The sequence below is a fragment of the Zingiber officinale genome, chromosome 4A, assembly GCF_018446385.1.
Source record: "Zingiber officinale cultivar Zhangliang chromosome 4A, Zo_v1.1, whole genome shotgun sequence".
Taxonomy (NCBI): Eukaryota; Viridiplantae; Streptophyta; class Magnoliopsida; order Zingiberales; family Zingiberaceae; genus Zingiber; species Zingiber officinale.
The window spans coordinates 28,389,377-28,461,465 of NC_055992.1; the positions used below are offsets into that span (position 1 = coordinate 28,389,377).

The 72,089-nt window shown below is 42.0% G+C and overlaps 3 protein-coding genes across 3 annotated transcripts; all 3 read right to left on the bottom strand.

Annotated features, from left to right (window-relative positions):
- Nucleotides 1-1,501: 1,501 nt before the first annotated feature.
- LOC121972322 (probable pectinesterase/pectinesterase inhibitor 59) lies at nucleotides 1,502-2,374 on the bottom strand. The gene has a single exon (XM_042524003.1). It carries the CDS (start codon nucleotides 2,372-2,374, stop codon nucleotides 1,502-1,504), a length of 873 nt encoding a protein of 290 aa, XP_042379937.1.
- Nucleotides 2,375-19,891: 17,517 nt separating this feature from the next.
- On the bottom strand, nucleotides 19,892-20,764 carry LOC121972323 (probable pectinesterase/pectinesterase inhibitor 59). Its single transcript, XM_042524004.1, has one exon. It carries the CDS (start codon nucleotides 20,762-20,764, stop codon nucleotides 19,892-19,894), a length of 873 nt encoding a protein of 290 aa, XP_042379938.1.
- A 24,592-nt stretch (nucleotides 20,765-45,356) lies between these two features.
- Nucleotides 45,357-47,219, bottom strand: LOC121972324 (pectinesterase-like). Its single transcript, XM_042524005.1, has 2 exons — nucleotides 46,352-47,219; nucleotides 45,357-46,048 (listed from the first exon to the last, which is right to left on the bottom strand). Exons 1-2 carry the CDS (start codon nucleotides 47,217-47,219, stop codon nucleotides 45,357-45,359), a joined length of 1,560 nt encoding a protein of 519 aa, XP_042379939.1.
- Nucleotides 47,220-72,089: the final 24,870 nt, after the last annotated feature.

Below are 72,089 nucleotides of genomic sequence, written 5' to 3' on the forward strand. Positions count from 1 at the left end.
AACTCTGGCTCCGCTAGCTTAGGTGATCTCGTCCATCCGGAATAGGACTCACCCGAACCCAAGTTCCGGCATTCTCTTCGAGCAGCCTTCCTTAGTGGTTTCTTGTCCCTCGAACGCTGCGCACGTTCTTCTCGTCCACCGGTGTACTCTTCCGCGGTCACCTCGTCCCTCGGGCACATCGAGCCCGTCGGCTCTCTCACATGTCGTTCTTCTCGATAGCCGCGTCTTCCGCTCGACTTCCTATGTTCCTAAGCTCCTGCACACTTAGACACAAGGGTTAAACAAACGCAGGACCTAACTTAGCTTGTTTGATCACATCAAAACACCTTGGGATTCCAACAATCTCCCCCTTTTTGATGTGAGCAACCCAAGTTAAGTTAGGGTAAACATATACAATAAAAATAATTTATATTCAAATAAGTCCAAATATTTTTCAATTGAAAAATTATATTACCTCCCCCTAGACTAAACATACATCTCCCCCTTTGATCACAAAAAAATTGGGGATATAAACAAGTCTAAGGTAAATTAAAAAAAAATTTAAGTGTAAAAACTTTTTAAAAAAAATTTCTAAGTAAAGACACTCTTCAGAATTTTTCTTTCGAAAAAAAAAATTATGTAAAAAAATTCTTTGTAAATTTTTTTTTTAAAAAAATTTTAAGGTAATTTTTATAAAAAAAAAAATTCTAAGGTAATAAAAAATTTCTAAGTCAAGTTAAATTTTTTTAAAAATATTTTCTAACTCAAATTGAATAACTCTTTTAAGACATTAAGTAATTTAAAATAATACTCTTTCAGTTAGTCAATTAAACTTTTCATTTCGATACTTGGCTTTCCGGTCGTGGCGAGGCACTAGACCTTCTTGGTTATTGGAGCAACAACCACTTCCTTAGACAAAGCCTCATAAAGAAATTAGTTGTTTAATTTCCTTGCTGAAAATGCTAAGTCTAATTTTAATTTTAAATTAAACATGTTTTCGGAATGCAATAGAGGTTCCTACCTACAGGATAAACCAAGTATTTCCTAGGTACATAGATTTTTGATATATTTCTAATTTGACTTTGATGAAATCTATAATACTAATTTAAACCTCTATAATTTCTAAAAGTAGAAATATTTGAACCATTAGATTTTTTCAATCTTTCTATTTCTTCTTTTAGTTTTTCATTTTCAATTTTCAATTTATCAAAATCCTCTATACGCCTAATCAATGTACATTGAATTACAAACATTAATTAAACGGATCCTGACCAATTTGAAGAAATATTAATTAAATAGATCAATAATACGTAAGTCCTAGAAATTATTGATACATCGAGTAAAATGAAATCAAATAGTTTTAGAAATTATTGATTAATTAGAAGCTAGCAAAGGGAAAATCTATTTCTTGTATGATTGTTTAATTTTGCAATTAATTAAACTAGTACTTTTTATCGCTGGTAAAAAAACTACAACTAACTGTTAGTTAGTTAGTTAGTTGATGTAAACATTATATATATAACTAACCGAAGGTGGCCGATTGAAAGGTGCGGTAGCCGCCTTTAACGCTCCTGTTCCCCATCACCACAGTAGCATCTATCCCGTCGCCGGTCATCATTAAATTCTCCATCGAGTTAGGAATCTCCACGTACTCTTCGTAGACGCCGGCCTTCACGTGAATGACGAACCTCGCCGTGCTTCCTCCCCTCGCCTTGGCCGCAGCCGCCACGGCTTCGACAATGGATTTGTAGTCGCCAGAGCCATCCTTCGCGACCACGAGATCCGATTTCACGTCCGACGCCGCCAGTAGCTTCTGGTCGGCCGCCGCCACCCACTCCGGGAACAATAACCCCAAACGGCGGCGCCGTTTATGCTGCCCACCGGCGGCAATCAGCATCGCGTTGTTAACGGCGAGCAAGTTACTGATCGACTCTGTTAGCTCGCCGTCGTCTATCACCGGCGCCGTCAAACCGAGCTCGAGGAAGCCATCGCGGCACGTGCGCTGGTTCGTCATGGCGGCGCTGAGCCACGTCTGTGCGTCGTGACCCGGGCGAACCTGCGACCGGTTCACTAGGCCGACCGTATCAGCCAGCAGCTCGACGCAGTCAGTCCAGGCCCGTCTCCTCGGCTCGTCGAACTGGTTCGGGTTCCTCTCCCCGGCCCACTGGTGGGCGAGGACGGCCCTCTCGAGGGTGGCCCGGTGGAGGAGATCACGGAATCCATTCCAAGTCAGCGACGACGACTGCTCAAAGACCGAGTCGGACCGATTGACCATGGAGCTGCACACGTCAGGGTAGGGGGTGCGGGAACAATATGACACCATCGGCTCGCCGTAGCAGTGTTCTAGCCGTAGCAGCAGCAGGAGGAGGAGGAAAGCTAACAAAAAATTCGCCATGGATGCAGAATTCGCAGAAACTTTCTTGATGAATTGAAGAATAAGTAATTAAACGTACGGCTGCATGCATGCATGCTCTTCGTTTATATAAGGTTCAGGTTCAGGTTCAATTCGTTTGTGATCAATATATTATGAAATTGGATAAGTGTAAATCAATACAAAATTTATATTTCGACGATCTCATTCCGTGTATAATTTATTTGTGCTTATCGATCGGTCAATTTCATTAATAACATGATCAATATATAATTATTTGATTGGATAAGTGTAAATCAATAAAAAAAAATATATATTGATATTTTATTTGATTTAATTGTCATATTTACATGATCTCCGTTCCTTTCCTTGTAAATATATATATATTCAATTAGAACAAATCGTACGTGCTAATTAAGGAAGGTCAACTTCATTACTAAACAGTACGTTACTTAATTAATATTATTATTCTGTAGATCTTAATTGATTAGGCTTGACTCATTCATCTTATCGGACTTGGCATGAGCAACTTGGCCTAACTAGGCTTTGGTCATGCCCGATTGATTTGATTTGTTAGGATTGATTATGACATTAATTTAATTTGTTTGAAATTATCAAGTTAATTAATATATAAGGGTTGAGCATGCATGGCCTATATATGTTACGCTATTGATGACTCAGTGTATATATATATATATCGATCGTTTGAGGTCGGTCCATGGAGTTCAAATAAGTACGTACGTCAATATATATAGAGTAGAAGCCTTGAGTCTCTCTTGCAAAATTTTAATTCCCTTTATATATATATAAAATTAATGTGTAACTAGGAAATGTAATTATATGAATATATATAATTTATTAGAATTTAAAAAGGAATTTTTAAAATATTTTATTGGAATAAATGGGTTAGACTTTGATAAAGACTATTTAGAATTCTCCATTTAAGTTACAAAATGATTGAATATAAAAGCTAGGTTTATTTAATCAAACCCTAAATTGTGTAGGTAATGTAAATTAGGTTTGGGTTTGGATTAATGATAATGTAAATTAAGGTTGCAGTAATGCGTTAATTAATTAATTAAGAGGATTAATAACTAATCGATTAATTGGATGCATAATAAATGGTTAATAATAGATTAGTTGATTGAATTGAATTGAACAGGACTTGAGTAGATGCAATTATTGGTAATCTATTTAGCTAATGAGTAATTTACATGTCAGTGAATTTGATTAATTAACAGTTAATTAATTGATTAATTAGCTAATTAATGACCTTCTTGATTGATGCATTTGTGAAATACAAAGGTTTACTGATTTAATTTATTTAACTCTAAAGATAATTAATTGGTTATAATTAGATAATTTGATTAAGGATTCATTGAATGAGTAATCAAATTTATAGGTTATTAAATATCAAGTTAACTACTTGGTAATTAATAATCAATGGGATTACTAATAGGATGGGTAGCTTGATTTGCTAGTTCGCATATTATAGATCCTTAGATTTGCTTCATATCCTGCACTTATCGGATTTGAGCTCGATGCAAACCTCTGACCTGAACACGGTTAGGACGATCTACGTTTGAAAACTCAAATTGTAAATACGAAAAATAAAGTTGAAAATGAAGTACAGAAAGTGTTGTCCTAAATGAAGAGAACTAAGGCTCTATTTATATTATACTAGTCGAATTCGTCCGTAGCATGACGTGGCATCTCCGGGCGCCTAGAGTGGTTTTGGGCACCCCCAGCGGTGCACTGTATCTGTTCGCAATGGCTCTTTAACGACACGATGATAAACCTTTATCGGTATCGGGGCACCTAGATTAGTTCGGGTACTTGGATTGTTGCTGGTGTGGACCCAAAGTCTCTCTCCACTGCTACTTTCACCCAGAGGCGCCTGTTCGGTACCAAGCTAGTTCGAGCACCCAGACCTAGTATGGGCACCTAAACAAGTCAATATAGAGTCGACTTGTCCTGCTGTTTCTCTGGTTACTTGGGTGATTCTCTGGCCATCCAGAGTTGAACTCACCTGAACATAACTCCGGCCTTCTCCTCGAGTAGGCTTCCTCCCCGGTTTCTCGTCCCTCAAATCGCAACATGCATCTCGGTCCGGGTCTTGCTCGCTCCGGCTCCGCTAGCTTGGGTGATCTCGGCCATCCGAAATAGGGCTCACCCGAACCCAAGTTCAGGCCTTTTCCTCGAGCAGCTTTCCTTCCCGGTTTCTCGTCCCTTGAACGCCGGGCACGTTCTTCTCATCCACCGGTGTACTCTTCCGCGGTCACCTCGTCCCTCGGACGCACCGAGCCCGTCGGCTCTCTCCCCGTGCCGTCCTTCTCGCTAGTCGCGTCTTCCGCTCGACTTCCTGTGTTCCTAAGCTCCTGCACACTTAGACACAAGGGTTAAACAAACGCAGGACCTAACTTAGCTTGTTTGATCACATCAAAACACCTTGGGGTTCCAACAATCTCCCCCTTTTTGATGTGAGTAACCCAAGTTAAGTTAGGGTAACCATATGCAATAAAAACAATTTATTTTCAAATAAGTCCAAATATTTTGCAATTGAAAAATTATATTACCTCCCCCTAGACTTAACATACTTCTCCCCCTTTGATCACATAAAAAATTGGGGTTATAAACAAGTCTAAGGGAAATTCTAAAAAATTTGAGTAGGACATTTTTCAGAAAAAATTTTCTAAGTTAATATTCATAAGAAACAATTCGAAGTCAATTTTAAAAAAAAAATTCTAAGGCAATATTATCAAAAAAAAATTCATAGTCAATTTTTTTTTTATTTAAAAAAAATCTTAAGGCAAAAAAAATATTCTAAGTTAACTTTCATAAACAATTTCTTAGGTAATTTTAAAAAATTTCTATGTCAAGTTAAAAAAATTTAAATATTTTCTAACACAAATTGAATAACTCTTTAAAAACATTAAGTAATTTAAATTAATACTTTTTCAGTTAGTCAATTAAACTTTTCATTTCGATACTTGGCTTCCAGGTCGTGGCGAGGCACTAGGCCTTCTTGGTTATTGGAGCAACAACCACTTCCTTAGACAAAGTCTCATAATGAAATTAGATGTTTAATTTCCTTAATGGAAATGCTAAGTCTAATTTTAATTTTAAATTAAATAGGTTTTTGGAACCCAATAGAGGTTCCTACCTACAGGATTAACCAAGTATTTCCTAGGTACATAGACTTTTGATATATTTCTAATTTGACTTTGATGAAATCTATAATACCAATTTAAACCTCTATAATTTCTAAAAGTGGAAATATTTGAACCATTAGATTTTTCAATCTTTCTATTTCTTCTTTTAGTTTTTCATTTTTAATTTTTAATTTATCAAAATCCTCTATAAGACATGATTTTTCCAAAATTCTTTTTGTTTCTAAAATTCCATTTTCTAATTTGATATTTGTATTTTCTGATTTATACATGGATTTAGCCATTGCCTTAATACCAAAGTAAAGTTCATCGGGGGGTAAGAGACATACCTCACTTACCATATCAGACTTGAAGTCTGAATCTCCCCCTGCTTCTCTACTTCCATCTGAGGTCGCTCCCCCTTCATCGATGCTGGGTTCTGATGTACTTTGTCCTTCGTAGCTTGCCATTAGTGCTATCCCCGCATATTCTTGAATCTCGGACTCAGATGATGAAGTGTCATCCCAAGTGGCTTTTAGGTTCTTGTGTTTCTTGGGTGTCTTCATTCTGTCATTCTTTAGTTCTGGGCAATCCTCTCTTAAGTGTCCTTCCTTTTGACACTGGTAGCATCGCACTTTTCTTCTATTTCTTGGATTCTTTTTATTCTACATTTCTTTAAATTTATTAGATCTAAAAAACTTTTTAAAGTTTCTTACCATATATGCTTCTTGGTCTTCTTCGGAGTCTGACTCGGGTTCATCCTTCTTGGTTGCGTTCAGCGCCATTATCTGACTTGAGTCTTTTGTTGTAGCTGTACACCTAGTTTCATGTAACTCAAGAGTAGAAAACAACTCTTCTAAAGTACTTACCTCCAGGTCTTTTGAAATATAGTAGGCGTCGACGATTGATGTCCACTCCGGAGTTTTGGGAAACGTGTTAAGTGCGTAGCATATGCTGTCCTGATTTGTTTCCGTTTCTCCGAGGTTCTCGAGATCAATAATCAGTTCTTTTACCTTTGTGTGTAGATTGGATACCTTCTCATATTTTTCCAGACGAATGTTCATCAACTTGTTCCAGAGGATGTCTCTTCTAGCGAGCTTCGCTTCAGACGTGCCTTCGTGGAGTTCCAGGAACTTCTCCCAGAGTTCTTTAGCAGATGAATAGCTTCCGATGCGGTTGACCTCTTGAGGCGGTAACACGCTTAGTAGGTGATATTCCGTACGACTGTTTGCTACAGATTCATTCTGCTCCTTCTTTGTCCAATTGCTCTCTTCTTTTTCTAAACCATCTTGATTCGTAGGAGCTAAAAAACCATACTTCATTATTAACCGAATTTCGAAATCAGTTCTTAGGAATACCTCCATATGACGCTTCCAGTCTACGAAGTTCCCCTTGAATTTTGGTGGGACGATGCTTGGTCTGGCCATCTTGTTGCTTCGATCGACGGTTAGTCCTCCTGAAGCGCCTTGCTCTGATACCACTTGTTGGTCCCTTTGGAGGCCGACAAGAGGGGAGGAGTGAATTGCCCTACAAAAATTAAACCAAAAACCCTTCTTGGATATTCAACTAATTTAAAATACACTTGTAATAATAAAACTAAGAGACTAAAGGAAAAGAGCAGACATAAAAGATTTACTTGGTTTGCAATCAAGGGATTGCTAATTCAAGAAAAGTAAGCGCACTATCTGTTTATCTCCTTTGGGCGGAGTAACCTCTTCACAGCGTTGACAGCACAAATAAAAGAAACAGAATTGAAAGCACAAAAAAAACTAATTACTAGTGAGATGATTGATCTGTGCAAACCAGTGCTATATTTATAGCACTGGTCGGGGCGCCCCGAAAGGGTTCCGGGAGCCCTGGGGGGATAAAATTTTATCCCCCAACTATCAGATCGCGTTTGACGCGATCCTGGTCAAAATCTAGGTCCGGGCGCCTCGGAGGGCTCCGGGCGCCTCGGAGGGCTCCGGGCGCCTCGGAGGGCTCCGGGCGCCCCGGAGCCCAAAGTCAATAGTGCCTGACTCTTCTGGGAAAATGTACCTGACTTGAGTATCGGAGGGCCTGCTCCGGAGACTTTTTCCCTTGTTCTTGGCCTCTAACGTTCTGTGTGCTTGTCTGAATGTGCACAGAGCTCATATACCACCATCTTAGTCATCACCCTTGGTCAGCAACCCGTGGGAATCCTTCTGAGGGGTCCCATATGAGTAGGAGGTTTCATCCACCCTCCGTCAACGCTAGCGACAGCGCATCCGGCCTCTGTCTGACTCAGATTTCGAACGGGATCAATTTGGTGTCGTATGTGGGAACACATTTACCTATTCTGGAGCGTGAAGATGGAGGATATCGGAAAAATCTACGTGACCATGACAGCAGGAGAATATGAGCTATTCAAGGAGGTCAAGAGGCGTGTGGTTTCAAAAAGACAAACCACTACTTCCCGACCGCACAAGCTGCCCAAAGTTTCTAAAGATCTGACACATATTTCTGACCGAGGATCTAAGAGAAAGCAGCCTGAGGAGTTTCCCCCAGCCTTATATAGAGAACCCGGTCTGGGTTATTATCATCGGAATCCCAATTGCTATAACAACAAGAAAGAGCAACCACGGGTGTCTATGGCAGAAAGTTCTCGGCCTGGGGACTCAAAGAAAGGGAAAGCTATAGTCCTCAGGGAAGAGCTCCGAGTGGAACATGAAAAACATGTGCCCTTCTCTCCAAGGGTATTAGAGGAGAAGCTGCCCAAAGGGTACAAGCCCCCTGATATCGGAGGATATGACGGTAGCAAGGACCCAGAAGAACATCTCTGTAAATTTTGGAATGCTGCACTATTACATCAATACAGTGATGTCGTCAAGTGCCGGGTGTTCCTGAAGCAGGGGTCCGTCGAACCTTTGAGGAGCTATATTAAACAATTTAACCAAGTGACTCAGGACGTCCCGTCCGCTACTTCAGAGATATTAATGAGCGCCTTCTCCCACGGATTGGTAGAAGGAGAGTTCTTCTGAGATCTCATCTGAGACCCCGTGAAGAACTTCGACAAAATGTTGGTAAGGGCTGCCAGTTATATCAACGTGGCAGAGGCACAGGCAGTGCGAAGGAAAGCAGATAGAGCTCCTGCTTCCATCAACAAGGTAGAAAGGAAACCCTAACCACCAACCCAACCTCTTTCTCGCGGCCAGGAAACCCGACCACCCTTCCTGCCCGGTCAGGATGCTCGGCCAGCCCAACGTGTGGCCACTGTCCAAGCTCCAAGGCCTGGTCCGTAGGGTCCACGTTACTGCACTTACCATCAGTCCCACACGCATGCTACTAACGACTGTTTCCACTTCACCCGCGATTCTCGACGCGCAGCCGAATTGGGTCTATCGCCACCAGAGCTTTCCCCTCAAGTGTAGAGGTTGGTAGACGACCGTCGTATCGCAGCAGGTCAGGCAGGCAGACTAAGACCAGACCAAGCGAGGCCAGGTGTTCAGCAACACGGTCATGGCCAGGAGCAAGGCGAAGCCCGGGAGGAGGAAAATATAGGTGATATGGCCATCCGAGAGATAGACATGATTTCTGGAGGACCTACAGATGGAGATTCCAGCCGGGAACGAAAATCTCATAAGCTTCGTCTAGAGATTCATACTATAGGATGCAGCCAGAAGTAAGCTATTGGCCCCATAATCAGCTTTGGATTGCAAGATCTGGAAGGATTAGAGCTTCCCCATGATGATGCCCTTATCATCAAGGACGTCATAGCCAACAGTCGCGTAGTCAGGGTTTTTGTTGATACCGGAAGATCTGTCAACGTGCTGTTCAAGACTGTGTTTGAAGGTATGTAGATTGACGCTAGTGAGCTTCAGCTAGTGGCCATTTCCTTGTATGGTTTCACTGGCAACGAAGTAAAGCCTATAGTCCAGATCAAGCTGGCCATATCCCTAGGCAGTGAGCCCCTGGTGCGGACAAGGAGGAGCACCTTCATAGTGGTGGATTCACCCTCTTCGTACAATGTCTTCCTGGGTAGGCTGGCCTGCATGAGTTTCAGGCGGCAATCTCCACTTTTCATCAGAAGATTAAATTCCCATTGGGAGACTAGGTAGGGGAAGTCAAAGGGGAGCAGCTGGTCTCTCGCAGGTGCTATATAGATATGGTAAAGGTGGAGGCCCGTAAAGCGCAAAGGACCCAAGATGGGGGTGTCCATGCCATCCAAGAAGAACCTCTTTCTACAATAGAAGAGCCAATTCCTTGGGAGGAGGTCTGGCTCTATCCTGAATGCCTCGAGAGCCTTACTTGCAATCAAGTGATTTGCCCATGGAAGTCAAAGCGGAACTAATCCAGTGTTTGACGCGTAATAGAGATATCTTTGCTTGGTCCCTTGAGGAGCTACCGGGGGTCAGACCGGAGGTAACGGAGCAAAAATTACACCTCCTACCAAGTTCCCGGCCGGTCAAGCAGAAGAAGAGGAATTTCTCGGCCGAGCAAAATAAGATCTGTAGGAGGATCGGTGGCTGGCTAGAAGGGGGGGTTGAATAGACGTGCCCCCCAAATCGATAGCTTCTACGTTTTCGTCAGCTTGCGCATTGGAATAATACAAATAAAACAAACAAGCTAAAGACTAAAGGAAAGAACAAGAAAGCAAATCGCTAACACGTTCGTTTACGTGGTTTGGAGATAACTTGCTCCTACTCCACGACGTGTCCGTAAGGTGGACGATCCCTCAATTCGTCGATGGATTAATCCCCGGCAAACTCCGGCTAGCTCAACCTCCTTGTGGGTGGAGAAACCTCACCACAACTTCAACCAAGAACACTTGGACACAAGAGAACCTTGAGCACTTTGGTGACTACTAATTAGGCTTTAACCAAGTCTAATTTCGTCAACTTGGCCGGCCATCCCAAGGTCCTTCTTATAAAGCTTGGGGAAATCAACCTTGCTGATTTGCCTGTTACCAGTCGATTGGTCCATGCACTAGTCGACTGGTGCCAACCCAACGACTCTCTCCACAGCTATCTACCAGTCGACTGGTCACAGGACCAGTCGACTGATCCCAGCCATTTAGGGCACAGAGAGCTTCTGTGCTCACCACCAGTCTACTGGTACAACCTTATACCTAGGGTTCCCATCCCGAGTACATTTCTCTCAGCACTCGGACTCTCACGACTGACTTGACTCTTCTTTGCAGCTTTGACCTCTTTCCTTTAGGGCTACTTCCTTTGGATCTCGTCCCTCGGATGCATTCAATCCCGCGGCTCGCCCCCAATGCCATCCTTCGCGTATGCCTCGAAGTCGACTCCCTCGGCCTTTCTCCTTGCTCCCTTGTCCACAGTCCCTCAGATACTCCATCCTTCACCGGACCCGAAGCCGTCAACCTGAGTCACATGTGTCACCTGTAGTCCTACACAACTCAAGTACACATATCAAATAACGAGGGCAATCCTAACTTAAACCCTTTGCCCAAACACCAAAACACATGGCCCCATGGACCATTGGGATTGCTCCAACAATCTCCCCGTTTTTGGTATTTGGCAATACGTTTAAATTAGGGAAAACATATAGCAAATAAATATGCTAATAACAAATGGACTTACGTCTTCAAGGCTACACACTTGGACTTACACCGCCGAATGGACTTACGTTGCCAAGGCTACACACTTGGCAACCGCCGAATGGACTTACGTTGCCAAGGCTACACACTTGGCAACCGCCGAATGGACTTACGTTGCCAAGGCTACACACTTGGCAACCGCCGAAACAATGCATCATGCATTTGAACCTATCCCAAGGCTCCCCCTACACCTAAGCTCCCCAATGAGCTAGGATTTTTCCACCTGGATTTTTACGAACCTATCACAAGGCTCCTCCTATACAAAGGCACTTAAGGTTTTCCCAACTAAACCTTACTTCTCCCCCTTTGCCTAATATCCAAAAAGTTCTCCAACAATATTCCAATTGTTAAAAACTTATCATCCAAACTGACCCTAAACTCATGTATTATCCCCCTTGGATCTCATACATCTAAGCAAGTTGACATGGTCACAAACCAATGCTGAAAATAATTTCAGACTGGTATCAGTCGACTGCTCCCTTCGACACAACCTTACAAAAATATTCTGTGGTCGAAAACACTGTTATCAGTCGACTGGTATCTGCACCAGTTGACTGGAACCTTAATTCAGCAAAAATCAGCCTTTTAAGGCCAACTTCAGAAATGCACCAAAAATTTCCTAGACCTCCAAAAATTTTCAAATTTTGTGGAGAGGTCTATTGCCCTTGTCTACTTGGGAAAAATACATTAAAAAATGTATCTATCACCAATCCCAAGATTGACACAAAATCCAAAACTACCTACATGGTTCAATTGAACCCTGACCTAAAGTCCTAGTTTTGGCTTCATCTTGATGTACTTGCCCATACCAACCCACAATGCATCCCTAGAATTGGTTTATATGGCATCTATACATCAAAAACTAATTATCATGCAATATGACCCCACTGTCATATTTCCTTGCATGAAACACAATCCATGTGTGCCAAATCCCTAGGTTTGAGACTCAAGTCAGTCTCCAAACCACTTGGCACATTCCATAACACAACCTAAACTCCCAAGTAGTACCCACTTGAGATCCATTGGCCATGGGTCCCAAATTGACTCTTTGAGCTCCCCTTAGAGCCTGTAGCCTTAGCCACCTCCCTAGGTGACTCATCTATAATGGCTAGGCCACATCAGTGTACCTCCGGTGACACTTGGCCTACAAACCTAACCTTCTTAACCTTGGACACCTTGTCCTTGGTTAATTTCTTCTTACCATTAAATGGATTTTCCTTGCCATTTATTGACTTCTCCTTGCTATAGTCATATACAACCCTAGCATAAGACTTTCCCTTAGCATTGGAGACACTAGATCGGTATCCCAAACCCGATCTATCATGGTTGGGTCATTGGCTACCCAACACCATATTTAATTCCTTAGATCCAACATTGAATCTCTTAAGGAATTGTTCTAACTTATCAAGCTTTTCCCTTAAAGCCTGATTCTCCTTCTCTAGGTTCCTAACCCTAGAGTTAATTTGTCCACCTTGGACATTCCTAGACCTACCCTTTCTAGGCATGTGCCTCCCCTTCTTGGGATTAATGCCTTGGTTCTCTATTACCTTCTTCTCCTTAGGTAATGAGAATTTAACTTTCCTAGGTCTATCATGCATAGGTCTCCTAGGGTTTTTATCGACATTTACCCTATTCCTATCAAGATATCTAAAACCAAAATTTTTCATTGCTACATAATGATAATCATTATTTTTCCTAGCATGCATGGGAACATAAGAATTTGAATTTGAATTATGATTCAAAGTAGGGCATACCTCCCTTACCCTTGAAGCTCCCCCTTGACTCAAGCTCCTCTTCTTCTTCTCCCATTTCTTTAAATGTGCAAGCTTCTTGATTTCTCTCTTCTTGGGGCATTTGGTGTAGTAGTGTCCCTTCTCCCCACACGTGAAGCATGTAATGCACATTCTCCTCTTTTGGGCTTCTTCATTCCTACAACCTATGTTAGTATTCAAAATAACTTGATTAGGTTTAGGAGTTACCTTCTTCTTACCCAATGGACACCTACTCTTGTAGTGTCCCTTCTCATTGCAACCGAAGCAAATGATGTGGTCCTTTGACTTTGTTTCGGTGGAGGTGCTCACTAGGTTGACCTCCAAGATCTCTTCTTCCTCCGTCTTGGATTCTTCTTCAACCCTTGAGGATGTTGATGATGCTTCTTCATCCTCCTTCTCCTCCTCAGAAGTTGAGCATGAGTTAACTTCCAGTTGCTCCTCCTCCTCTTCTTGAGCCATTAAAACCATCTCCTTGGGCTCTACCTCTTCATGTGTAAGCAAAAATTCCTCGCATGGAACTTTCTTCACATTACTCCACAATTCATGGGCGTTCTCATATTTACCTACACGGCTCATCACGTCATTAGACAAAATATTGATCAAAATAGATATTACCTTATCATTTGCCTTTGACCATGTGGTTTGCTCCTCCGTCCAATGTCGTGGTCGTAGCTTCTTCCCTTTCTTGTCATTGGGAACTTCAAACGGTTCATTTACCACCATCATGGTGTCCCAATCCGTGTCGAAGAAGATCTCCATCTTCATCATCCAATAGGTGATGCCCCCAAGGCTTCCTCCTTCAAACTTTGGAGGTTCAATCAAGCCAGTCATCTTCTTGTATTTGCTCTTCTCGGCGATTAGTCCGGTGAAGTGCGACCTTCGCTCTGATACCACTTGTTGGAGGATCGGTGGTCGGCTAGAAGGGGGGTTGAATAGACGTGTCCCCCAAATCGATAGCTTCCTACATATTCGTTAGCTTGCGCAGCGGAATAATACAAATAAAACAAACAAGCTAAAGACTAAAGGAAAGAACAAGAAAGCAAACCGCTAACACGTTCGTTTACTTAGTTCGGAGATAACTTGCTCTTACTCCACGGCGTGTCCGTAAGGTGGACGATCCCTCAATCCGTCGGTGGATTAGTCCCCGGCAAACTCCGGCTAGCTCAACCTCCTTGTGGGTGGAGAAACCTCACCACAACTCCAACCAAGAACACTTGGACACAAGAGAACCTTGAGCACTTTGGTGACTACTAATTAGGCTTTAACCAAGTCTAATTTCGTCAACTTGGCCGGCCATCCCAAGCTCCTTCTTATAGAGCTTGGGGAAATCAGCCTTGCTGATTTGCCCGTTACCAGTCGACTGGTGCCAGCCCAACGACTCTCTCAACGGCTATCTACCAGTCGACTGGTCACAGGACCAGTCGACTGATCCCAACCATTTCGGGCACAGAGAGCTTCAGTGCTCACCACCAGTCGACTGATCCCAGTACCAGTCGATTGGTACAACCCTATACCTGGAGTTCTCATCCTGAGTAAATTTCTCTCAACACTCGGACCCTCACGACTCCTTGACTCTTCTTTGAAGCTTTGACCTCTTTCCTTCAGGGCTACTTCCTTTGGCTCTCGTCCCTCGGATGCATTCAAGCCCGCGGCTCGTCCCCAATGTCATCCTTCGTGTATCCCTCGAAGTCGCCTCTCTCGGCCTTTATCCTTGCTGCCTTGTCCATTGTCCCTCGGATGCTCCATCCTTCACCGGACCTGAAGCCGTCAACCTGAGTCACATGTGTCACCTGCAGTCCTGCACAACTCAAGTACACATATCAAATAATGAGGGCAATCCTAACTTAAACCCTTTGCCTAAACACCAAAACACAAGGTCCCATGGACCATTGGGATTGCTCCAACAAGATTATCCGAACTGAGGTAGTCCAGCTTAGGAAGGTTGGTCACATTAGAGAAGTACAGTTCTCGTCCTGGCTCTCTAACATAGTCCTTGTAGCCAAGCATTACAATAAGTGGAGAGTTGACATTGATTTCTGGGATCTCAATCGCGCCAACCCTAAAGACTTTTATATGTAGGTCCCTTCAGAGGCCGGCAAGAGGGGAGGGGTGAATTTCCCTACAAAAATTAAACCAAAAACCCTTCTCGGATATTCAACTAATTTAAAAGACACTTGTAATAATAAAACTAAGAGACTAAAAAGAAAAGAGCAGACACAAGAGATTTACTTGGTTTGCAATAAGAGGATTGCTAATCCAAGGTAAAGATGGCGCACTATCTGATTCTCCTCTGGGCGGAGTAGCCTCTTACAGCGTTGACAGTACAAAAGAAAATAAAGCACAGAGAAAAATGGATTACAAGAGAGTTAAATGATCTGTGCAAACCAGTGCTATATTTATAGCACTGGTCGGGGTGCCCCGAAGGGGTTCTGGTCGCCCTGGGTGGATAAAACTTTATCCCCCAACTTTTAGATCCGGGCGCCCCCGGTCAGCTCCGGGCGCCTCGGACCCAAAAAGTCAACTCTAGTTGACTTTTTTCGTCTGGTCGCTCTGCTTCGGATCAGCTCGTCTCGGTCCAGGTTTTCAACTCTGGCTTCGCTAGCTTGGGCGATCTAGGAAATCCGGAGTAGGGCTCACCCGAACCCAAGTTCCGGCCTTCTCCTCGAGCAGCCTTCTTTCCCGGTTTCTCGTCACTCGAACGCCGCGCACATTCTTCTCGTCCACCGGTGTATTCCTCCGCGGTCACCTCGTCCCTCGGGCGCATCGAGCCCGTCGGCTCTCTCACGTGCCATCCTTCTCGCTAGCCGCGTCTTCCGCTCGACTTCCTATGTTCTTAAGCTCCTGCACACTTAGACACAAGGGTTAAACAAACGCAGGACCTAACTTAACTTGTTTGATCACATCAAAACACCTTGGGGTTCCAACAATCTCCCCCTTTTTGATGTGAGCAACCCAAGTTAAGTTAGGGTAAAAATATACAATAAAAACAATTTATATTCAAATAAGTCCAAATATTTTTCAATTGAAAAATTATATTACCTCCCCCTAGACTTAACATACTTCTCCTCCTTTGATCAAATAAAAATTGGAGATATAAACAAGTCTAAGGTAACTTAAAAAAAAATTTAAGTGTAATTTTTTTTTAAAAAAATGTCTAAGTAAAGACACTCTTCAGAATTTTTCTTTCGAAAAAAAAATTTAAGTAAAAAAATTCTTAGTAATTTTTTTTAAAAAAAAAATTTAAGGCAATTTTTATATAAAAAAATTCTAAGGTAATAAAAACTTTCTTAGTCATGTTAAAAAAAAAATTTAAATATTTTCTAACAAAAATTGAATAACTCTTTAAACTTTTCGTTTTGATACTTGGCTTCCAGGTCGTGGCGAGACACTAGGCCTTCTTAGACAAAGCCTCATAAAGAAATTAGTTGTTTAATTTTCTTGCTGAAAATGTTAAGTCTAATTTTAATTTTAAATTAAACATGTTTTCGGAACCCAATAGAGGTTCCTATCTACAGGATTAACCAAGTATTTCCTAGGTACATAGATTTTTGATATATTTCTAATTTGACTTTGATGAAATCTAAAATACCAATTTAAACCAATATAATTTCTAAAAGTAGAAATATTTGAACCATTAGATTCTTTCAATCTTTCTATTTCTTCTTTTAGTTTTTCATTTTCAATTTTCAATTTATCAAAATCCTCTATAAGACATGATTTTGCCAAAATTCTTTTTATTTCTAAAACTTCATTTTCTAATTTGGTATTTTTATTTTCTAATTTATACATGGATTTTGTCATTGTCTTAATACCAAAGTAAAGTTCATCAGGGGGGTAAGAGGCATACCTCACTTACCATATCAGACTTGAAGCCTGAATCTCCCCCTGCTTCGCTACTTCCATCTGAGGTCGCTCCCCCTTCATAGATGCTGGGTTCTGATGTACTCTGTCCTTCGTAGCTTGCCATCAGTGCTATCTCGACATATTCTTGAATCTCGGACTCAGATGAAAAAAGTGTCGTCCCAAGTTGCTTTTAGGTTCTTATGCTTCTTGAGAATCTTGCCTTTGTCCTTCTTTAGTTCTGGCCAGTCTTCTTTTAGGTGTCCTTCCTTTTGACACTGGTAGCAGCGCATCCTTCTTCTATTTCTTGGATTCTTTTTATTCTGCATTTCTTTAAATTTATTAGCTCTAAAAAAACTTTTTAAAGTTTCTTACCATGTACGCTTCCTGATCATCCTCTGAGTCTGACTTGCGTTCATCCCTTTTGGTTGCGTTTAGCGCAATCATCTGGCTTGATTCCTTTGTTCCTGCACACCTGGTTTCATGCAATTCAAGAGTGGAGAACAGTTCTTCTAAAGTACTTACCTCCAGGTCTTTCGAAATGTAGTAGGCGTCGACAATTGATGTCCAATCTGATGTTCTGGGAAACGCATTGAGTGCGTAGCGTATTGTTTCCCGATTTGTTATCGTTTCTCCGTGGTTCTTGAGACGAGTAATCAGTTCTATTACATTTGCGTGTAGACTGGCTACCTTCTCACCTTTTTCCTGTCGGATGTTCATTAGCTTGTTCTGGAGGATGTCTCTTTTAGCGAGCTTTGCTTCGGACGTGCCTTCGTGGAGTTCCAGGAACTTCTCCCATAGTTCTTTGGCAGATGAATAGCTTCCGATGCGATTGACCACTTGAGGCGGTAACACGCTCAACAAGTGATATTCCGCACGACTATTTGCTACAGACTCGTTCTGCTCCTTTATTGTCCAGTGGATCTCTTCTTTTTCTTCTCCATCTTGATTCATTGGAGATATAAAACCATATTTCATAATAAACCGAATTTCGAAATCAGTTCTTAGGAATACCTCCATACGTCGCTTCCAATCTGCGAAGTCCCCCTCGAATTTTGGTGGAACGATGCTTTGTCTGGCCATCTTGTTGCTTCGATCGGCGGTTAGTCCTCCTGAAGCGCCTTGCTCTGATACCACTTGTAGATCCCTTTGGAGGCCGGCAAGAGGGGAGGGGTGAATTGCCCTACAAAAATTAAACCAAAAACCCTTTTCGGATATTCAACTAATTTAAAAGACACTTGTAATAATAAAACTAAGAGACTAAAAAGAAAAGAGCAGACACAAGAGATTTACTTGGTTTGCAATCAGAGGATTGCTAATCCAAGGCAAAGATGACGCACTATCTGATTCTCCTCTGGGCGGAGTAGCCTCTTACAGCGTTGACAGAACAAAAGAAAATAAAGCACAGAGAAAAATGGATTACAAGTGAGTTAAATGATCTGTGCAAACAAGTGCTATATTTTTAGCACTGGTCGGAGCGCCCCAAAGGGGTTTCGGGCGCCCTCGGGGGATAAAACTTTATCCCCCAACGTTCAGATCGAGTTTGACTCGATCTGGTCAACAACTTCGGTCCGGGCGCCCCGGAGTGGTCCGGGCGCCCCGGTCAGCTCCGGGCGCCCCGATCCCAAAAAGTCAACTCTAGTTGACGTTTTCCGTCTGGTCGCTCTACTTCGGATCAGCTCGTCTCGGTCCGGGTTTTCAACTCTGGCTCCGCTAGCTTAGGTGATCTCGTCCATCCGGAATAGGACTCACCCGAACCAAGTTCCGGCATTCTCCTCGAGCAGCCTTCCTTAGTGGTTTCTCGTCCCTCGAACGCTGCGCACGTTCTTCTCGTCCACCGGTGTACTCTTCCGCGGTCACCTCGTCCCTCGGGCACATCGAGCCCGTCGGCTCTCTCACATGTCGTTCTTCTCGATAGCCGCGTCTTCCGCTCGACTTCCTATGTTCCTAAGCTCCTGCACACTTAGACACAAGGGTTAAACAAACGCAGGACCTAACTTAGCTTGTTTGATCACATCAAAACACCTTGGGATTCCAGCAATCTCCCCCTTTTTGATGTGAGCAACCCAAGTTAAGTTAGGGTAAACATATACAATAAAAATAATTTATATTCAAATAAGTCCAAATATTTTTCAATTGAAAAATTATATTACCTCCCCCTAGACTAAACATACATCTCCCCCTTTGATCACAAAAAAATTGGGGATATAAACAAGTCTAAGGTAAATTAAAAAAAAATTTAAGTGTAAAAACTTTTTAAAAAAAATTTCTAAGTAAAGACACTCTTCAGAATTTTTCTTTCGAAAAAAAAAATTATGTAAAAAAATTCTTTGTAAATTTTTTTTTTAAAAAAATTTTAAGGTAATTTTTATAAAAAAAAAATTCTAAGGTAATAAAAAATTTCTAAGTCAAGTTAAATTTTTTTAAAAATATTTTCTAACTCAAATTGAATAACTCTTTTAAGACATTAAGTAATTTAAAATAATACTCTTTCAGTTAGTCAATTAAACTTTTCATTTCGATACTTGGCTTTCCGGTCGTGGCGAGACACTAGACCTTCTTGGTTATTGGAGCAACAACCACTTCCTTAGACAAAGCCTCATAAAGAAATTAGTTGTTTAATTTCCTTGCTGAAAATGCTAAGTCTAATTTTAATTTTAAATTAAACATGTTTTCGGAATGCAATAGAGGTTCCTACCTACAGGATAAACCAAGTATTTCCTAGGTACATAGATTTTTGATATATTTCTAATTTGACTTTGATGAAATCTATAATACTAATTTAAACCTCTATAATTTCTAAAAGTAGAAATATTTGAACCCTTAGATTTTTTCAATCTTTCTATTTCTTCTTTTAATTTTTCATTTTCAATTTTCAATTTATCAAAATCCTCTATACGCCTAATCAATGTACATTGAATTACAAACATTAATTAAACGGATCCTGACCAATTTGAAGAAATATTAATTAAATAGATCAATAATACGTAAGTCCTAGAAATTATTGATACATCGAGTAAAATGAAATCAAATAGTTTTAGAAATTATTGATTAATTAGAAGCTAGCAAAGGGAAAATCTATTTCTTGTATGATTGTTTAATTTTGCAATTAATTAAACTAGTACTTTTTATCGCTGGTAAAAAAACTACAACTAACTGTTAGTTAGTTAGTTAGTTGATGTAAACATTATATATATAACTAACCGAAGGTGGCCGATTGAAAGGTGCGGTAGCCGCCTTTAACGCTCCTGTTCCCCATCACCACAGTAGCATCTATCCCGTCGCCGGTCATCATTAAATTCTCCATCGAGTTAGGAATCTCCACGTACTCTTCGTAGACGCCGGCCTTCACGTGAATGACGAACCTCGCCGTGCTTCCTCCCCTCGCCTTGGCCGCAGCCGCCACGGCTTCGACAATGGATTTGTAGTCGCCAGAGCCATCCTTCGCGACCACGAGATCCGATTTCACGTCCGACGCCGCCAGTAGCTTCTGGTCGGCCGCCGCCACCCACTCCGGGAACAATAACCCCAAACGGCGGCGCCGTTTATGCTGCCCACCGGCGGCAATCAGCATCGCGTTGTTAACGGCGAGCAAGTTACTGATCGACTCTGTTAGCTCGCCGTCGTCTATCACCGGCGCCGTCAAACCGAGCTCGAGGAAGCCATCGCGGCACGTGCGCTGGTTCGTCATGGCGGCGCTGAGCCACGTCTGTGCGTCGTGACCCGGGCGAACCTGCGACCGGTTCACTAGGCCGACCGTATCAGCCAGCAGCTCGACGCAGTCAGTCCAGGCCCGTCTCCTCGGCTCGTCGAACTGGTTCGGGTTCCTCTCCCCGGCCCGCTGGTGGGCGAGGACGGCCCTCTCGAGGGTGGCCCGGTGGAGGAGATCACGGAATCCATTCCAAGTCAGCGACGACGACTGCTCAAAGACCGAGTCGGACCGATTGACCATGGAGCTGCACACGTCAGGGTAGGGGGTGCGGGAACAATATGACACCATCGGCTCGCCGTAGCAGTGTTCTAGCCGTAGCAGCAGCAGGAGGAGGAGGAAAGCTAACAAAAAATTCGCCATGGATGCAGAATTCGCAGAAACTTTCTTGATGAATTGAAGAATAAGTAATTAAACGTACGGCTGCATGCATGCATGCTCTTCGTTTATATAAGGTTCAGGTTCAGGTTCAGGTTCAATTCGTTTGTGATCAATATATTATGAAATTGGATAAGTGTAAATCAATACAAAATTTATATTTCGACGATCTCATTCCTTGTATAATTTATTTGTGCTTATCGATCGGTCAATTTCATTAATAACATGATCAATATATAATTATTTGATTGGATAAGTGTAAATCAATAAAAAAAAATATATATTGATATTTTATTTGATTTAATTGTCATATTTACATGATCTCCGTTCCTTTCCTTGTAAATATATATATATTCAATTAGAACAAATCGTACGTGCTAATTAAGGAAGGTCAACTTCATTACTAAACAGTACTTTACTTAATTAATATTATTATTCTGTAGATCTTAATTGATTAGGCTTGACTCATTCATCTTATCGGACTTGGCATGAGCAACTTGGCCTAACTAGGCTTTGGTCATGCCCGATTGATTTGATTTGTTAGGATTGATTATGACATTAATTTAATTTGTTTGAAATTATCAAGTTAATTAATATATAAGGGTTGAGCATGCATGGCCTATATATGTTACGCTATTGATGACTCAGTGTATATATATATATATCGATCGTTTGAGGTCGGTCCATGGAGTTCAAATAAGTACGTACGTCAATATATATAGAGTAGAAGCCTTGAGTCTCTCTTGCAAAATTTTAATTCCCTTTATATATATATAAAATTAATGTGTAACTAGGAAATGTAATTATATGAATATATATAATTTATTAGAATTTAAAAAGGAATTTTTAAAATATTTTATTGGAATAAATGGGTTAGACTTTGATAAAGACTATTTAGAATTCTCCATTTAAGTTACAAAATGATTGAATATAAAAGCTAGGTTTATTTAATCAAACCCTAAATTGTGTAGGTAATGTAAATTAGGTTTGGGTTTGGATTAATGATAATGTAAATTAAGGTTGCAGTAATGCGTTAATTAATTAATTAATAGGATTAATAACTAATCGATTAATTGGATGCATAATAAATGGTTAATAATAGATTAGTTGATTGAATTGAATTGAACAGGACTTGAGTAGATGCAATTATTGGTAATCTATTTAGCTAATGAGTAATTTACATGTCAGTGAATTTGATTAATTAACAGTTAATTAATTGATTAATTAGCTAATTAATGACCTTCTTGATTGATGCATTTGTGAAATACAAAGGTTTACTGATTTAATTTATTTAACTCTAAAGATAATTAATTGGTTATAATTAGATAATTTGATTAAGGATTCATTGAATGAGTAATCAAATTTATAGGTAATTAAATATCAAGTTAACTACTTGGTAATTAATAATCAATGGAATTACTAATAGGATGGGTAGCTTGATTTGCTAGTTCACATATTATAGATCCTTAGATTTGCTTCATATCCTACACTTATCAGATTTGAGCTCGATGCAAACCTCTGACTTGAACACGGTTAGGACGATCTACGTTTGAAAACTCAAATTGTAATTACGAAAAATAAAGTTGAAAATGAAGTACAGAAAGTGTTGTCCTAAATGAAGAGAACTAAGACTCTATTTATATTATACTAGTCGAATTCGTCCGTAGCATGACGTGGCATCTCCGGGCACCTAGAGTGGTTATGGGCACCCCCAGCGGTGCATTGTATCTGTTCGCAATGGCTCTTTAATGACACGATGATAAGCCTTTATCGGTATCGGGGCACCTAGATTAGTTCGGGTACTTGGATTGTTGCTGGTGTGGACCCAAAGTCTCTCTCCACTGCTACTTTCACCCAGAGGCGCCTGTTCGGTACCAAGCTAGTTCGAGCACCCAGACCTAGTATGGGCACCTAAACAAGTCAATATAGAGTCGACTTGTCTTGCTGTTTCTCTGGTTACTTGGGTGATTCTCTGCCCATCCGGAGTTGAGCTCACCTGAACCTAACTCCGGCCTTCTCCTCGAGTAGGCTTCCTCTCCGGTTTCTCGTCCCTCAAATCGCAACATGCATCCTTCTCGCTTCACTAGTGTACTCTTCCATTGATTCTCATCCCTCAGATGCATCGAGTCCGTGAACTTGCTTCTGTACCATCCTTCTCGTCTGCTGGGTCTTCCGCTCGACTTCTTGGGTTCCTATGTCCCTGTACACTCAGACATAAGGCATCTACTACATAGGACTCAACTTAACCTGGTTGACACTACAACAAAACTGCAAAAAGACAATGGTGAAAAATCGTTGTAAGAGATTTCGATAATCTGTTGTAAATCAACGCGTTGAGAAAGATATGGACCTCAAAAGACAACGGTTAAAAACTGTTGTTGCTATATGAAAAAAAAATTTAAAGTTAGAAGGGTGAAGTAGAGCAAACCAGGATTGGGGTATAATCAGTCAGACTTCGACCTCCTTCGACTTGACTTGAAGGGGAGGCTTATGATACGGCGCATGATGGTGGGTCCGATAAAGCCAATCATGTGGAAGTCAAGGGGACATGACAGTCAGAAGTCAAGAAGACATTGCAGTCAAAAGTCATGGGGATGTGGCAGTCAGAAGCCAAGGGGGCGTGACAGTCAGAACTCAAGGGGATGAGACGGTCAACAGAGGGGGTGGGGCCTCTGGAGGCCGCTAGTCATATAATGCCAAGTCGGGATACCCAGATCGGGATTCCAGATCTGCAGTATGAGGAACAATTAAGGAAAAGCTTGAACTATCTCTACCAGTCGGGTTTTCTCAAATTGGGATATATATACGAGCTTGATACACCCGGTTGAGGTCTCGCAAACCGCTCAGTTATACCTAAGCCGGGTCCTCCAACTACAGGTCATTAGGAGCTTCTCCATCCATAGCCAGTCGGCAGGGCACTACACGACAACAGAGCTTGGGAATCGTAACCGTCTGTCAGGGAATAACTGCTGCATGTCAGGGTATATTCCGATAGTCTGTGACTCTCTTCTCATAGAATCTTCCTCCGGTCTATAAGAGGATGCCACGTGTCATTCATCGCTAGACAGGTCCTGACATCCGACATTCCCTGACACACGTCAGATTCTAGAAGTACGCACTCTTATATAAAACGGGAGGGGGGGGGTCCTCTCCCTTACGTAGGTATGGTCATTTACCTTTTCGCACGTGTTTTCTATTTTTTTTCCTTTCGTATACTGTTCTTCTGGGGAAAAGTACCTGACTTGAGCATTAGAGGGTCTGCTCTGGAGACTTTTTCCCTTATTCTTGGCCTCTAACGTTCCGTGTGCTTGTCTGAATGTGCGTAGAGCTCCTGTACCACCATCTTAGTCGTCACCCCTGGTCAGCAACCCGGGGGAATCCTTTTGAGGGGTCCCATATGAGTAGGAGGTTTCATCCACCCTCCGTCAATGCTAGCCACAGCGCATCCGACCTCTGTCTGACTCAGATTTTGAACGGGATTGATTTGGTGTCGGGTGTGGGAACACATTTACCTATTATAGAGCGTGAAGATGGAGGATATCGAAAAAATCAACGTGACCATGACAGCAGGAGAATATGAGTTATTCAAGGAGGTCAAGAGGCGTGCGACTTCAAAAAAACAAACCACTGCTTCCCGACCGCACAAGCTGCCCAAAGTTTCCAAAGATTCGACACATATTTCTGATCGAGGATCTAAGAGAAAGCAGCCTGAGGAGTTTCCCCCAGCCTTCTATAGAGAACCCGGTCTGGGTTATTATCATCGGAATCCCAATTGCTATAACAATAAGAAAGAGCAACCACGGGTGTCTATGGCGGAAAGTTCTCGGCCTGGGGACTCAAAGAAAGGGAAAGCTATAGTCCTCAGGGAGGAGCTCCGAGTGAAACATGAAAAACAAGTGTCGTTCTCTCCAAGGGTATTAGAGGAGAAGCTGCCCAAAGGGTACAAGCCCCCGGTATCGGAGGATATGACGGTAGCAAGGACCCGGAAGATCATCTCTGCAAATCTAGGAATGCTGCACTATTACATTAATACAGTGATAACGTCAAGTGCCGGGTGTTCCTGAACACTTTGTCTGGCTTAGCACAAAAATGGTTCGATGGATTTCCACACAGGTCCATCACCTACTTCTAGGACTTCAAGACCGCTTTCATGCGCCACTTCGCTAGCAGCAAGAAATATCAAAAAATAGACCATTGCCTTTTGGCCCTCAAGCAGGGGTCCGTCGAACCTTTGAGGAGCTATATTAAATGCTTTTATCAAGTGGCTCAAGACGTCTCGTCCGCTACTTCGGAGATATTAATGAGCGCCTTCTCCCACGGATTGGTAGAAGGAGAGTGTTGGTCCCTTTGGAGGCCGGCAAGAGGGGAGGGGTGAATTTCCCTACAAAAATTAAACCAAAAAGCCCTTCTTGGATATTCAACTAATTTAAAAGACACTTGTAATAATAAAACTAAGAGACTAAAGGAAAAGAGCAGACACAAGAGATTTACTTGGTTTGTAATCAGGGGATTGCTAATCCAAGGAAAGTAAGCGCACTATCTTTTTATCTCCTTCGGGCGGAGTAGCCTCTTTACAACGTTGACAGCACAAATAAAAGAAACAGAATTGAAAACACAGAGAAAACTGATTACTAGTGAGATGATTGATCTGTGCAAACCAGTGCTATATTTATAGCACTGGTCGGGGCGCCCCGAAGGGGTTCTAGGCGCCCTGGGGGAATAAAATTTTATCCCCCAACGATCAGATCACGTTTGACGCGATCCTGGTCAAAATCCAGGTCGGGGCGTCCGGAAGGGTTCCGGGCGCCCCGGAGGGCTCCGGGCGCCTCGGACTGCTCCGGGCGCCCCGGACCCCAAAGTCAACAGTGTTGACTTTTTCATCTCCGGTTCAACTCATCTCGGTCCGGGTCTTGCTCGCTCCGGCTCCGCTAGCTTGGGTGATCTCGGCCATCCGAAATAGGGCTCACCCGAACCCAAGTTCAGGCCTTTTCCTCGAGCAGCTTTCCTTCCTGGTTTCTCATCCCTTGAACGCCGGGCACGTTCTTCTCATCCACCGGTGTACTCTTCCGCGGTCACCTCGTCCCTCGGACGCACCGAGCACGTTGGCTCTCTCCCCGTGCCGTCCTTCTCGTTAGCCGCATCTTCCGCTCGACTTCCTGTGTTCCTAAGGTCATGCACACTTAGACACAAGGGTTAAACAAACGCAGGACCTACCTTAGCTTGTTTGATCACATCAAAAAACCTTGGGGTTCCAACAATCTCCCCCTTTTTGATGTGAGCAACCCAAGTTAAGTTAGGGTAACCATATGCAATAAAAATAATTTATTTTCAAATAAGTCCAAATATTTTACAATTGAAAAATTATATTACCTCCCCCTAGACTTAACATACTTCTCCCCCTTTGATCACATAAAAAATTGGGGTTATAAACAAGTCTAAGGTAAATTCTAAAAAATTTGAGTAGGACATTTTTCAGAAAAAACTTTCTAAGTTAATATTCATAAGAAACAATTCTAAGTCAATTTTAAAAAAAAATTCTAAGGCAATATTATCAAAAAAAATTCTTAGTCAATTTTTTTTATTTAAAAAAAATCTTAAGGCAAAAAAAATATTCTAAGTTAACTTTCATAAACAATTTCTTAGGTAATTTTAAAAAATTTCTATGTCAAGTTAAAAAAATTTAAATATTTTCTAACACAAATTGAATAACTCTTTAAAAACATTAAGTAATTTAAATTAATACTTTTTCAGTTAGTCAATTAAACTTTTCATTTCGATACTTGGCTTCCAGGTCGTGGCGAGGCACTAGGCCTTCTTGGTTATTGGAGCAACAACCACTTCCTTAGACAAAGTCTCATAATGAAATTAGTTGTTTAATTTCCTTACTGGAAATGCTAAGTCTAATTTTAATTTTAAATTAAATAGGTTTTTGGAACCCAATAAAGGTTCCTACCTACAGGATTAACCAAGTATTTCCTAGGTACATAGACTTTTGATATATTTCTAATTTGACTTTGATGAAATCTATAATACCAATTTAAACCTCTATAATTTCTAAAAGTAGAAATATTTGAACCATTAGATTTTTCAATATTTCTATTTCTTCTTTTAGTTTTTCATTTTCAATTTTTAATTTATCAAAATCCTCTATAAGACATGATTTTTCCAAAATTCTTTTTGTTTCTAAAATTCCATTTTCTAATTTGATATTTTTATTTTCTAATTTATACATGGATTTAGCCATTGCCTTAATACCAAAGTAAAGTTCATCAGGGGGTAAGAGACATACCTCACTTACCATATCAGATTTGAAGCCTGAATCTTCCCCTGCTTCGCTACTTCCATCTGAGGTCGCTCCCCCTTCATCGATGCTGGGTTCTGATGTACTTTGTCCTTCGTAGCTTGCCATCAGTGCTATCCCTGCATATTCTTGAATCTCGGACTCAGATGATGAAGTGTCATCCCATGTGGCTTTTAGGTTCTTGTGTGTCTTGGGTGTCTTCATTCTGTCCTTCTTTAGTTCTGGGCAATCCTCTCTTAAGTGTCCTTCCTTTTGACACTGGTAGCATCGCACTTTTCTTCTATTTCTTGGATTCTTTTTATTCTGCATTTCTTTAAATTTATTAGATCCAAAAAACTTTTTAAAATTTCTTACCATATATGCTTCTTGGTCTTCTTCGGAGTCTGACTCGGGTTCATCCTTCTTGGTTGCGTTCAGCGCCATTATCTGACTTGAGTCTTTTGTTGTAGCTGTACACCTGGTTTCATGTAACTCAGGAGTAGAAAACAATTCATCTAAAGTACTTACCTCCAGGTCTTTTGAAATATAGTAGGCGTCGACGATTGATGTCCACTCCGGAGTTCTGGAAAACGTGTTAAGTGCGTAGCATATGCTGTCTCGATTTGTTTCCGTTTCTTCGAGGTTCTCGAGATCAATAATCAGTTCTTTTACCTTTGTGTGTAGATTGGATACATTCTCACATTTTTCCAGACGAATGTTCATCAACTTGTTCCAGAGGATGTCTCTTCTAGCGAGCTTCGCTTCAGACGTGCCTTCGTGGAGTTCCAGGAACTTCTCCCAAAGTTCTTTAGCAGATGAATTGCTTCCGATGCGGTTGACCTCTTGAGGCGGTAACACGATTAGTAGGTGATATTCTGCACGACTGTTTGCTACAGATTCATTCTGCTCCTTCTTTGTCCAATTGCTCTCTTCTTTTTCTTCTCCATCTTGATTCGTAGGAGCTAAAAAACCATACTTCATTATAAACCGAATTTCGAAATCAGTTCTTAGGAATACCTCCATATGACTCTTCCAGTCTACGAAGTTCCCCTTGAATTTTGGTGGGACGATGCTTGGTCTGGCCATCTTGTTGCTTCGATCGACGGTTAGTCCTCCTGAAGCGCCTTGCTCTGATACCACTTGTTGGTCCCTTTGGAGGCCGACAAGAGGGGAGGGGTGAATTGCCCTACAAAAATTAAACCAAAAACCCTTCTTGGATATTCAACTAATTTAAAAGACACTTGTAATAATAAAACTAAGAGACTAAAGGAAAAGAGCAGACATAAGAGATTTACTTGGTTTGCAATCAGGGGATTGCTAATTCAAGGAAAGTAAGCGCACTATCTGTTTATCTCCTTTGGGCGGAGTAACCTTTTCGCAGCGTTGACAGCACAAATAAAAGAAACAGAATTGAAAGCACAAAGAAAACTAATTACTAGTGAGATGATTGATCTGTGCAAACCAGTGCTATATTTATAGCACTGGTCGGGGAGACCCGAAAGGGTTCCGGGCGCTCTGGGGGGATAAAATTTTATCCCCCAACGATCAGATCGCGTTTGACGCGATCCTGGTCAAAATCGAGGTCCGGGCGCCTCGGAGGGCTCCGGGCGCCCCGGAGCCCAAAGTCAACAGTGCCTGACTCTTCTGGGGAAAAGTACCTGACTTGTGCATCGGAGGGCCTGCTCCGGAGACTTTTTCCATTGTTCTTGGCCTCTAACGTTCTGTGTGCTTGTCTGAATGTGCGCAGAGCTCCTATACCACCATCTTAGTCGTCACCCTTGGTCAGCAACCCGTGGGAATCCTTCTGAGGGGTCTCATATGAGTAGGAGGTTTCATCCACCCTCCGTCAACGCTAGCGACAGCGCATCCGGCCTATGTCTGACTCAGATTTCGAACGGGATCAATTTGGTGTCGTATGTGGGAACACATTTACCTATTCTGGAGCGTGAAGATGGAGGATATCAGAAAAATCAACGTGACCATGACAGCAGGAGAATATGAGTTATTCAAGGAGGTCAAGAGGCGTGTGGCTTCAAAAAGACAAACCACTGCTTCCCGACCGCACAAGCTGCCCAAAGTTTCTAAAGATCTGACACATATTTATAACCGAGGATCTAAGAGAAAGCAGCCTGAGGAGTTTCCCCCAGCCTTATATAGAGAACCCGGTCTGGGTTATTATCATCGGAATCCCAAATGCTATAACAACAAGAAAGAGCAACCACGGGTGTCTATGGCGGAAAGTTCTCGGCCTGGGGACTCAAAGAAAGGGAAAGCTATAGTCCTCAGGGAAGAGCTCCGAGTGGAACATGAAAAACAAGTGCCCTTCTCTCCAAGGGTATTAGAGGAGAAGCTGCCCAAAGGGTACAAGCCCCCTGGTATCGGAGGATATGACAGTAGCAAGGACCCAGAAGAACATCTCTGTAAATTTAGGAATGCTGCACTATTACATCAATACAGTGATGTCGTCAAGTGCCGGGTGTTCCTGAACACTTTGTCTAGCTCAGCACAAAAATGGTTCGATGGATTGCCACACGGGTCCATCACCTGCTTACAGGACTTCAAGACCGCTTTCATGCGTCACTTCGCTAGCAGTAGGAAATATCAAAAGATAGACCATTGCCTTTTCGCCCTCAAGCAGGGGTCTGTCGAACCTTTGAGGAGCTATATTAAACGCTTTAACCAAGTGACTCAGGACGTCCCGTCCGCTACTTCAGAGATATTAATGAGCGCCTTCTCCCACGGATTGGTAGAAGGAGAGTTCTTCCGAGATCTCATCTGAGACCCCGTGAAGAACTTCGACAAAATGTTGGTAAGGGCTGCCAGTTATATCAACGTGGCAGAGGCACAGGCAGTGCGAAGGAAAGCAGATAGAGCTCCTGCTTCCATCAACAAGGCAGAAAGGACACCCTAACCACCAACCCAACCTCTTTCTCGCGGCCAGGAAACCCGACCACCCTTCCTGCCCGGTCAGGATGCTCGGCCAGCCCAACGTGTGGCCACTGTCCAAGCTCCAAGGCCTGGTCCGTAGGGTCCACGTTACTGCACTTACCATCAGTCCCACACGCATGCTACTAACGATTGTTTCCACTTCACCCGCGATTCTCGACGCGCAGCCGAATTGGGTCTATCGCCACCAGAGCTTTCCCCTCAAGCGTAGAGGTTGGTAGACGACCGCCGTATCGCAGCAGGTCAGGCAGGCAGACTAAGACCAGACCAGGCGAGGCCAGGTGTTCAACAACACGGTCATGGCCAGGAGCAAGGGGAAGCCCGGGAGGAGGAAAATATAGGTGATATGGCCATCCGAGAGATAGACATGATTTCTGGAGGACCTACAGATGGAGATTCCAGCCAGGAACGAAAATCTCATGAGCGTCGTCTGGAGATTCATACTATAGGATGCAGCCAGGAGTAAGCTATTGGCCCCATAATCAGCTTTGGATTGCAAGATCTGGAAGGATTAGAGCTTCCCCATGATGATGCCCTCATCATCAAGGCCGTCATAGCCAACAGTTGCGTAGTCAGGGTTTTTGTTGATACCGGAAGATCTGTCAACGTGCTGTTCAAGACTGCGTTTGAAGGTATGCAGATTGACGCTAGTGAGCTTCAGCTAGTGGCCATTTCCTTGTATGGTTTCATTGGCAACGAAGTAAAGCCTATGGTCCAGATCAAGCTGGCCATATCCCTAGGCAGTGAGCCCCTGGTGCGGACAAGGAGGAGCACCTTCATAGTGGTGGATTCACCCTCTTCGTACAATGTCTTCCTGGGTAGGCTGGCCTGCAAGAGTTTCAGGCGGCAATATCCACTTTTCATCAGAAGATCAAATTCCCAGTGGAAGACTAGGTAGGGGAAGTCAAAGGGGAGCAGCTGGTCTCTCGCAGGTGCTATATAGATATGGTAAAGGTGGAGGCCCGTAAAGCGCAAAGGACCCAAGATGGGGGTGTCCATGCCATCCAAGAAGAACCTCTTTCTACAATAGAAGAACCCATTCCTTGGGAGGAGGTATGGCTCTATCCTGAATGCCTGGAGAGCCTTACTCGCAATCAAGTGATTTGCCCATGGAAGTCAAAGCGGAACTAATCCAGTGTTTGACGCGTAATAGAGATATCTTTGCTTGGTCCCTTGAGGAGCTACCGGGGGTCAGACCGGAGGTAGCGGAGCATAAATTACACCTCCTACTTAGTTCCCGACTGGTCAAGCAGAAGAAGAGGAATTTCTCGGCCGAGCAAAATAAGATCTATAGGAGGATCGGTGGCCGGCTAGAAGGGGGTTGAATAGACGTGCCCCCCAAATCGATAGCTTCCTACGTATTCGTCAGCTTGCGCATTGGAATAATACAAATAAAACAAACAAGCTAAAGACTAAAGGAAAGAACAAGAAAGCAAACCGCTAACACGTTCATTTACGTGGTTCGGAGATAACTTGCTCCTACTCAACGACGTGTCCGTAAGGTGGACGATCCCTCAATCCGTCGGTGGATTAGTCCCCGGCAAACTCCGGCTAGCTCAACCTCCTTGTGGGTGGAGAAACCTCACCACAACTCCAACCAAGAACACTTGGACACAAGAGAACCTTGAGCGCTTTGGTGACTACTAATTAGGCTTTAACCAAGTCTAATTTCATCAACTTGGCCGGCCATCCCAAGGTCCTTCTTATAGAGCTTGGGGAAATCAGCCTTGCTGATTTGCCTGTTACCAGTCGATTGGTCCATGCACTAGTTGACTGGTGCCAACCCAACGGCTCTCTCAACAGCTATCTACCTGTCAACTGGTCACAGGACCAGTCGACTGATCCCAGGCATTTAGGGCACAGAGAGCTTCTGTGCTCACCACCAGTCGACTGATCCCAATACCAGTCGACTGGTACAACCTTATACCTAGGGTTCCCATCCCGAGTACATTTCTCTCAGCACTCGGACCCTCACGACTCACTTGACTCTTCTTTGCAGCTTTGACCTCTTTCCTTTAGGGCTACTTCCTTTGGCTCTCGTCCCTTGGATGCATTCAATCCCGCGGCTCGCCCCCAATGCCATCCTTCGCGTATGCCTCGAAGTCGCCTCCCTCGGCCTTTGTCCTTGCTCCCTTGTCCACGGTCCCTCAGATGCTCTATCCTTCACCGGACCCGAAGCCGTCAACCTGAGTCACATGTGTCACCTGTAGTCCAACACAACTCAAGTACACATATCAAATAACGAGGGCAATCCTAACTTAAACCCTTTGCCCAAACACCAAAACACATGGTCCCACGAACCATTGGGATTGCTCCAACAATCTCCCCCTTTTTGGTATTTGGCAATACGTTTAAGTTAGGGAAAACATATAGCAAATAAATATGCTAATAACAAATGGACTTACGTCTTCAAGGCTACACACTTGAACTTACACCGCCGAATGGACTTACGTTGCCAAGGCTACACACTTGGCAACCGCCGAATGGACTTACGTTGCCAAGGCTACACACTTGGCAACCGCCGAAACAATGCATCATGCATTTGAACCTATCCCAAGGCTCCCCCTACACCTAAGCTCCCCAATGAGCTAGGATTTTTCCACATGGATTTTTAAGAACCTATCACAAGGCTCCTCCTATACAAAGGCACTTAAGGTTTTCCCAACTAAACCTTACTTCTCCCCCTTTGCCTAATATCCAAAAAGTTCTCCAACAATATTCCAATTGTTAAAAACTTATCATCCAAACTGACCCTAAACTCATGTATTATCCCCCTTGGATCTCATACATCTAAGCAAGTTGACATGGTCACAAACCAATGTTGAAAACAATTTCAGACTGGTATCAGTCGACTGCCCCCTTCGACACAACCTTACAGAAATATTCTGTGGTCGAAAACACTGTTATCAGTCGACTGGTATCTACACCAGTTGACTGGAACCTTAATTCTGCAAAAATCAGTTTTTTCAGGCTAAATTTCAGAAATGCACCAAAAATTCCCTAGACCTCCAAAAATTTCCAAATTTTGTGGAGAGGTCTATTGCCCTTGTCTACTTGGGAAAAATATATTAAAAAATGTATCTATCACCAATCCCAAGATTGACACAAAATCCAAATCTACCTACATGGTTCAATTGAACCTTGACCTAAAGTCCTAGTTTTGACTTCCTCTTGATGTATTTGCCCATACCAACCCACAATGCATCCCTAGAATTGGTTTATATGACATCTATACATCAAAAACTAATTATCATGCAATATGACCCCACTGTCATATTTCCTTGCATGAAACACAATCCATGTGTGCCAAATCCCTAGGTTTGAGACTCAAGTCAGTCTCCAAACCACTTGGCACATTCCATAACACAACCTAAACTCCCAAGTAGTACCCACTTGAGATCCATTGGCCATGGGTCCCAAATTGACTATTTGAGCTCCCCTTAGAGCCTTTAGCCTTAGCCACCTCCCTAGGTGACTCATATATAATGGCTAGGCCACATCAGTGCACCTCCGGTGACACTTGGCCTACAAACCTAACCTTCTTAACCTTGGACACCTTGTCCTTGGTTAATTTCTTCTTACCATTAAATGGATTTTCCTTGCCATTTATTGACTTCTCCTTGCTATAGTCATATGCAACCCTAGCATAAGACTTTCCCTTAGCATTGGGGACACTAGATCGGTATCCCAAACCCGATCTATCATGGTTGGGTCATTGGCTACTCAACACCATATTTAATTCCTTAGATCCAACATTGAATCTCTTAAGGAATTGTCCTAACTTATCAAGCTTTCCCCTTAAAGCTTGATTCTCCTTCTCTAGGTTCCTAACCCTAGAGTTAATTTGTCCACCTTGGACATTCCTAGACCTACCCTTTCTAGGTATGTGCCTCCCCTTCTTGGGATTAATGCCTTGGTTCTCTATTACCTTCTTCTCCTTAGGTAATGAGAATTTAACTTGCCTAGGTCTATCATGCATAGGTCTCCTATGGGTTTGATCGATATTTACCCTATTCCTATCAAGATATCTAAAACCAAAATTTTTCATTGCGACATAATGATAATCATTATTTTTCCTAGCATGAATGGGAACATAAGAATTTGAATTTGAATTATGATTCAAATTAGGGCATACCTCCCTTACCCTTGAAGCTCCCCCTTGACTCAAGCTCCTCTTCTTCTTCTCCCATTTCTTTAAATGTGCAAGCTTCTTGATTTCTCTCTTCTTGGGGCATTTGGTGTAGTAGTGTCCCTTCTCCCCACACGTGAAGCATGTAATGCACATTCTCCTCTTTTGGGCTTCTTCATTCCTACAACCTATGTTAGTATTCAAAATAACTTGATTAGGTTTAGGAGTTACCTTCTTCTTACCCAATGGACACCTACTCTTGTAGTGTCCCTTCTCATTGCAATCGAAGCAAATGATGTGGTCCTTTGACTTTGTTTCGGTGGAGGTGCTCACTAGGTTGACCTCCAAGATCTCTTCTTCCTCCGTCTTGGATTCTTCTTCAACCCTTGAGGATGTTGATGATGCTTCTTCATCCTCCTTCTCCTCCTCGGAAGTTGAGCATGAGTTAACTTCCAGTTGCTCCTCCTCCTCTTCTTGAGCCATTAAAACCATCTCCTTGGGCTCTACCTCTTCATGTGTAAGCAAAAATTCCTCGCATGGAACTTTCTTCACTTTACTCCACAATTCAGGGGCGTTCTCATATTTACCTACACGGCTCATCACGTTATTAGGCAAAATATCGATCAAAATAGATATTACCTTATCGTTTGCCTTTGACCGTGTGGTTTGCTCCTCCGTCCAATGTCGTGGTCGTAGCTTCTTCCTTTCTTGTCTTTAGGGACTTCAAATGGTTCATTTACCATCATCATGGTGTCCCAATCCGTGTCAAAGAAGATATCCATCTTCATCATCCAATAGGTGATGCCCCCAAGGCTTCCTCCTTCAAACTTTGGAGGTTCAATCAAGCCAGTCATCTTCTTGTATTTGCTCTTCTCGGTGATTAGTCCGGTGAAGTGCGACCTTCGCTCTGATACCACTTGTTGGAGGATCGGTGGTCGGCTAGAAGGGGGGTTGAATAGACGTGCCCCCCAAATCGATAGCTTCCTACGTATTCGTTAGCTTGCGCAGCGGAATAATACAAATAAAACAAACAAGCTAAAGACTAAAGGAAAGAACAAGAAAGCAAACCGCTAACACGTTCGTTTACGTGGTTCGGAGATAACTTGCTCCTACTCCACGACGTGTCCGTAATGTGGACGATCCCTCAATCCGTCGGTGGATTAGTCCCCGGCAAACTCCGGCTAGATCAACCTCCTTGTGGGTGGAGAAACCTCACCACAACTCCAACCAAGAACACTTGTACACAAGAGAACCTTGAGCACTTTGGTGACTACTAATTAGGCTTTAACCAAGTCTAATTTCGTCAACTTAGCCGGCCATCCCATGGTCCTTCTTATAGAGCTTGGGGAAATCAGCCTTGCTGATTTGCCAGTTACCCGTCCACTGGTCACATGACCAGTCGACTGATCCCAGCCATTTCGGGCATAGAGAGCTTCTGTGCTCATACCAGTCGACTGATCCCAGTACCAGTCGACTGATCCCAGTACCAGTCGACTGGTACAACCCTATACCTAGAGTTCTCATCCCGAGTACATTTCTCTCAACACTCAGACCCTCACGACTCCTTGACTCTTCTTTGAAGCTTTGACATCTTTCCTTCAGGGCTACTTCCTTTGGCTCTCGTCCCTCGGATGCATTCAAGCCCGCGGCTCATCCCCAATGCCATCCTTCGTGTATGCCTCGAAGTTGCCTCTCTCGGCCTTTGTCCTTGCTGCCTTGTCCATGGTCCCTTGGATGTTCCATCCTTCACCGGACCTGAAGTCGTCAACCTGAGTCACATGTGTCACCTGCAGTCCTGCACAACACAAGTACACATATCAAATAATGAGGGCAATCCTAACTTAAACCCTTTGCCTAAACACCAAAACACAAGGTCCCATGGACTATTGGGATTGCTCCAACAAGATCATCCGAACTGAGGTAGTCCAGCTTAGGAAGGTTGGTCACATTAGAGAAGTACAGTTCTCGTCCTGGCTCTCTAACATGGTCCTTGTAGCCATGCATAACAATAAGTGGAGAGTTGACATTGATTTCTGGGATCTTAATCGCGCCAACCCTAAAGACTGTTATCTGTAGGTCCCTTCAGAGGCCGGCAAGAGGGGAGGGGTGAATTGCCCAACAAAAATTAAACCAAAAACCCTTCTCGGATATTCAACTAATTTAAAAGACACTTGTAATAATAAAACTAAGAGACTAAAAAGAAAAGAGCAGACACAAGAGATTTACTTGGTTTGCAATAAGAGGATTGCTAATCCAAGGAAAAGATGGCGCACTATTTGATTCTCCTCTGGGCGGAGTAGCCTCTTACAGCGTTGACAGTACAAAAGAAAATAAAGCACAGAGAAAAATGGATTACAAGTGAGTTAAATGATCTGTGCAAACCAGTGCTATATTTATAGCACTGGTCGGGGCGCCCCGAAGGGGTTCCGGGCCCCCTGGGGGGATAAAACTTTATCCCCCAACTTTCAGATCGAGTTTGACTCGATCTGGTCAACAACTTCGGTCCAGGCGCCCCGGTCAGCTCCGGGCGCCTCGGACCCAAAAAGTCAACTTTGGTTGACTTTTTTCGTCTGGTCGCTCTGCTTCGGATCAGCTCGTCTCGGTCCAGGTTTTCAACTCCGGCTCCGCTAGCTTGGGTGATCTAGGCCATCCGGAATAGGGCTCACCCGAACCCAAGTTCCGGCCTTCTCCTCGAGCAGCCTTCCTTCCCGGTTTCTCGTCCCTCGAACGCCACGCACATTCTTCTCGTCCATCGGTGTACTCTTCCGCGGTCACCTCGTCCCTCGGGCGCATCGAGCCCGTCGGCTCTCTCACGTGCCATCCTTCTCTCTAGCCGCGTCTTCCGCTCGACTTCCTGTGTTCTTAAGCTCCTGCACACTTAGACACAAGGGTTAAACAAACGCAGGACCTAACTTAACTTGTTTGATCACATCAAAACACCTTGGGGTTCCAACAATCTCCCCCTTTTTGATGTGAGCAACCCAAGTTAAGTTAGGGTAAAAATATGCAATAAAAACAATTTATATTCAAATAAGTCCAAATATTTTTCAATTGAAAAATTATATTACCTCCCCCTAGACTTAACATACTTCTCCCCCTTTGATCACATAAAAATTGCAGATATAAACAAGTTTAAGGTAAATTAAAAAATATTTTAAGTGTAATTTTTTAAAAAATAATGTCTAAGTAAAGACACTCTTCAGAATTTTTCTTTCGAAAAAAAAATTTAAGTAAAAAAATTCTTAGTAATTTTTTTAAAAAAAAAATTTTAAGGCAATTTTTATATAAAAAAATTCTAAGGTAATAAAAAATTTCTTAGTCATGTTAAAAAAAAAATTTAAATATTTTCTAACACAAATTGAATAACTCTTTAAACTTTTCATTTCGATACATGGCTTCCAGGTCGTGGCGAGGCACTAGGCATTCTTAGACAAAGCCAAATAAAGAAATTAGTTGTTTAATTTCCTTGCTGAAAATGCTAAGTCTAATTTTAATTTTAAATTAAACATGTTTTCGGAACCCAATAGAGGTTCCTACCTACAGGATTAACCAAGTATTTCCTAGGTACATAGATTTTTTATATATTTCTAATTTGACTTTGATGAAATCTATAATACCAATTTAAACCAATATAATTTCTAAAAGTAGAAATATTTGAACCATTAGATTCTTTCAATCTTTCTATTTCTTCTTTTAGTTTTTTATTTTCAATTTTTAATTTATCAAAATCCTCTATAAGACATGATTTTGCCAAAATTCTTTTTGTTTCTAAAATTTCAGTTTCTAATTTGGTATTTTTATTTTCTAATTTATACATGGATTTTGTCATTGCCTTAATACCAAAGTAAAGTTCATCAGGGGGGTAAGAGGCATACCTCACTTACCATATCAGACTTGAAGCCTGAATCTCCCCCTGCTTCGCTACTTCCATCTGAGGTCGCTCCCCCTTCATCGATGCTGGGTTCTGATGTACTCTGTCCTTCGTAGCTTGCCATCAGTGCTATCCCGACATATTCTTGAATCTCGGACTCAGATGAAGAAGTGTCGTCCCAAGTAGCTTTTAGGTTCTTGTGCTTCTTGAGAATCTTGCCTTTGTCCTTCTTTAGTTCTGGGCAGTCTTCTTTTAGGTGTCCTTCCTTTTGACACTGGTAGCAGCGCATCCTTCTTCTATTTCTTGGATTCTTTTTATTCTGCATTTCTTTAAATTTATTAGCTCTAAAAAAACTTTTTAAAGTTTCTTACCATGTACGCTTCCTGATCATCCTCTGAGTCTGACTCGGGTTCATCCCTTTTGGTTGCGTTTAGCGCAATCATCTGGCTTGATTCCTTTGTTCCTGCACACCTAGTTTCATGCAATTCAAGAGTGGAGAATAGTTCTTCTAAAGTACTTACTTCCAGGTCTTTCGAAATGTAGTAGGCGTCGATGATTGATGTCCAATCTGATGTTCTGGGAAACGCATTGAGTGCGTAGCGTATTGTTTCCCGATTTGTTATCGTTTCTCCGAGGTTCTCGAGACTAGTAATTAGTTCTTTTACCTTTGCGTGTAGACTGGCTACCTTCTCACCTTTTTCCAGTCGGATGTTCATTAGCTTATTCCGGAGGATGTCTCTTTTAGCGAGCTTTGCTTCGGACGTGCCTTCGTGGAGTTCCAGGAACTTCTCCCAGAGTTCTTTGGTAGATGAATAGCTTCCGATGCGGTTGACCTCTTGAGGCGGAAACACACTCAGTAGGTGATATTCCGCACGACTATTTGCTACAGACTCGTTCTGCTCCTTTATTGTCCAGTGGCTCTCTTCTTTTTCTTCTCCATCTTGATTCATTGGAGCTATAAAACCATATTTCATAATAAACCGAATTTCGAAATCAGTTCTTAGGAATACCTCCATACGTCGCTTCCAGTCTGCGAAGTCCCCCTCGAATTTTGGTGGAACGATGCTTGGTCCGACCATCTTGTTGCTTCGATCGGCGGTTAGTCCTCCTGAAGCGCCTTGCTCTGATACCACTTGTAGGTCCCTTTGGAGGTCGGCAAGAGGGGAGGGGTGAATTGCCCTACAAAAATTAAACCAAAAACCCTTTTCGGATATTCAACTAATTTAAAAGACACTTGTAATAATAAAACTAAGAGACTAAAAAGAAAAGAGCAGACACAAGAGATTTACTTGGTTTGCAATCATAGGATTGCTAATCCAAGGCAAAGATGGCGCACTATCTGATTCTCCTCTGGGTGGAGTAGCCTCTTACAGCGTTGACAGAACAAAAGAAAATAAAGCACAGAGAAAAATGGATTACAAGTGAGTTAAATGATCTGTGCAAACCAGTGCTATATTTATTGCACTAGTCGGGGCGCCCCGAAGGGGTTCCGGGCACCATGGGGGATAAAACTTTATCCCCCAACGTTCAGATCAAGTTTGACTCGATCTGGTCAACAACTTCGGTCCGGGCGCCCCGGTCAGCTCCGGGCGCCCCGAACCCAAAAAGTCAACTCTGGTTGACTTTTTCGTCTGGTCGCTCTACTTCGGATCAGCTCGTCTCGATCCGGGTTTTCACCTCTGGCTCCGCTAGCTTGGGTGATCTCGTCCATCCGGAATAGGGCTCACCCGAACCCAAGTTCCGGCATTCTCCTCGAGCAGCCTTCCTTACCGGTTTCTCGTCCCTCGAACGCTGCGCACGTTCTTCCGCGGTCACCTCGTCCCTCGGGCGCATCGAGCCCGTCGGCTCTCTCACGTGTCGTTCTTCTTGATAGCCGCGTCTTCCGCTCGACTTCCTATGTTCCTAAGCTCCTGCACACTTAGACACAAGGGTTAAACAAACGCAGGACCTAACTTAGCTTGTTTGATCACATCAAAATACCTTGGGATTCCAACAATCTCTCCCTTTTTGATGCGAGTAACCCAAGTTAAGTTAGGGTAAACTTATACAATAAAAACAATTTATATTCACATAAGTCCAAATATTTTTCAATTGAAAAATTATATTACCTCCCCCTAGACTTAACATACATCTCCCCCTTTGATCACAAAAAAATTGGGGATATAAACAAGTCTAATGTAAATCAAAAATATTTTTAAGTGTAAAAATTTTTTTTAAAAAATTTCTAAGTAAAGACACTCTTCAGAATTTTTCTTTCGAAAAAAAATTATGTAAAAAAATTCTTAGTAAATTTTTTTTTTAAAAAAAAATTTAAGGTAATTTTTATAAAAAAAAATTCTAAGGTAATAAAAAATTTCTAGGTCAAGTTAAATTTTTTTTAAAATATTTTCTAACTCAAATTGAATAACTCTTTTAAAGCATTAAGTAATTTAAATTAATACTCTTTCAGTTAATCAATTAAACTTTTCATTTCGATACTTGGCTTCCTGGTCGTGGCGAGGCACTAGACCTTCTTGGTTATTGGAGCAACAACCACTTCCTTAGACAAAGCCTTATAAAGAAATTAGTTGTTTAATTTCCTTGCTGAAAATGCTAAGTCTAATTTTAATTTTAAATTAAACATGTTTTCGGAACCCAATAGAGGTTCCTACCTACAGAATTAACCAAGTATTTCCTAGGCACATAGATTTTTGATATATTTCTAATTTGACTTTGATGAAATCTATAATACTAATTTAAACCTCTATAATTTCTAAAAGTAAAAATATTTGAACCATTAGATTTTTTCAATCTTTCTATTTCTTCTTTTTGTTTTTCATTTTCAATTTTCAATTTATCAAAATCCTCTATAAGACATGATTTTACCAAAATTCTTTTTGTTTCTAAAATTACATTTTCTAATTTGGTATTTTTATTTTCTAATTTATACATGGATTTTTCCATTGCCTTAATACCAAAGTAAAGTTCATCAGGGGGGTAAGAGGCATACATCACTTACCATATCAGACTTGAAGCCTGAATCTCCCCTTGCTTCGCTACTTCCATCTGAGGTCGCTCCCTCTGATGTACTCTGTCCTTCGTAGCTTGCCATCAGTCCTATCCCGACATATTCTTGAATCTTGGACTCCGATGAAAAAGTGTCGTCCCAAGTAGCTTTTAGGTTCTTGTGCTTCTTGGGAATCTTGCCTTTGTCCTTCTTTAGTTCTGGGCAGTCTTCTTTTAGGTGTCCTTCCTTTTGACACTGGTAGCAGCGCATCCTTCTTCTATTTCTTGGATTCTTTTTATTCTGCATTTCTTTAAATTTATTAGATCTAAATTTTTTTTTAAAGTTTCTTACCATGTGCGCTTCCTGATCATCCTCTGAGTCTGACTCGGGTTCATCCCTTTTGGCTGCGTTTAGCGCAATCATCTGGCTTGATTCCTTTGTTCCTGCACACCTAGTTTCATGCAATTCAAGAGTGGAGAATAGTTCTTCTAAAGTACTTACTTCCAGGTCTTTCGAAATGTAGTAGGCGTCGACGATTGATGTCCAATCTGATGTTCTGGGAAACGCATTGAGTGCGTAGCGTATTGTTTCCCGATTTGTTATCGTTTCTCCGAGGTTCTCGAGACTAGTAATTAGTTCTTTTACCTTTGCGTGTAGACTGGCTACCTTCTCACCTTTTTCCAGTCGGATGTTCATTAGCTTGTTCCGGAGGATGTCTCTTTTAGCGAGCTTTGCTTAGACATGCCTTCGTGGAGTTCCAGGAACTTCTCCCAGAGTTCTTTGGTAGATGAATAGCTTCCGATGCGGTTGAACTCTTGAGGCGGCAACACACTCAGCAGGTGATATTCCGCACGACTGTTTGCTACAGACTCATTTTGCTCCTTTTTTGTCCAGTGGCTCTCTTCTTTTTCTTCTCTATCTTGATTCATTGGAGCTACAAAACCATATTTCATAATAAATCGAATTTCAAAATCAGTTCTTAGGAATACCTCCATACGTCGCTTCTAGTCCGCGAAGTCCCCCTCGAATTTTGGTGGAACGATGCTTGGTCCGGCCATCTTGTTGCTTCGATCGACGGTTAGTCCTCCTGAAGCGCCTTGCTCTGATACCACTTGTAGGTCCCTTTGGAGGCCGGGAAGAGGGGAGGGGTGAATTGCCCTACAAAAATTAAACCAAAACCCTTCTCTGATATTCAAGTAATTTAAAAGACACTTGTAATAATAAAACTAAGAGACTAAAAAGAAAAGAGCAGACACAAGAGATTTACTTGGTTTGCAATCAGAGGATTGCTAATCCAAGGCAAAGATGGCGCACTATCTGATTCTCCTCTGGGCGGAGTAGCCTCTTACAGCGTTGACAGTACAAAAGAAAATAAAGCACAGAGAAAAATGGATTAAAAGTGAGTTAAATGATCCGGGCGCCCTGGGGGGATAAAACTTTATCCCCGAACGTTTATATCGAGTTTGACTCGATCTGGTCAACAACTTCGGTCCGGGCGCCCCGGTCAGCTCCGGGCACCCCAGACCCAAAAAGTCATCTCTGGTTGACTTTTTTCGTCTGGTCGCTCTGCTTCGGTTCAGCTCGTCTCGGTCCGGGTTTTCAACTCCGGCTAGACTAGCTTGGGTGATCTCGGCCATCCGGAATAGGGCTCACCCGAACCCAAGTTCCGGCCTTCTCCTCGAGCAGCCTTCCTTCCCGCTTTCTCGTCCCTCGAACGCCGCGCACGTTCTTCTCGTCCACCGGTGTACTCTTCCGCGGTCACCTCGTCCATCGGACTCACTGAGCCCGTCGGCTCTCTCCCGTGCCGTCCTTTTCGCTTGCCGCGTCTTCCGCTCGACTTCCTGTGTTCCTAAGCTCCTGCACACTTAGACACAAGGGTTAAACAAATGCAGGACCTAACTTCGCTTGTTTGATCACATCAAAACACCTTAGGGTTCCAACATTATCCATTTCCTAGGATCGACCAGATGGTGGACTCAACTGCTGGCAGCGCCCCTGAAACAAAAATTATTTTGCATACTCTTTTATGAGTTGCTGCCTTATCCGAGACCCTACTACCCACAATACCAACTATGTTTCGTTCCAAACAAAACATCTATGGCCGAGACCTTGTTGGTCACATACCAACTTCGTTTTGTGCCCAATAAAACACCCACTTGGGTCAAGACTCAGGATTTAGCCGAGACTCAGAATATGGACGAGACTCTTGATCTGACCGAGAGTCTCGTGTGGCCGAAACTTTAAATTTTGCCAATCATAGAAAACTCTATCATGCAATTTCTATATCATATATAAAAATTACTAATTACAACTTAGCATATCCCTTCGCAAGTGGCTCTGATACTACTGTAGGGAAATAGGTTGCTAAACACGCAAATGCGCAGTGGAAAAACCTACTTCCTCCTGAAGATTCATGCGAAGGGAATATAATATTATACTAAGTTAGATTTAAAGACATGATAGAGTTATACCTTTGAAGCGTGCTCGCGATCTCTCGACAGCTCGGATCACAGCACGATCAATTGTTCGCGCCTCTATGGTATCCACACAAACAAGCCTTGCCTTCGATTGTCTCACAAACAAAGCAAGATGGAGATCAAAACACCTAAGGTTGTGCTAGCAACCTCAACTAGGAGTTTCGGCCAAGAAGAGGGAAGGAGGAAGAAGAAGATCAAGGAGACCTTTCACCTTCTCAAGTGATGAAAATCTTATGAAAAATATCATCCAAATGATATTTATAGCCATCCCATGGAATACCAAGAGTCTCCACCCTTTCATCTTCTAATCCAATGACTCAAAATCAACCATTCAATCCAATGGTTGAATTTTGACCATTCAACTTTTTTGGTGAACTCAAGTTCACCCAATGAGTCTAACCCATTGATTCCCATGCAATTCGACTCAATCCAACAATAGGATTTATTTGAGTCTAACTCAATAATTACACTTAATCCAATGAGTGGGTTCATTCGAGTATAACTCAATGATTAATCCAAAAAGCCTAATCATCTCATGACTGGCTCTTAGGGCTAATTACTAACAATTTCTTCATATGAAGAGCATCAAATTGACTTTTTAATGTTTGAACTCATACCTTTTTTACTTTTTCTTTTCCTTGATACGAGACTTGGAGTTTTCCCCATGATTGCTTGGCTGAAGTATCACTTGAGATTTTCTCAAAGTCATCCTCATCTAAAGTTTGATAAATGAGGAAGAGAGCCTTCTTGTCTCTCTTTCTTAAATCCCTCAAAATGATTTTTTCAGTAAGAGATAGCGTCGAGTCACTATGCGGTTTAATGTAGACTTTCTCCATGACCTCCCATACATCATGAGCTCTAAGAAGCGCCTTCATCTTGATACTCCAATTATCATAATTACTCGCCATAGTGCCAGAACTTGAAGGGAGTCATATCTCTATTAGCCATAGGTCTAATACCACTTTGTTGAAAACAAAGAATTGTGGGAGAAGAAATGCACTCTACGTGGAAGAGGAGAATAAAAAACTGAAACGTGAACTCAACTTTCGTTAAAATGTTAACATATGTATAGGCTTATTGGATAACCCGTACTCTCAGATACATTGAATCTTGATCCTTTATCATTTGTCATCTCTTCATATTCTATCTATATCTTGTCATAAACTCTCATTCTTATTAAGAATTGTCACCTCAACATATTCTATATCTTGTCACGAACTCTCATTCTAATCAATAGTTGCCACCTTATCATATTCTACCTTTATCCACAATTAAGTTTAATTTTCAACACTAGATCTCATTTTGTAACCAAGCCAACATTTCAAGTAAAATAAAGGTTTCAAAACAAGTTTAAGTTCTTAGCTTAATGATCCCTCTTCCACAAAGTACTTTTCATTCCAACAACAACAACAAAAAGTAATCATTTAAAATGTTTTAATAATGATATTAATAAATGTCATTATAATAATTTATAAAAATTATATTGCTAAATTCATTTAAAATATATATATAACTTGAATTTAATATTTATATATCATCATAATTCATCTATCATTTAGAATAAAAAAATTATAAAATTTAAAGTGCTAATAAGTGACGTTATAATTATAAAATGTGTCGTTAAAAGCGATATTAAATTTTTAAAAGTAATCAATTTTAATAAGTGTTTTTTATAAGGACATTTTTTAATTAAGTTAACTCACCGACTCACTTAAATAGGTGCCACGTGATTAGATGGAGGGTTTGCAATAATGAATTGTGCAATGATAAACATACGATGACTCATGACTCGAAAATAGAACAAAGTAAAAAAAATTTAATTTTTTACTTAGAAACACAATTTATTCCAGTTTTTCCCTTTATTTATATAGCACAATGTATAATTAATTTATAGGCCTGGCGTGTAAGGAACGCCGGTGGATGGTATCCACGAGTCGCCGGACAAGAAGCTTCCGACGGTGAATTTTTCAGCTTCAGACGAGTTATTGATCACGTGATAACCACTCCAATTCACCCTCCTACTCGTGTCGGCGCCGGTGCCAGTGTTCATGAACTCCCCGTAGTACAACGTGCTCGGTGGGGAGCTGCCATTCCACTCCAACCACCCCGCCGGGTCGATCAAGTCCTCCAGCTTCGTCTTCATCACCACCGTCCTCGAATACTCCCTCCACGGTCGGCCGAGGTACGTCCTGAACGACCCCTGCACCGGCGCGAGGTCGGATGCTGCAGCCACGACGGAGTTGTGGATCGATATGCCGGTGGGCTCGTTCGAGCTGCTCCTGCCCTGAGCCGTGACAACGTTCGCTTGGCCGTTCATAGGCCGCCTCACGTAGAGGTTGCAGTTCTGGAAGACAACAGCGGCGTTGCCGAAGATGAAGTCGATGGTTCCGTAGACGTCGCAGTTTCGGTAGAACTGTCTTTGGGAGTGGACGTAGAGGGTGTCCTGGTAACCCTTGAAGCTGCATCTGTAGAAGACGGAGTGGTCGGACTTGGATAGGAGCGCCACCGCCTGTCCCTTTTCCGGCCCGGCCGTGTTTTCGAACGTCATGTCGCGGGCGATGAATCCGTTGCCTGATACGCCTAATCAATGTACATTGAATTACAAACATTAATTAAACGGATCCTGACCAATTTGAAGAAATATTAATTAAATAGATCAATAATACGTAAGTCCTAGAAATTATTGATACATCGAGTAAAATGAAATCAAATAGTTTTAGAAATTATTGATTAATTAGAAGCTAGCAAAGGGAAAATCTATTTCTTGTATGATTGTTTAATTTTGCAATTAATTAAACTAGTACTTTTTATCGCTGGTAAAAAAACTACAACTAACTGTTAGTTAGTTAGTTAGTTGATGTACACATTATATATATAACTAACCGAAGGTGGCCGATTGAAAGGTGCGGTAGCCGCCTTTAACGCTCCTGTTCCCCATCACCACAGTAGCATCTATCCCGTCGCCGGTCATCATTAAATTCTCCATCGAGTTAGGAATCTCCACGTACTCTTCGTAGACGCCGGCCTTCACGTGAATGACGAACCTCGCCGTGCTTCCTCCCCTCGCCTTGGCCGCAGCCGCCACGGCTTCGACAATGGATTTGTAGTCGCCAGAGCCATCCTTCGCGACCACGAGATCCGATTTCACGTCCGACGCCGCCAGTAGCTTCTGGTCGGCCGCCGCCACCCACTCCGGGAACAATAACCCCAAACGGCGGCGCCGTTTATGCTGCCCACCGGCGGCAATCAGCATCGCGTTGTTAACGGCGAGCAAGTTACTGATCGACTCTGTTAGCTCGCCGTCGTCTATCACCGGCGCCGTCAAACCGAGCTCGAGGAAGCCATCGCGGCACGTGCGCTGGTTCGTCATGGCGGCGCTGAGCCACGTCTGTGCGTCGTGACCCGGGCGAACCTGCGACCGGTTCACTAGGCCGACCGTATCAGCCAGCAGCTCGACGCAGTCAGTCCAGGCCCGTCTCCTCGGCTCGTCGAACTGGTTCGGGTTCCTCTCCCCGGCCCGCTGGTGGGCGAGGACGGCCCTCTCGAGGGTGGCCCGGTGGAGGAGATCACGGAATCCATTCCAAGTCAGCGACGACGACTGCTCAAAGACCGAGTCGGACCGATTGACCATGGAGCTGCACACGTCAGGGTAGGGGGTGCGGGAACAATATGACACCATCGGCTCGCCGTAGCAGTGTTCTAGCCGTAGCAGCAGCAGGAGGAGGAGGAAAGCTAACAAAAAATTCGCCATGGATGCAGAATTCGCAGAAACTTTCTTGATGAATTGAAGAATAAGTAATTAAACGTACGGCTGCATGCATGCATGCTCTTCGTTTATATAAGGTTCAGGTTCAGGTTCAATTCGTTTGTGATCAATATATTATGAAATTGGATAAGTGTAAATCAATACAAAATTTATATTTCGACGATCTCATTCCGTGTATAATTTATTTGTGCTTATCGATCGGTCAATTTCATTAATAACATGATCAATATATAATTATTTGATTGGATAAGTGTAAATCAATAAAAAAAAATATATATTGATATTTTATTTGATTTAATTGTCATATTTACATGATCTCCGTTCCTTTCCTTGTAAATATATATATATTCAATTAGAACAAATCGTACGTGCTAATTAAGGAAGGTCAACTTCATTACTAAACAGTACTTTACTTAATTAATATTATTATTCTGTAGATCTTAATTGATTAGGCTTGACTCATTCATCTTATCGGACTTGGCATGAGCAACTTGGCCTAACTAGGCTTTGGTCATGCCCGATTGATTTGATTTGTTAGGATTGATTATGACATTAATTTAATTTGTTTGAAATTATCAAGTTAATTAATATATAAGGGTTGAGCATGCATGGCCTATATATGTTACGCTATTGATGACTCAGTATATATATATATATCGATCGTTTGAGGTCGGTCCATGGAGTTCAAATAAGTACGTACGTCAATATATATAGAGTAGAAGCCTTGAGTCTCTCTTGCAAAATTTTAATTCCCTTTATATATATATAAAATTAATGTGTAACTAGGAAATGTAATTATATGAATATATATAATTTATTAGAATTTAAAAAGGAATTTTTAAAATATTTTATTGGAATAAATGGGTTAGACTTTGATAAAGACTATTTAGAATTCTCCATTTAAGTTACAAAATGATTGAATATAAAAGCTAGGTTTATTTAATCAAACCCTAAATTGTGTAGGTAATGTAAATTAGGTTTGGGTTTGGATTAATGATAATGTAAATTAAGGTTGCAGTAATGCGTTAATTAATTAATTAAGAGGATTAATAACTAATCGATTAATTGGATGCATAATAAATGGTTAATAATAGATTAGTTGATTGAATTGAATTGAACAGGACTTGAGTAGATGCAATTATTGGTAATCTATTTAGCTAATGAGTAATTTACATGTCAGTGAATTTGATTAATTAACAGTTAATTAATTGATTAATTAGCTAATTAATGACCTTCTTGATTGATGAATTTGTGAAATACAAAGGTTTACTGATTTAATTTATTTAACTCTAAAGATAATTAATTGGTTATAATTAGATAATTTGATTAAGGATTCATTGAATGAGTAATCAAATTTATAGGTTATTAAATATCAAGTTAACTACTTGGTAATTAATAATCAATGGGATTACTAATAGGATGGGTAGCTTGATTTGCTAGTTCGCATATTATAGATCCTTAGATTTGCTTCATATCCTGCACTTATCGGATTTGAGCTCGATGCAAACCTCTGACTTGAACACGGTTAGGACGATCTACGTTTGAAAACTCAAATTGTAAATACGAAAAATAAAGTTGAAAATGAAGTACAGAAAGTGTTGTCCTAAATGAAGAGAACTAAGGCTCTATTTATATTATACTAGTCGAATTCGTCCGTAGCATGACGTGGCATCTCCAGGCGCCTAGAGTGGTTTTGGGCACCCCCACGGTGCACTGTATCTGTTCGCAATGGCTCTTTAACGACACGATGATAAGCCTTTATCAGTATCGGGGCACCTAGATTAGTTCGGGTACTTGGATTGTTACTGGTGTGGATCCAAAGTCTCTCTCCACTGCTACTTTCACCCAGAGGCGCCTGTTCGGTACCAAGCTAGTTCGAGCACCCAGACCTAGTATGGGCACCTAAACAAGTCAATATAGAGTCGACTTGTCCTGCTGTTTCTCTGGTTACTTGGGTGATTCTTTGGCCATCTAGAGTTGAGCTCACCTGAACCTAACTCCGGCCTTCTCCTCGAGTAGGCTTCCTCCCCGGTTTCTCGTCCCTCAAATCGCAACATGCATCCTTCTCGCTTCACTAGTGTACTCTTCCATTGATTCTCATCCCTCAAATGCATCGAGTCCGTTAACTTGCTTCTGTACCATCCTTCTCGTCTGCTGCGTCTTCCGCTCGACTTCTTGTGTTCCTATGTCCCTGTACACTCCGACATAAGACATCTACTACATAGGACCCAACTTAACCTGGTTGACACTACAACAAAACTGCAAAAAGACAATGGTGAAAAATCGTTGTAAGAGATTCCCATAATCTGTTGTAAATCAACGTGTTGAGAAAGATATGGACATCAAAAGACAACGGTTAAAAACTGTTGTTGCTATAAGAAAAAAAATTTAAAGTTAGAAGGGTGAAGTAGAGCAAACCAGGATTGGGGTATAATCAGTCAGACTTCGACCTCCTTCGACTAGACTTGAAGGGGAGGCTTATGATACGGCGCATGATGGTGGGTCCGATAAAAGCCAATCATGTGGAAGTCAAGGGGACATGACAGTCAGAAGTCAAGAAGACATTGCAGTCAAAAGTCATGGGGATGTGGCAGTCAGAAGCCAAGGGGGCGTGACAGTCAGAACTCAAGGGGATGAGACGGTCAACAGAGGGGGTGGGGCCTCTGGAGGCCGCTAGTCATATAATGCCAAGTCGGGATACCCAGATCGGGATTCCAGATCTGCAGTATGAGGAACAATTAAAGAAAAGCTTGAACTATCTCTACCAGTCGGATTTTCTCAAATTGGGATATATATACGAGCTTGATACACCCGGTTGAGGTCTCGCAAACCGCTCAGTTATACCTAAGCCGGGTCCTCCAACTACAGGTCATTAGGAGCTTCTCCATCCATAGCCAGTCGGCAGGGCACTACACGACAACGGAGCTAGGGAATCGTAACCGTCTGTCAGGGAATAACTGCTGCATGTCAGGGTATATTCCGATGGTTTGTGACTCTCTTCTCATAGAATCTTCCTCCGGTCTATAAGAGGATGCAACATGTCATTCATCGCTAGACAGGTCCTGACATCCGACATTCCCTGACACTCGTCAGATTCTAGAAGTACGCACTCTCATATAAAACGGGGGGGGGGGGTCCTCTCCCTTACGCAGGTATGGTCATTTACCTTTTCGCACGTGTTTTCTATTTTTTTTTCCTTTCGTATACTGTTCTTCTGGGGAAAAGTACCTGACTTGAGCATTGGAGGGCCTGCTCTGGAGACTTTTTCCATTGTTCTTGGCCTCTAACGTTCCGTGTGCTTGTCTGAATGTGCGCAGAGCTCCTGTACCACCATCTTAGTCGTCACCCCTGGTCAGCAACCCGGGGGAATCCTTTTGAGGGGTCCCATATGAGTAGGAGGTTTCATCCACCCTCCGTCAATGCAAGCCACAGCGCATCCGACCTCTGTCTGACTCAGATTTTGAACGGGATCGATTTGGTGTCGGGTGTGGGAACACATTTACCTATTATAGAGCGTGAAGATGGAGGATATCGAAAAAATCAACGTGACCATGACAGCAGGAGAATATGAGCTATTCAAGGAGGTCAAGAGGCGTGCGACTTCAAAAAAACAAACCACTGCTTCTCGACCGCACAAGCTGCCCAAAGTTTCCAAAGATCTGACACATATTTCAGACAGAGGATCTAAGAGAAAACAGCTTGAGGAGTTTCCCCCAGCCTTCTATAGAGAACCCGGTCTGGGTTATTATCATCGGAATCCCAATTGCTATAACAATAAGAAAGAGCAACCACGGGTGTCTATGGCGGAAAGTTCTCGGCCTGGGGACTCAAAGAAAGGGAAAGCTATAGTCCTCTGGGAGGAGCTCCGAGTGGAACATGAAAAACAAGTGCCGTTCTCTCCAAGGGTATTAGAGGAGAAGCTGGCCAAAGGGTACAAGCCCCCTGGTATCGGAGGATATGACGGTAGCAAGGACCCGGAAGATCATCTCTGCAAATCTAGGAATGCTGCACTATTACATTAATACAGTGATAACGTCAAGTGCCAGGTGTTCCTGAACACTTTGTCTGGCTTAGCACAAAAATGGTTCGATGGATTTCCACACAGGTCCATCACCTACTTCCAGGACTTCAAGACCGCTTTCATGCGCCACTTCGCTAGCAGCAAGAAATATCAAAAAATAGACCATTGCCTTTTGGCCCTCAAGCAGGGGTCCGTCGAACCTTTGAGGAGCTATATTAAACGCTTTTACCAAGTGGCTCAAGACGCCCCGTCCTCTACTTCGGAGATATTAATGAGCGCCTTCTCCCACGGATTGGTAGAAGGAGAGTGTTGGTCCCTTTGGAGGCAGGCAAGAGGGGAGGGGTGAATTTCCCTACAAAAATTAAACCAAAAAGCCCTTCTCGGATATTCAACTAATTTAAAAGACACTTATAATAATAAAACTAAGAGACTAAAGGAAAAGAGCAGACACAAGAGATTTACTTGGTTTGCTAATTCAAGGAAAGTAAGCGCACTATCTATTTATCTCCTTCGTGGAGTTCCAGGAACTTCTCCCAGAGTTCTTTAGCAGATGAATAATTTCCGATGCGGTTGACCTCTTGAGGCGGTAAGACGCTCAGTAGGTGATATTCCGCACGGTTGTTTGCTACAGATTCATTCTGCTCCTTCTTTGTCCAATTGCTCACTTCTTTTTCTTCTCCATCTTGATTCGTAGGAGCTAAAAAACCATACTTCATTATAAACCGAATTTCGAAATCAGTTCTTAGGAATACCTCCATATGGCGCTTCCAGTCTACGAAGTTCCCCTCGAATTTTGGTGGGACGATGCTTGGTCTGGCCATCTTGTTGCTTCGATCGACGGTTAGTCCTCCTGAAGCGCCTTGCTCTGATACCACTTGTTGGTCCCTTTGGAGGCCAACAAGAGGGGAGGGGTGAATTACCCTACAAAAATTAAACCAAAAACCCTTCTCGGATATTCAACTAATTTAAAAGACACTTGTAATAATAAAACTAAGAGACTAAAGGAAAAGAGCAGACACAAGAGATTTACTTGGTTTGCAATCAGGAGATTGCTAATCCAAGGATGTAAGCGCACTATCTGTTTATCTCCTTTGGGCGGAGTAGCCTCTTTACAGTGTTGACAGCACAAATAAAAGAACAGAATTGAAAGCATAGAGAAAACTGATTACTAGTGAGATGATTGATCTATGCAAACCAGTGCTATATTTATAGCACTGGTCGGGGCGCCCCGAAGGGGTTCCGGTCGCCCTGGGGGGATAAAATTTTATCCCCCAACGATCAGATCGTGTTTGATGCGATCCTGGTCAAAATCCAGGTCCGGGCGCCCGGAAGGGTTCCGGGCGCCCCGGACTGCTCCGGGCGCCCGGAAGGGTTCCGGGCGCCCCGGCCTGCTCCGGGCGCCCCGGAGCCCAAAGTCAACAGTGTTGACTTTTTCGTCTCCGGTTCAGCTCGTCTCGGTCTGGGTCTTGTTCGCTCCGGCTCCGCTAGCTTGGGTGATCTCGGCCATCCGGAATAGGGCTCACCCGAACCCAAGTTCCGGCCTTTTCCTCGAGCAGCCTTCCTTCCCGGTTTCTCGTCCCTCGAACGCCGCGCACGTTCTTCTCGTCCACCGGTGTACTCTTCCGCGGTCACCTCGTCCCTCGGACGCACCAAGCCCGTCAACTCTTTCCCCGTGCCGTCCATGTAACGCTTCGCCCCTCCTGCTAAGGCGACGGGGGTTACTTTAACATACATACCTACTTACTACAGCGGAAGTCTTATTTATAGAAATTAAAAACTTTTCTTTTCTTTAAAATCACCATGACTAATCACCTGGCATATAAAACCACATAGCATACTTAACATGATTTTTAAGTCATAATACCCAAACACAAAATTAAATGTCATGGAGTCATAAAGTAGTAACATAAAGTAGGCATAGTTCTTATTAAACAAAAGCAGGTCTTTCTCCTTTAGCCAAGCCACTACCACACACATCCTTCTAGCCCCTCCTGCTGCTCCCCTAGTCCATCCATTCCTTGCCTTTATCTGTGGTACAAGAAAGTAAGCTATGAGCACTCATGGCTCAGTAAGTTCCTTTCCTACTCATAGAAACCGTATAGCATATCAAAATTACAAGACATAACGCATGGAGGCAAATTCATCATATCATACAGCATATCATGGCATATCGTAACATAATCGTAAAGTATCATGACATAACATAACATGATCATCAAATACACCTTGACATATCGTATCATCATCATAAATATCATGGCACAATCATAAGGTATATGCAAGGTAAATTTCTAAACATGTATCATGAAAACATATGCAACATGTCTTTTGAAAACTTATAATATACATACTTAAACATAATCTCAACATAAGGGGGGCCCCGGCTTGTACCACATACATAAATGCGCGCGTCCAATGTAGGTCCAAGGTAGCAAATCTTGAACCCTACAAGGCATACATACTAGGCCCGTTTCTTAGTCCATCGACCTAGGGGCACTTAAGAGCCCATCCCTAACGAGACCCGTTTCTTAGTCCATCGACCCCGGGTCGCTTATGGAGCCCACCCTTGGTAAAAGCCTTAAAAGTAAAGTAGCATGTCATACATATCATAATTCTTAACCTATCATTCATGTCATATTCATATCATGAAAAGTGCTCCTAGTCCCAACTGATAGAGGAGCAACTCTTAGGCATAACATAAAGCATGTGTAATTAGGCACACAGCACATCATGAATTTGGGCACACAGCACGTCATGATCACATGCATAATTGGGCACACAGCACATCATGAACTTGGGCACATAGCATATCATAAACTTGGGCACATAGCATATCATAAATTTGGGCACATAGCATATCATAAATTTGGGCACATAGCATACCATAAGTTTGGGCACATTGCATATCATAAATTGGGCACATAGCATATCATACATTTGGGCACATAGCATATCATAAATTTGTCTCTAACCGTAATGTCATGTAGTGGCCGAAACATGTAATTGTAGCCTAGGTTAGCAAGCAACATAAAAGCATGTGAACCCCAAACCATTATCTTATCAAATATCATAAGGAACACCTTGAGCATGTTTAGTTTGGGTTCTAAGCTTCCTAGGTCTTTTACTTATGTCATGGCCGAAACTCATCAAGCATCAAATTAGGTTATAAGCAACATACAAACATGTAAACCCTAAACTAATGTCATATCATATACCATAAGGAACAATTTAAGCATGTTTAGTTTGGGTTCTAAGTTCTCTAAGCTTTTAACCTTATCATGGCCGAACCCTAGCAAGCATGATTCTAGGTTACAAGTAGCATGAAAGTGTTGAACCTTAAATCAATATCATAACACCTATCATGAGAAACATCATAAGCACATTTAGTTTAAGTTTCAAACTTCCTAAGCCCTTAAATCCAAGGTGGCCGAAACTTGTTAAGCATGGAAACTAGTTTTCTAGTGGCATAAGAGCATGGAAACCATCAACAACTTTCATAGTATTTATTACAAGAACCATCATGAGCATATCCAATTTGGGTTCTAAGTTCTCTAAGCCCTTAAACTAATGGTGGCCGAAACATGTAAGACATAGACTAGTTTTCATGTGACATAAAAAGCATGGAAACCCTACACAAATTGCATGGCATTTATTACAAGGAACAACATGAGCAAACTTAGTTTAAGTTCTAAGCATCCTAGGTCTTAAAACCTTGTGTGGCCGAAAGTTATAGAGCATGTAACCAAATTTCTATGCAACCAACAAGCATAAGGATATCAAGTTAGTTTCATATCATTTCATCAAGAAGGTCATGAGCATCTTAGACTTGTTTTAAACTTTCCTAGGCCTCAAATCTTAACATGGCCGAATCTTCATAAGCATGGAATAGAGTTCAAATCAACATATAAACATGGGCATATCATATTAGCTTCATATCCTATCTTAGGGAAATCATGGCATGCTTAGTTTTAGGTTAAAACCTCTTTTAGGCTCTTAGATCTACCATGGCCGAATGTTCATGAGCATGAAAATAAGTTCTAATCAACATACAAGTAGGAGAAAGTGTTAACAACACCATTAACATAGGGTACATATCATAAGAACAAAGGGGAACATGTTTAGTTTGAGTCTTAAGCTTACCTAGATCTTTTGTTCATGTTTGGCCGAAAGTCTAGGATCATGAATTTAAGTTATAACTAAACATTCTAGCATAGAAACATTGGGTTAACCTCCTACCATAAGATACATGTTACAAGGAATATGATGAGCATATCTAGTTAGGTCTTAAAAATTCCTTAGATCCTTCTTTTTGTCTTGGCCGAAATCTCTATGAAGCCACCCTAGGTTTTTAAGCAATCTATCTTCATGAAAACCACATGAGCTATTGTACGACAGGTGAGGGGAAGCTTACCTAGTTTTCGCTTGTTGATCCTTAAGGAAATGGTACCCTTGTGAGGAGGGAGGAGAAGTTTCTCTTCCTTATCTCGCTTTTTGTTTTTCTTCTTCTTGTATGAGGTAGACCTTGAGACTCCTTGCTAGTATTTGTTTTCCCTTAGAGAGAAAACCTAAACTTGGCTTTTGGAGATGAGGGAGGAGGGCTTTAGTTCTCGGTGGAGAAAGGAAGGAGGATGAGGAAGAAGAAAATTTTAGAATTTCTCTTTCTCTTTTTTCCTCAAATCCCTTTTATTCAACATGGGAAAGATTCTTGTCCCCATTCATCCCCTCCTTTACTTCACTTTAATTCCCACGAAAATGAGAAGGGAGAGAGGAGAGGAAGGCAATTCACCTTTTGCTTGCTTCTTCTCTTAACCAAGAGGAAGAGGAGGTAAGTCACTTGGTTTTCTCTTGCTCTTTTCTTAGTTTTCTTTTATTTTCTCCTCTTCTTTAAATAAATTTTCCATTCCTTCCTATCCATGTATTATTCATTATCCTAGTGGTTATCATACATCAATTTATCTTCATTATTTGTGGGAGGTTCAAGGTTCAATCCTTGACATCACCTCTTTTTATTTCTATTATTTCTTTTTGATTCCTCTTACTTTCATGCTCTAAAAAAAAATACTATCCATATACTTATCTTAAAATTTTGTGAGTGTTACAGTACCCCATACCTCATAGAAAGTTCGTCCTCGAACTTAAAACAGCTTTGGATACTTTTGTCTCATATCATCTTCTCGTTCCCACGTGGCTTCCTCATACTGTTGATTTTGCCACAGGACCTTTACTAAGGGTACTTCTTTGTTCCTTAGTCTTTTGACGTCTCGATCCAATATCTGTATTGGTCGGCTCTCGTAGGTTAGGTCCTCTTGCACTTGTGCTGTCCGTGGTTCGACCACTTGGTCTGTGCAAGGAATACATTTCTTTAGCATCGAAACGTGGAACACATTGTGAATGGCTGACATCTCTTGAGGTAACTCTATTTCATAAGCTACTTTGCCGATTCTTTTCAGAACCTCGTATGGTCTCACATAGCGTGGGCTTAGCTTTCCCTTCTTACGGAACCTCATTACTCCTTTCATGGGAGCTACCTTGAGGAATACTGAGTCTCCGACACTGAACTCCAATGGCCTTCATCGCTTATCCGCATAATTCTTCTGTCGACTCTGAGCAGTTTCTATTCTTTGGCAGATATTCTGTATAACACGGGTGGTGTTATCGATAAGCTCTGTTTGAAATCCCATCTCTTTCTTTTCACCGCCTTCATACCAACATATAAGGGATCTACATTTTCTACTATAAAGAGCCTCGTAGGGCGTCATCCCAATAGTAGCCTGGTAGCTATTGTTGTAAGCAAATTCCGCTAAGTATAAATATCGGCACCAGCTTCCTTTGAAGTCTAAGGCGCAAGCCCGTAGCATGTCTTCTAGCACTTGGTTCACCCTCTCTGTCTGCCCGTCGGTTTGAGGGTGGAAGGTAGTACTGAATAATAGCTTTGTGCCAAGAGCCTTCTGAACACATCCCCAAAAATACGAAACAAAGCGACCATCTCTGTCGGAGATGATGGTCTTAGGGGTCCCATGTAGTCTAATAATTTCCTTGACATATAATTGAGCCAGTTGCTCAATTGAATGAGTCATCTTAATTGCCAGAAAATGGGTGGATTTGGTTAATCTATCCATGATTACCCATATAGCGTCATAGCCGTTTGTTGTCTTGGGTAATCCTGAAATAAAGTCCATATAGATATCTTCCCATTTCCATTCTGGAATTTGGATAGGCTGCAGTAGTCCTCCCGGCCTCTGGTGTTCTGCTTTAACCCTCTAACAGGTCAGGCAGGCGCTGACGTACTGAGCCACATCTCTTTTCATACCGGACCACCAGAATTTCTTTTTCAAATCCTGATACATTTTGGTGGATCCCGGATGCATTGCATAGGGCGTTGAATGAGCTTCTTCTAACACCTTTCCTCGCAACTCAGGATCCTTGGGAATACATAATCAATCCCTGAGGTATAATATCCCACTGTCCGCGATACGGAATCCGTCGTTCTTTCCTCCTAAGATCTCTTGTTTAATCCTTTGGAGGCTTTGGTCATTGGTTTGCTTCTCTAATATATTGTCGAATAGGGTGGGTGCTATGGTCAGGGTGGAGAGTTGCCCGGACATAACCTCGACCTCATGACACGAAATGTTTCCCGATTTCCCGATAGATTTGACCACCGGTTTGCCTTCAGTATTAAATGAAACTTTAGCATATTGGCTAGAAATAGGCGGCTGACCTGTGACGACAGTAGGGGCGTTCGTTGTAGTTGGCGGGGCTTCTAATCTCCCTTGGCTGATCGAAGTCCCCTCTATAGCAGTTTGCATCTGGTGTAGCTGTGGAGGGGCACTCTTGTTCTGGTTATTCTGCTGGGGTGGTACCTGAAACTAAGTAGGACAGTCTCTGGCCAAATGTCCTTCCCGTCCACAATTATAGCATTTTCTTGTACCTTTGTGATATAATCCGGAATGCAGCTTCCCACAAATAGTACACTGAGGGTACTTCAGTTGCTTATTCACTGGACCACCTTTAGCATTGTCCCATTGCTTTCTTTTCACGGTAAGGGTTCCTTTCCATCCTGTTTTGGTACTCTGAGGTCTCTATCCTTCTGCTCGTGCCTGATTCTTATTCTCGTTCATTGCTTTCTGATAGTGTTATGTAATTAGGGCACTGCTAACCAGTTCCTCTGTAGTCTGCGGTCTATTAACTCCGCCGACCACGTTCAGTGCTATCTCGGGTCGAAGCATCTTCAGCATCAGTCTGGCCCTTTCTCTTTCTGTGCGAACTAACTCTGGACAAAGGCGTGCTAGATGGTTGAAGCGCTTTACTGCTTCGTTCACTGATAAGTCACCTTGTCGGAACTTGGTGAACTCGTCGTAATGCCGGTTCGTCACTTGCATATGGAAGAACTCTTAGAAAAACTCTGTCTCAAAGTCCGTCCAATTCATCAGATTAATCTGTCTCTTAGCTTTAACTCTTTCCCACCACATTCTCGCGTCTCCGGAAAAACAGAAAGATACGCATTTGATCTTCTCCGATTCGGGCCAGTCCAGTAGTTCCACTATACTTTCTACTGTCTTGAACCAGGCCTGGGCATCCCATGACTCGCAAGTACCCGAGAAATTCTCCGGCTTCAGCCTCAGCCACTGTATCAAGTAGGTCTCCTATCGAACCACTGGGGCAGGGGCTACCGGTGGTACTGGTGCAACTATTGGCACAACGGGCACTGCATTCTGATTTACTGGCGGGGTGGCAGGAGTTCCTTGTTGACCCATTAAAGTCGTGATCAGCTGTTGTTGTTCCGTGATCTGTCGTTGGAGGTCGGTAACTACTTGAGTCAGATCTGGTGGAGTTACTGTCTCGTCTGCTCGGGTAGTACGTCTCCTAGCCATGCTTATCTTCATAATAATAAATTATCGTTATTCCTATTCGGCTGTCATAATGTTATTACTATTCCTATTCTACCATCATGCATACCAAAACTAAATCAAAAGAATAAGTAAACATGCATAATATTAAAGCATCATAAAAGAAAATTTAAATTAAGCATATAAATTCTTACTTGAAGCGGCAGGATGAAGGCTTGACATGTGTGTAGTGAAAAGGCTAACTTGGCTCTGATACCAACCTGCAATGCACCGCCCCTCCTGCTAAGGCGACGGGGGTTACTTTAACATACATACCTACTTACTACAGCGGAAGTCTTATTTATAGAAATTAAAAATTTTTCTTTTCTTTAAAATCACCATGACTAATCACCTGGCATATAAAACCACATAGCATACTTAACATGATTTTTAAGTCATAATACCCAAACAAAAAATTAAATGTCATGGAGTCATAAAGTAGTAACATAAAGTAGGCATAGTTCTTATTAAACAAAAGCAGGTATTTCTCCTTTAGCCAAGCCACTACCACACACATCCTTCTAGCCCCTCCTGCTGCTCCCCTAGCCCATCCATTCCTTGCCTTTATCTGTGGTACAAGAAAGTAAGCTATGAGCACTCATGGCTCAGTAAGTTCCTTTCCTACTCACAGAAACCGTATAGCATATCAAAATTACAAGACATAATGCATGGAGGCAAATTCATCATATCATGCAGCATATCATGGCATATCGTAACATAATCGTAAAGTATAATGACATAACATAACATGATCATCAAATACACCCTGACATATCGTATCATCATCATAAATATCATGGCACAATCATAAGGTATATACAAGGTAAATTTCTAAACATGTATCATGAAAACATATGCAACATGTCTTTTGAAAACTTATAATATACATACTTAAACATAATCTCAACATAAGGGGGGCCCCGGCTTGTACCACATACATAAATGCACGCGTCCTATGTACGTCCAAGGTAGCAAGTCTTGAACCCTACAAGGCATACATACTAGGCCCGTTTCTTAGTCATCGACCTAGGGGCACTTAGGAGCCCATCCCTAACGAGGCCCGTTTCTTAGTCCATCGACCCCGGGGCGCTTATGGAGCCCACCCTTGGTACAAGCCTTAAAAGTAAAGTAGCATGTCATACATATCATAATTCTTAACCTATCATTCATGTCATATTCATATCATGAAGAGTGCTCCTAGTCCCAACTGATAGGGGAGCAACTCTTAGGCATAACATAAAGCATGTGTAATTGGGCACACAACACATCATGAATTTGGGCACATAGCACATCATGATCACATGCATAATTGGGCACACAACACATCATGAACTTGGGCACATAACATATCATAAACTTGGGCACATAGCATATCATACATTTGGGGACATAGCATATCATGAATTTGGGCACATAGCATATCATAAATTTGGGCACATAGCATACCATAAGTTTGGGCACATAGCATACCATAAGTTTGGGCACATAGCATATCATAAATTGGGCACATAGCATATCATACATTTGGGCACATAGCATATCATAAATTTGTCTCTAACCCTAATATCATGTAGTGGCCGAAACATGTAATTGTAGCCTAGGTTAGCAAGCAACATAAAAGCATGTGAACCCCAAACCATTATCTTATCAAATATCATAAGGAACACCTTGAGCATGTTTAGTTTGGGTTCTAAGCTTCCTAGGTCTTTTACTTATGTCATGGCCGAAACTCATCAAGCATCAAATTAGGTTATAAGCAACATACAAACATGTAAACCCTAAACTAATGTCATATCATATATCATAAGGAACAATTTAAGCATGTTTAGTTTGGGTTCTAAGTTCTCTAAGCTTTTAACCTTATCATGGCCGAACCCTAGCAAGCATGATTCTAGGTTACAAGTAGCATGAAAGTGTTGAACCTTAAATCAATATCATAACACCTATCATGAGAAACATCATAAGCACATTTAGTTTAAGTTCCAAACTTCCTAAGCCCTTAAATCCAAGGTGGCCGAAACTTGTTAAGCATGAAAACTAGTTTTCTAGTGGCATAAGAGCATGGAAACCATCAACAACTTTCATAGTATTTATTACAAGAACCATCATGAGCATATCCAAGTTGGGTTCTAAGTTCTCTAAGCCCTTAAACTAATGGTGGCCGAAACATGTAAGACATAGACTAGTTTTCATGTGACATAAAAAGCATGGAAGCCCTACACAAATTGCATGGCATTTATTTCAAGGAACAACATGAGCAAACTTAGTTTAAGTTCTAAGCATCCTAGGTCTTAAAACCTTGTGTGGCCGAAAGTTATAGAGCATGTAACCAAATTTCTATGCAACCAACAAGCATAAGGACATCAAGTTGGTTTCATATCATTTCATCAAGAAGGTCATGAGCATCTTAGACTTGTTTTAAACTTTCCTAGGCCTCAAATCTTAACATGGCCGAATCTTCATAAGCATGGAATAGAGTTCAAATCAACATATAAACATGGGCATATCATATTAGCTTCATATCCTATCTTAGGGAAATCATGGCATGCTTAGTTTTAGGTTAAAACCTCTTTTAGGCTCTTAGATCTACCATGGCCGAATGTTCATGAGCATGAAAATAAGTTCTAATCAACATACAAGTAGGAGAAAGTGTTAACAACACCATTAACATAGGGTACATATCATAAGAACAAAGGGGAACATGTTTAGTTTGAGTCTTAAGCTTACTTAGATCTTTTGTTCATGTTTGGCCGAAAGTCTAGGATCATGAATTTAAGTTCTAACTAAACATTCTAGCATAGAAACATTGGGTTAACCTTCTACCATAAGATACATGTCACAAGGAATATGATGAGCATATCTAGTTAGGTCTTAAAAATTCCTTAGATCCTTCTTTTTGTCTTGGCCGAAATCTCCATGAAGCCACCCTAGGTTTTTAAGAAATCTATCTTCATGAAAACCACATGAGCTATTGTACCACAGGTGAGGGGAAGCTTACCTAGTTTTCGCTTGTTGATCCTTAAGGAAATGGTACCCTTGTGAGGAGGGAGGAGAAGTTTCTCTTCCTTATCTCCCTTTTTGTTTTTCTTCTTCTTGTATGAGGTAGACCTTGAGACTCCTTGCTAGTATTTGTTTTCCCTTAGAGAGAAAACCTAAACTTGGCTTTTGGAGATGAGGGAGGAGGGCTCTAGTTCTCGGTGGAGAAAGGAAGGAGGATGAGGAAGAAGAAAATTTTAGAATTTCTCTTTCTCTTTTTTCCTCAAATCCCTTTTATTCAACATAGGAAAGATTCTTGTCCCCATTCATCCCCCCTTTACTTCACTTTAATTCCCACGAAAATGAGAAGGGAGAGAGGAGAGGAAGGCAATTCATCTTTTGCTTGCTTCTTCTCTTAACCAAGAGGAAGAGGAGGTAAGTCACTTGATTTTCTCTTGCTCTTTTCTTAGTTTTCTTTTATTTTCTCCTCTTCTTTAAATAAATTTTCCATTCCTTCCTATCCATGTATTATTCATTATCCTAGTGGTTATCATACATCAATTTATCTTCATTATTTGTGGGAGGTTCAAGGTTCAATCCTTGACCTCACCTCTTTTTATTTCTATTATTTATTTTTGATTCCTCTTACTTTCATGCTCTAAAAAAAAAAAAAATACTATCCATAAACTTATCTTAAAATTTCGTGGGTGTTACAGTCCTTCTTGCTAGCTGCGTCTTATGCTCAACTTCCTGTGTTCCTAAGCTCTTGCACACTTAGACACATGGGTTAAACAAACGCAGGACCTAACTTAGCTTGTTTGATCACATCAAAACACCTTGGGGTTCCAACTGAGAGTTCTTCCGAGATCTCATCTGAGACCTCGTGAAAAACTTCAACAAAATGTTGGTAAGGGCTGCCAGTTATATCAACGTGGAAGAGGCACATGCAGTGCGAAGGAAAGTAGATAGAGCTCCTGCTTCCATCAACAAGCCAGAAAGGACACCTCAACCACCAACCCAACCTCTTTCCCGCGCCAAGGAAACCCGACCTCCTTTCCCTCCCGGTCAGGATGCTCGGCCAGCCCAACGTGTGGCCACTGTCCAAGCTCCAAGGCCTGGTCTGTAGGGTCCATGTTACTGCACTTACCATCAGTCCCACACGCATGCTACTAACGACTATTTCCACTTCGCTCGTGATTCTCGACGCGCATCCGAATTGGGTCTACCGCCACCAGAGCTTTCCACTCAAGTGTAGAGGCTGGTAGACGACCGCTGTATCGTAGCAGGTCAGGCAGGTAGACTAAGACCAGACCAGGCGGGGCCAGGTATTCAGCAACACGGTCATGGCCAGGAGCAAGGGGAAGCCCGGGTAGGGGTGAGCATTCGGTCAGAATCGACCGAACCAAATAGACCGAAAATCGAATAAACCGAATTTCTTTTCAACCAACCGAACCAACCGAATTTCCCTATGAAACCAAACCGACCAAACCGATAAGATATCGATTAATTCAGTTTTCGACCGAATTAATTGAATTTTAAAACCCTATTGTAATTTATTTTAAAAAATATTTTATTTAATTATCTTTTAAAATAAAAATTAATTAAAATAATATTCTTATTCAGTTTATTCGGTTTAACCGAATTACAAAATTTAAAACCGGAACCGAACCGAATTAATCAAAAACCGAACCGAATTTTTTTTAAAAAATCGAAAACTGAATTAAACAAACCGAATTTCTAAATTCGGTTGGTTCGGTTCGGTTAATTTAATTTTTCTGAAATTTTGCTCACCCCTAAGCACGGGAGGAGGAAAATATAGGCAATATGGCCATCCAAGAGATAGGCATGATCTCTGGAGGACCTACAGATGGAGATTCCGGTCGGGAATCAAAATCTCATGAGTGTCGTCTGGAGATTCATACTATAGGATGCAGCCAGGAGCAAGCTGTTGGCCCCATAATCAGCTTTGGACCGCAAGATCTGGAAGGATTAGAGCTTCCCCATGACGATACCCTCATCATCAAGGCCGTCATAGCCAACAGTCGCGTAGTCAGGGTTTTTGTTGATATCGGAAGCTCTGTCAACGTGCTGTTCAAGATTGCGTTTGAAGGTATGTAGATTGACGTTAGTGAGCTTCAGCTAGTGGCCACTTCCTTGTATGGTTTCACTGGCAACGAAGTAAAGCCTATGGGCCAGATCAAGCTGGCCATCTCCCTGGGCAGTGAGCCCCTGGTGCGAACAAGGGGTAGCACCTTCATAGTGGTGGATTCACCCTCTTCATACAATGTCATCCTGGGCAGGCTGGCCTGCATGAGTTTCAGGCGACAATCTCCACTTTTCATCAGAAGATCAAATTCCCAGTGGGAGAATAGGTAGGGGAAGTCAAAGGGGAGCAGCTGGTCTCCCGTAGGTGCTATATAGATATGGTAAAGGTGGAGGCCCGCAAAGCACAAAGGACCCAGGATGGGGGTGTCCATGCCATCCAAGAAGAACCTCTTTCTACAACAGAAGAGCTCATCCCTTGGGAGGAGGTCCATCTCTATCCTGAATGCCCAAAGAGCCTTACTCGCAATCAAGTGATTTGCCCATGCAAGTCAAAGTGGACCTAATCCAGTGTTTGACGCGTAATAGAGATATCTTTGCTTGGTCCCTTGAGGAGCTATCAGGGGTCAGACCGAAGGTAGCGGAGCATAAACTACACCTCCTACCTGGTTCCCGGCCGGTCAAGCAGAAGAAGAGGAATTTCTCGGCCGAGCAAAATAAGATCATCCGAACTGAGGTAGACCAGCTCAGGAAGGATGGTCATATTAGAGAAGTACAGTTCTCGTCCTGTCTCTCTAACATGGTTCTTGTAGCCAAGACTAACAATAAGTGGAGAGTTTGCATTGATTTCCGGGATCTCAATCGTGCCAACCCTAAAGACTGTTATCCGCTTCCTAGGATCGACCAGATGGTGGACTCAACTGCTGGATGTGAAAGGATCTGTATGCTGGACGCCTATCAGGGGTATCATCAAATCCCCCTAGTCTCGGAGGATCAGGAAAAAGTCAGCTTCATCACGACAGACGGTACTTTCTGCTATATTGTCATGTCTTTTGGGCTAAGAAATGAAGGAGCTATTTATCAAAGGATAATGGATAAGATATTCCAAGAACAAATTGGGCAAAATGTGGAAGTTTACGTGGACGATATTCTCATCAAGTCCACTTTGGCTATAAATTTGATTACGGATGTTGAAGAGACCTGCGACACCCTTCGACAATATGGGTTGAAGTTGAATCTGTTGAAGTGCCTGTTTGGAGCTCAAGGAGGGATATTTCTGGTGTACCTTGTGACTGAGCGGGGAATTGAAGCTAATCCTAAGAAGGTTCGGGCACTCTGGGACATGAAAGTCCCCCAAAATCTAAAGGAGGCTCAGAAATTGGTAGGCAGAATAACAGCGCTATCCAGGTTCATTTCTCAGTCTACAGATCGAGCAGTACCCTTCTTTAAAGTGCTCAGGATAGCCGCTAAGTTTCAATGAGATGAAGAATGCGCTCAAGCCTTCGAAGAGCTAAAGAAGCATTTGAAGACCTTGCCTTCCTTATTCAAGCCCATTGCGGGGGAACCACTCTGGGTCTATCTGTTAGCCACCCCCGAGGTTGTGGGGGTAGTACTGGTGAAAGAGCAGGACAATGTATAATGACTAGTGTATTTTTTTAGCCACTTATTGAAGGGGGCTGAGTCTCGATACACAGCCCTGGAAAAATTGGTTTACGGATTGGTACTCATGGTTCGCCGCTTGAGACCCTATTTTCTAGCGTATCCCATCACAGTCTTAACCAACAATACCATGGGTAAAGCTCTCACTAATGTAGAAGTTACTGGCCATCTCATCAAATGGGCAACTGAGTTGGGGGGATACGATAAACAATATCAACCTCGTACTACTATTAAAGTATAAGCCCTGGTAGACTTCTTGATGGAGGTTCATCAGACTGATTCTGAATAAACTTGGAAGGTTTACGTGGATGGATCATCCACCTAACAAGGGAGCGGAGTGGAGATCCTTCTGATATCTCCTCAAGAGGATATCTTACAGTTAGCTATTAGGTTGAATTTCAGAGTCACCAACAATGAAGCAGAATATGAGGCTTTGTTGGCAGGATTGTAGGCAGCTCAATATGTTGGAGCCACCCGGGTAATTATTTACTCAGATTCTCAACTAGTAGCTCAACAAGTGGCAGGCAACTTCGAGGTCAATAGTGACAAGTTGCAGGTATACCGAGAGGCATATGAGAAAATGAATGAGGAGTTTAAGGAAGTCACGGTAACTAAGATCCCTAGAGCAGATAATCTCCGAGCTGATTGTTGGAACCTTAAGGTTGTTTTGGTGTGATCAACAAGTTAAGTTAGGTCCTGTGCATTTTTAACATTGTATCTAAGTGTGCAAGAGCTTATGAGCACAGGTACTCTAGCGGAAGACGCAACTAGCGAGAAGGACAACACGCGGTGCGTCTGAGGGACAAGGCGCCGTGGAAGAGTACACCGGCGGACGAGAAGGAAGCGTGTGGTGGTTCCGAGGGATAAGAAACCGGAGCGGAAGCCTGCTTGAGAAAATCGGGAGTTGGGTTCGGGTGAGCCCTTTTCCGGATGGCAGAGATCACCCAAGCTAGCGGATCCGGAGTAGAAGGCCCGGACCGAACCGAACCAAACCAGAGCAGAGGTCCCGGAAGGAAAAAGTCAACCATAGTTGACTTTTGGAGTCCGAGCGCCTGGAACCATTCTGGGCGCCCGGAACAGCCCGGGGCGCCCGGAATGCTTCCGGGGCGCCCGAACCTGGGTTTTGACCAGGATCAAGTTTTGACTCGATCTGAATGTTGGGGAATAAAGTTTATCCTCCCCAGGGCGCCCGGAACCCTTCGGGGCGCCCCGACCAAGGCTATAAATATAGCCTTGGTCCAGAAGCTTTTCAACGAACTCAGAGCAATTCATTTCCAACACTTGTGCGCTTCAGTTTTAGATTAGCTTCTTTCTTTTCCGCTTTCATTGCTGTAAAAGGCTTCTCCGCCTGAAGGAGAAACTAGTGCTTCATCTTCCTTGGATTAACAACCTTCCCGGTTGTAACCAAGTAACTCTCTGTCTGCCTTTTACTTTCTGTCTTATTTTCTATTTACTTTATTTATGCAAGTGTTAGTTTAAGAGTTCGAGAAAGGTTGCGTTTGTATTTATAGGGCTATCCAACCCCCCCTCTAACCGGCCACAATGGTCCAACAAGTGGTATTAGAGCCAAGACGCTTCAGGAGGACTAACCGTTGATCGAAGCAACAAAACGATGGCCGGATCGTGCATCTATCCACCAGCATTCGAGGGGGAGTTTGCTTCTTGGAAGCAACAAATGGAGGTATATCTTAACTCTGATGTTGGTATTTCTTTAACATTGAAATTTGGTTATGAAGCACCGAAGAACACGAATGGAGAAAAAAATAGACAAACGCCTCTGGAATGAGAAGCAACGTAACGAGTATATGGAAAATGGTCGGGCAGAATTTCATCTTCTAACTGTAATACCAGATGAAGATCTCGATAGAATCAGATAATACAAAAGTGCAAAAGAAATTTGGGAAAAGTTCTTGAAGATTCATGAATAATCAGAAGAAGCCGAATTCGAGACCAAGGAAATTGCCGAAACAACAATCATAGCGGAAGATCCACCTAAAGATGAAGAAAGCTCATCCGAGATGAGCATTGAGAAAGGGAGGAGTCTTCAGAAGAAATTAATTCAACAGGGGGAGAATCAACAGCTGACAAGGTAAGTTAGGTATGGTCTCCACCTTCTGAACAATTAGTTAAATCAATCAAAATGTCACCGAAAGAATTTTGCGAATTAGAAATTGAATCATCAAAAGAGTTTTTCGGATTAGAAAATCTTCTGTCGAATAAATTTTGCAAAGTACAAAATATTTTGTCGAACGAATTTTACAAATTATAAATATTGTCGAAAAACTTTATCAAGTTAGAATTTATATTATCAAAATATTTTTGTAAAATTCAAAATATAGAAAAAAAATTAAGTTAAAAGAAATAACTTGTCGATTAAAGAATCTTGACAAACTAATAGAAATTAACATGATACAATTTTTTACATGTTTAATATTGGTCGCTTTAAATTTGAAAAAGTGTAATTTGAGAAATTATGATAAATTAAAATGAAAATTTAGATATCATAATAATATCTGACAGTAACTTGAGAACAATTTTTTTAAATAAATAAATAAATAAATAAATAAATAAATAAATAAAGGGAAAATAAACTAGTATTATTATGTTTAAGTTATCCTTTACTACAAAAGTATTTTTTTTTATTAAAAAGAATTTTTTATGCATATCAAAAATGCAAATTTTTTTCAAATGCATGTACTATTCTTTCAAGATCTCAAAAATTTCTTTTAACTTAGAATTTTTTTTGAAATTTTCTTTTACTTAGAAATTTTATTACTTAGAAACTGTTTATGTGAAAATTATTGCAAAATATTTTAAAAAGGTCTCAAAATTTTCTAAGTTTTTACTCTAGATTTTTTTTAGAACCCCAACTTTTTATGTGATCAAAGGGGAAGAAGAAAAAGTATAAGTCTAGGGGGAAGTAGACAAAATTTTCAAATTTTTATCTGTTTGCACTTAATTACAAATTTAGTTAAATTTATTTTTATGTTTATTTTTACCCTATCTTAACTTGGGTTGATCACATCAAAAAAGGGGAGATTGTTGGAACTCCAAGGTTGTTTTGGTGTGATCAACAAGTTAAGTTAGTCCTATGTATTTTTAACCTTGTGTCTAACTGTGCAAGAGCTTAGGAGCACAGGTACTCGAGCGGAAGACGCAGCTAGCGAGAAGGACGACACGCGGTGCATCTGAGGGACGAAGCGCTGTGGAAGAGTACACCGGCGGACAAGAAGGAAGCGTGCGGTGGTTCTGAGGGACGAGAAGCCGGACCAGAAGATTGCTCGGGGAGCAAGAGACACAGCTAGCGATAAGGTCGGCACGAGGTGCGACCGAGGGACGAAGACTGCGGATGAGTACGCTAGTGGATGAGAAGGAAGCACGCGACAATTCCGAGGGACGAGAAGCCGGAGCGGAAGCCTGCTCGAGAAGACCGGGAGTTGGGTTCAGGTGAGCCCTTTTTCGGATGACAGAGATCACCCAAGCTAGCGGATCCAGAGTAGAAGACCTAGACCGAGCCGAACCAAACCGGAGCAAAGGTCCCGGAAGGAAAAAGCCAATCGTAGTTGACTTTTGGTGTCCCGGCGCCCGGAACAGCCCGGGGCGCTCGGAATGCTTCCGGGTGCCCGGACCTGGGTTTTGACTAGGATCGAGTTTTGACTGGATCTGAACGTTGGGGGATAAATTTTATCTCCCCGGGAGCCCGGAACCCTTCGGAGCACCCCGACCAAGGCTATAAATATAGCCTTAGTCCAGAAGCTTTTCAACGAACTCAGAGCAATTCATTTCCAACACTTGTGTGCTTCAGTTTTAGATTAGCTTCTTTCTTTTGCGCTTTCATTGCTATAAAAGGCTTCTCCGCCTGAAGGAGAAACTAGTGCTTCATCTTCCTTGGATTAACAACCTTCTCGGTTGTAACCAAGTAACTCTCTGTCTGCCTTTTACTTTCTGTCTTATTTTCTGTTTACTTTATTTATGCAAGTGTTAGTTTAAGAGTTCGAGAAAGGTTGTGTTTGTATTTATAGGGCTATCCAACCCCCCTTCTAGCCGAGTGCAACGGTCCAACACTGATGAGTTAACTAAGATGGTTAGCTCTCTGACCACTTGGGTGCTGGATAAGTCAATAGCTCAGATCTTCCTTATGTTAGAGTGTATACTGAAAGCCTAAGCTTTTGTAAACATTTATTTTGAATAAAGAATCACATTTGGTCAAATTGTCTACATTTGTTTGTAGTTGTTCAATTAATTTATATTGTAGATAACATAGTATGTGGTGTCACATACAGAAGATGATGTTATCAGTACCTTATAAATTATAAACAGTAGCTCACGACCAAAATGGAAAGGAACAAACCATTGGAAGGTCGTAGTATAATTAGGAATTAGTTTATCTTAACTATATAATTACACTAGTACACTTAGAGTGTATTGAGTAGGACCATTAGAGGTCGTTTCTTTTATACTGACTTTATAAAGGAACAAAGACCTCAGTTATTATGGAAGTGTGTGCTCTTAATCCTAATATAATAACAAGCACATATATTTGATATTTATTTCTTTAATTTATCAATGGGTGAGATTTAGTTCGATAAATCAATAAGTTCGATAAGTTGGGAAATGATATCACTTATAGTGTGTGTTGTTGATTATAGAAGGAAACTGTGTCCTAGTGATCTAGGTTGAGAATGTCCCCAAGAGGAGCTCATAAGGATTGTCATGTTAAACCCTGCAGGTGGACTTAGTCCAACATGACGATGAAGTTGAGTGGTACTACTCTTGGAGCTAGATATTAATTAAATGAGTTGTCAGTAACTCACTTAATTAGTGGACATTCGTAATCTTAAACACAGGGAGACTAACACACTCATGATAAGAAGGAGACCATAATATAATTAGTGGACATTCGGCCAACAGAAATGCTGAAAGCATCCATCGTTTCATGCCCCTTTGATCAATGGGGAATGGATATTATGGAACCATTCCCCATGGCACCAGGTCAGAAGCGATTCTTGCTCGTAGCTGTGGACTACTTTTCTAAATGGGTAGAAGCAGAAGCCCTGACCAGGATCACGGAGGAAGCCGTCATTCAATTCTTGTGGAGGAACATCCTCTATAGAGTCGGCATACCACATAAACTGGTCTCAGATAATGGAAGGTAGTTTCAAGGCCGCAAGATCCGAGCCTGGTGTCAGGGATTTGGCATAAGTCAAGCCTTTACATTCGTGGCGTACCCTCAAAGCAATAGACAGACTGAAATTATCAATCGGGAGATAGTTTGAGGATTGAAGGTTAAGCTGTACCATGTTGGAGGTGATTGGGTAGAGGAGTTGCCTAGTATCCTTTGGGCTTATCGTACGACTCCCTGGGAAAGCACCGGACTTACTCCATTTCATCTAGTCTATAGCAATGAGGCTATGGTGCCTATAGAGATTGGGGTGCCCTCCATCAAAAGGATGTTATATGATGAAGGAAATACTGAGCGGCGGCTTTCAGAGCTAGATTTTATTAGTGAAGTCCGCGAGCAGACTGCTGCCAGACTAGCGCCTTACCAGAAAAGGATGTGTCAGAATATGATAGAAGGGTGATCCCTCTGTGATCCCTCAGTTCTTCGGAGAAGGGGACTTAGTATGGAAGCGGACGAAGCCTGTAGATGAAGTAACCAAGCTAGCACCCTAATGGGAAGGACCGTATAAAATCATTAAAAAGTTAGCATCAGGTGTTTACTACTTGTAGGATGCTCGGGGTAGGAAGCTAGACTAGCTTTGGAATGCTAACTACCTTCAGTCCTATCGTACTTAACTAACTCACTTCTTTGTAAGGATTAAGGGTAGGGAGACATGACCGATCGGGTATGACACGCCTGGTCAGGAATATTTGGTCTCAACTACTCACAAGTCTTAAAACTCGATTGGGCCCTGGCCTTAGATTAATCTACTTAGGCTTTACTACGTTCAAACTCAGAACATAGATAACAGTAATTGTAATAAAAATTAACATGGTACAGCTAGAAGATGTTTAGATACATAGGTAGAGGCTACTTAAAGGTGGCAAAAACATCATCAAGCATTTCTTGTAAAATTCGGCGGTGATCCAGGAAGTCCTCGGGAGGAGCAGATGACAAATACCTTTTCTCGTATAGTTGACGTACAACACCCATGTCGCAATAGCAAAGCATCTGGGCGATCAAATGGCCTATTTTCTTCCTAAAGGATGGGGAAGTGACATAAGCGACCTTGTATGCTTTCAGATGATCAACCTCGCCTGCACAGTAGT

Excerpts from the sequence above, each read along its gene's own strand:
- LOC121972322 (XM_042524003.1), bottom strand. The coding sequence starts at position 2,374 with ATGGCGAATTTTTTGTTAGCTTTCCTCCTCCTCCTGCTGCTGCTACGG.
- LOC121972324 (XM_042524005.1), bottom strand. The coding sequence starts at position 47,219 with ATGGCGAATTTTTTGTTAGCTTTCCTCCTCCTCCTGCTGCTGCTACGG. Across the intron at positions 46,049-46,351 it reads CTTTCAATCGGCCACCTTCG|GCGTATCAGGCAACGGATTC; the intron begins GTTAGTTATATA and ends TACATTGATTAG.
- LOC121972323 (XM_042524004.1), bottom strand. The coding sequence starts at position 20,764 with ATGGCGAATTTTTTGTTAGCTTTCCTCCTCCTCCTGCTGCTGCTACGG.